At 42.3% G+C, this 72,089-nt stretch overlaps 2 protein-coding genes and 1 non-coding gene across 4 annotated transcripts in view; all 3 read left to right on the top strand.

The window, feature by feature from the left end:
• CXCL14 (C-X-C motif chemokine ligand 14) overlaps positions 1-9,476 on the top strand; it is a 16,383-nt gene extending 6,907 nt beyond the window's left edge. The window contains exons 3-4 of one of the 2 annotated variants that reach the window (XM_033140134.1): positions 2,018-2,128; positions 8,301-9,476. In XM_033140134.1, coding sequence (XP_032996025.1) covers positions 2,018-2,128; positions 8,301-8,319 — 130 coding nt within the window. In that variant the 3' untranslated portion in view covers positions 8,320-9,476. The remainder of the gene's footprint in view (positions 1-2,017; positions 2,129-8,300) is intronic. The other variant, XM_033140135.1, reaches the window with a different exon arrangement.
• Positions 9,477-50,377: 40,901 nt separating this feature from the next.
• On the top strand, positions 50,378-50,485 carry LOC117043044. The gene has a single exon (XR_004426131.1). It is a non-coding gene; the product is annotated as a U6 spliceosomal RNA (small nuclear RNA).
• Positions 50,486-51,328: 843 nt separating this feature from the next.
• On the top strand, positions 51,329-52,755 carry NEUROG1 (neurogenin 1). The gene is made up of 2 exons (XM_033142553.1): positions 51,329-51,596; positions 52,071-52,755. Exon 2 carries the CDS (start codon positions 52,072-52,074, stop codon positions 52,753-52,755), a length of 684 nt encoding a protein of 227 aa, XP_032998444.1. The 5' UTR covers positions 51,329-51,596; position 52,071.
• The last annotated feature ends 19,334 nt before the right edge of the window (positions 52,756-72,089 follow it).

Here is a 72,089-nt window from a genome sequence, read left to right as displayed (position 1 = left end):
AGAGACTAAACTAGGAATGTTTTTGTGTGTTTGATTGCACTTTGTTGCAGCATGGAGTGTGAGTTTTGACTAAATTTGCAAACTGCTGCAAGAGCCACCTCTTTAATGTTACATAAATTTAGTTGTTATTATCATTATTATTAGTTTAAAAAAAATGAAATGTGTGGCAGCCTTTCCTAACGACCCCCTCCCACATTTCTGCACGTAGAATTATTGCAGCATTTCAGAAACAAACTTTTCATGAAGAAACCATCTTGACACGATCATTTTCTTCATTTTGACTGGAATCCCATTCTTTTCAAAGAAACAACAACAGATTTGTTAACAACTGCTAGCTTTTTCTGGAGTCGTTGTGGTAATAAAAAACAACAACCCAAAAGCGATTAAAACCCTTTTTTAAAAATGCATCAGACTTTACGTAGTCAGAACATTGTGTTCTGTCTGTCATTGCTTGCTTGCATGGCTTTGCCATTAAGATATTCCACATTCCATCTCAGGTAAGGAATTTTAAGGAGTACAGCTGGAAAATATATATCTAGATATATTTGATATCCTGGAGCAGTAGATATAAAAGCTGTTGCTAATCAGGTCTGAAAATAGGAAATTGGGATAATTATTTCGCTGACTCAGTGTAAGACTGTGTCGGAAAGCTGAACCTTATGCAGCCATAGAGAAGGAAAGAAAAGCTGAAAAGCTGGGGACACAATACCCTGAGGTCTGAACAGACTGGAAGGAAAGTCATTATACTGTGAAGTAAAGGAAGAGAGCTAATGTCTGGCTGGTGCAAGAAAACTTCATTGTTGGCCAGGCAAAGACTAAACAAGACATGGAAAGCTTCATAGCTTTGCCAAATCCGATGAAATTAATGGGCTCCCTGTATGGATATAGGGTGGCCATGTGTCAGAGGGCAGCCCTCTGTTTTGAAGATCTGTCTATCTGAAGTTTATTTAAAAATAAGAAACCACCTAAAAGGGGGGAGCAGGAGCCTTGAAGTAGTCTATAAACCTTGACAATGACCACCTGGTCAGCAGACTGAGCAGGCGCACATACATCCCCCGGTGTCTTCCCTACTATGGTGGGCTATTTTGTCACCTGAGATAGCTCAGTTGGTAGAGCATGAGACTCTTAATCTCAGGGTCATGGGTGTGAGTCCCACGTTGTGCAAAAAGATTCCTCCATTGAAGAGGGTTGGACTAGATGATCCTTGTGGTCTCTTCCAACTGTACAATTCTTGGATTTGGGGATTCTTTAAATTATAGCGATTATTTGCACCCATACATACAAATTACCATGTTCAAATTTTACGCAGGTTGGGGTCCTCTTTCATGGTGATGCAAGTTCTCTTGTTAGGCCATGCATGCACAAGTCGCTACCCCAAGAGGGTGTGGCAACCCTGAGAATCTTCTGACAGCTGCGGCACCAAAAAGGCTCACTAGATCTCCAGAGATCAAATCTGAAGATTCACTTTGCTAGCGCCAGCAGCTGCTTCCAAGCAGCACATGGTTACCTCAATCCACTAAGAGTGAAAAATAATCCATTGAGCCACCTGGAGTTGTGCCATTGATGATCCATGCTTGATGGAGTCCCATTCTTGTACATTCCCCAGCCAACAAATCGTTGGTCTAGTCAGCTGCTTGCCATTCTGGCAGGAAGAAGACTGTATCCAGTCTTGCCTTTCTCCCCTCCAGCAGGTGATGGGTGTTGTCAAAGCTCGATGACACTGACAATCTGTTTGTAATGCATCGGTTTCCAAATGGGCGTCAAATGAGACAGCCCTATTCATAGTTGGAATGTCCCTAAACATTCCATGACATCACATCCACCCCAGCCAACTGGGATTGGAGGCATTAGTGCAGCAAACAACAATGTGGCATGTATGCAATACACTGCAGGATGGGGGACCAGTGCTATATAACAATCTCTTAGGATTAGACTGCTAGCTATCATTCTGTTAAGAGTCCATGTTTGTTAACATTATTACAGCTGCTCCATCTTCACAACTTGTCCTTCCTTTCAGAGTCACAATGAAATCCCGATTCCGAGGTGGCCACCAGTACTGCTTGCATCCCAAACTCCCGAGTACCAAAAGATTACTTAAGTGGTACACAATATGGAAAGAGAAAGAGAGGTGGGTATCACTCGTGTCCAGAGCACAAGACAGCCTCTTGTCCCTGTGAATGAGAAGTATCTTGGGTTATTAAGTACATGTGTTTATTCTGGGAAAAGATGTCTCTGTCTAACTTGAACACTTGACCCATAATCACAGTGACAAGTGTGACATCGCTGCTGGCTTTCATATCGGAAGTGTGGTATCAATGTAATTTAAAGGGAAAGTGTCGAGCTGTCAAGTTAAATCCCAGATTTCAAAAAACATCTAACATTTCAGCTGACAGTTCCATTTTTATTTCGCAATTTGGACACAAGGGTTTAAGCATAAATCCAAGTCAGCTTAAGGACCAAACAACTAGATCCAACAACCATTCTAAGCCAAAGTAGTAGCAGAAATCAATCCACAAACTGGAACTGCTTCTACTACTTCCCCTTCCTTTTTTGCCTCATTCCCCCAAATCCTTGGCTCTTTTGATTTTATTGTGAATATCTTTATGGCAGGTGTCATTCTCTTGAATTGTATTGCCACTGGGCAGCTGCTAAATGGATAGTATGAATAGGAGTAAACGCAGCAGCTGCAGCTATTTTTGAGCACAATTAGTTTTTGAGAAAGACAGTGTGGCATAGTGGTTAAAGAGTTTGAGAGTGGCTGGCATAACTTGAGTTCAAATCCACACTCAGCCATGAAGCTCGCTGGGCAGTCATGGGCCAATCACACTCTCTGAACCAAACTACCTCACAGGGTTGTTGTGAACATAAAGTGGGACATGCTTCATGTACTCTACAGCATGTCTGGGTGACTTTCAGGAACCACGTCAAGACAAACAAGGCTGGCGTGAAGGCCTTGGCAGGTACTGACTCAAATCCTGGGACAGTAATTTAGCCTGTCTGTTAAATGAAGACGTTTACTCAGAAGTAAGTGCCACCGAGTCCAATAGGACTTGCTTCCTAGAGAGCCTTGTTTTTTGTTTCTCGTTTGTCCCTTCCTCAGTCATACTGATAGTCATGCCTGATTGTCTGCCAGCACTCTTGCGGTAGTACTTGGGAAGCCGGAGAGAAAATGGTTTGCACTGCTAAATGTCAACTATTATGTAACCTCATTTCCTCTTGTTTACTTTTTAAAGGCTACCACAGAGGAAATAAAATACTCAAGATCTTATGTTTAAATAATGCTAAGAATCTGCCTTCGGCTTGTAAAGAGCAAGGCACATCAGATGTAAACCTGCCTAGACATCCAGATGCCACACAACTGAGGGTGTCTGGTGAGAAGAGGGCTGCCTGAGGCCACGGGGTTAATTCTTAATTTCTGGATTCCTTTGGGTTGTCAGACCAGTCACATTAATTCTTTCTCTGACGGGTCACTGTATTTTACACACACACACACACACACACACACACACACAAGAAGTTGCATAGTCTGATCTGAAATGGCTAACAGTATAACCCCCCACATCAACAAAACTGCTTGGCTGTTTTCACCCACCGTCTAAAGGCTCATGTTTGCTGTCCCGTTTAACTACATAGGAATGCTGAAACAAGTCATATAACTACAAAACAAACCTGTAAGTGTAAAGTGGAAACAATGGGTGGTATTCAGCTAGGCTTTGCTCGGAGTAAAAGGTAATGGTAAAGGACCCCTGCCAGTTAAGTCCAGTCACAAATGACTCTGGTGTTGTGGCTCTCATTTCACTTTACTGGGCGAGGGAGCCAATGTTTGTCCGCAGACAGTTTTTCTGGGTCATGTGGCCAGCATGACTAAGCCGCTTCTGGCAAAACCAGAGCAGCGCACGGAAACGCCGTTTACCTTCCTGCCGGAGCGGTACCTATTTATCTACTTGCACTTTGATGTGCTTTCGAACTGCTAGGTTGCTCAGAGTAGATCCCCTGAAAGTAATGAGCATGATTAAGTTAAGTCTATTAATTCCAATGGGTAAAATTTAATTGACCAATGCTTGAGGCTGATGTGAGTTGGAGTCCAACCTCATCCGCAAGAACACAGACTCACCATTGCTGCTCTAAAACCTGCTCCCTATCCCTTGAAGTGCATTCACTGGTGGGCTGAAAAAAGCACTTTGTTTATGATCAGGTGAATTCTTTTCATATTACTTTGCAGCTTCCAGTACTGAGCTATAGCACTGAAAATGTGCTTTGTGCTAAGTCCTGCTTGCATACAGCGATGCTAATATGGTGAACACAGTACTAACAGATCAAGATCAGACAACGGACCCCAATTAAATGCTAGTTAAACATTGTACTCTTAAAAGGGTCCTTAATGACTGCTTCCACCTACTCTCCCCAAGTTTTTGAATGAAAATGTTTTAAAGGCTGCTATCCTACAGCCCTAACTTTTGAGTAAGCCCTATCAAACTCAATGTGGAATACTTCCGAGTAAACATATGTAGGATTGTTGTGGGTTGTTGTTTCTTTTAATGCTCACCTGCAGATTTGTGACATTTCACTTTCCTTACAGGAATCAAATTATTAAACAAATGTTATAATAAAGATGCTATCAAGGGAGAATTGACCATTATTCTGGATTAACAAGGATGCTCTTAGAGAGAACAGACTATGTCACATGACCTGTTCTGGCCAATGCGCTGCTTGGGTGGCTCCCACATATATGACCTCTCCCCACCCCATGGTTCTTTGTTTTGGGCAGAGCTCGGTGTGATGGTTCACTGGTTAGATCCCTAATACTATGTAGGTCTCGGGTTTAAGATCTGTGGTAAGCAATTTATGATGGTTAAGATGCCCCGTCCATAAGGAGTTCACCTATTTTTCTTCAGACAAAAAGCAACTGAAACTGTGGTTCGTAACATGCTCAACCAGAGACCCATTTCAATAGCTGTATTTATTATGCATCATGCCACATGAGAACCTCTGGCTCTGATCACTCATACAACTGCCTGCCGTTCATTTATCATCCTGCAGATAGAAGCCCTTTAAGATTAGCCTTCGGATTTTGGGAAAGCCCAGTTATGCTCACAGGAATATAACATGTATTTGCCTTATTATACCAGCAAATTCCAGATCGATGCTGTAATTTCTGGTGTTACGTTGGCACAGTGGCTACAATGCCTCTGGTTGAGCACCGGTGCAGCAAATCTCTGAATCTTAAGTAACTAAAGCAACATTAGTGTTCCTCAAAAATCTTCTGTCGCACAACTTACCCTGAGCTCACCCAAGAGGCTCATGGAGAAAGAACAAAGTAAACTTCTCTTTCCTAGGTTAAAAAGGCAGAACATTGATCATGGAAGTACCTTTGCTTCTCCCTATAGCTTGGATGAATAGGGGCTTATGTAAATAGCGATTTCCTTCAGCATCAGGGTTCATTGAACTTCAGCGCACCTGCCCTGGGGTGAAACAGCAGAAGCAGATGAACTATTAAGAACAAAGAGCCTGATTGCATGCAAACCTCCCTTGTAATACAAGCTTAAGGGACAGACAAAACACTAAACATGCGAGCCACGGAACCCAATCCCACTGCCATAGAGGTCAGTGGGGATTTTGCCAGGAGAAGCTGGACACAGCTCACAGATTAATTTTTTAATTAGGTATTAGAGGCTTTAAAAAGATAAATGCAATGAAAGCCTGCGCGTCTCCTTCCTGGAAATAAGTATGGTGTGCTGCTTCATAGCTTGTTTGTATAAATGCAGCAACTGGATTGCCTCCTCCCGACAATTTTAAAAAAGTAGAAGTTTTATGTTGTTTATTTTTGAGTCTGCAACCCTATACACACTTACCTAGGAGTAAGCTCTATTGAACAGAGTGGGACTTGCACAGGATTCCTCAGGGAAATACTTGCATCGTAGTTTCAAAAATCGTTCCACGACCTTTTCAGCAAAAACAAGTGGCTGAATATGCACTCTGACATCGTTCCAGTTTGCTGTTATGGGGTGGCAAAAAAGACGGAAATTCACAATGGTTGAATATTCTGTCTTGCCTGCACCAGTTTAAATTCAGAAGCTGTGCCTGACTGAAGGCAAAACTACAGTTGGGATTTCAGATCCTTAGCTTTATGTGGTGTTGAGTGGTGCATTGAAGTGTCTGAGAGATTGCAATGAGAGTCAGGAAGTTCATGGTTCGCATTTTAGTCCTGCCATAAACTCACTAGGGAGCCTTAAGTAAGTCACCATCTCTCACTCCACTGCCAATATGGGGACAATAATTCTTGCACAGTTGTAAAATTGATTGATGTATTGGAATGGAAGCTCTATGACTCTCTAACATGCTAAAGAAATACAGGAAGATGCCTTATAACAAGTAGGACCATTGGTCCATCCAGATTAGCATTCTCTACTCTCATTCGGCAGCAGCTGTCCCGGATCTCATAATGCAAGGGAAGCCTCAAAAAAATGCAGGAAGCAATATATTTATTTGACATTTGTGTACTTAAGATAGTGGATACCACTCATATGCACAGTTTCTATTTCTGACCTTGGACAAACAGGCCAATTGTGGCAATCTCTGCTTCTACCGGTACAGTGGGACCTCAGTTTTTGAACATAATCCATTCTGGAAGACCGTTCGACTTCCGAAACATTCGAAAACCAAAGCATGCATTTCCGGAAGTATTGACATCCGGAAAACTCAATACAGAAGCTGTGTGGCATGTTCAGCTTCTGAAAAGCATTCGAAAACCGAAGCAGTTACTTCCAGGTTTTTGGTGTTCGAAAGCCGAAATGTTCGACTTCCGAGACACTCAAAAACCAAGGTACCACTGTATTTCTATTTCCAATGGAATTATCCAACATCCCTAGGTGAGTCGCATCCATTGCGCCCCCCACTTTTGCCTCTGATCCTGCCTCCCAGCCACTATTGGCATGTGGTCCCCAAAAAGCTGTCCTCAATGCAAAGTGACTGTTGGGCTAATAAACTTTTTCCCCCTGCCCCAATTTACAGGGATGAAGATGTGTCCCAATGAATCTCTGAAATGAATCACACAGGAAGGAGTCCAACACTCCTTACTCAATTCTCCCTAGTTATATAACAACAAACTACAAAGAAGTCCTAGGTATAAAAATAAACTCTGGTGTATACTACGTATAGAGTCTTATGCTATTATCAACTGCCTTTTTTTACAACACTTCTGTGTCTAGCACAATATCCGACAGCCCAGCTAAGATCTGCAGAATAACAGGCTCACAGTTTCCTTATTTGTTGGCATTCACAGCCTCTCCTGTCATATAACCTCTCTTAGGGCGCTGGTGGAGCTTGAAAGTTACAGCAATTTGATATAAACAAGGCAGGCCCCTGTTCCCAGTCAACTGCTGCTGTTGTACTTGTACACTTGTTCCATGGTAATTGACTCTTAAACTCCTGTTTAAGATTCACAGGGAAGTGCCCTGAAGATGTGTGATAAGATCACTTACAAAGCAGCTGGTGTGTATTCAAGTCTCCACCCATGGAATCTAACCATTTCGTTTTTGGGTAGCAGAGCAGCTAGAATGAAGCAGGAAGAGCCCGGGAAAAGCTCAACGGCAAGGTTGAAAGGCTCACTCTTGCCTTGGAGATTTAAAGCAGTGTCTTATCACTTTGGGATGCGGGTGGCGCTGTGGGTTAAACCACAGAGCCTAGTGCTTGCCGATCAGAAGGTCGGCGGTTCGAATTTCCATGACGGTGTGAGCTCCCATTGCTCTGTCCCAGCTCCTGCCAACCTAGCAGTTCAAAAGCACGTCAAAGTGCAAGTAGATAAATAGGTACCACTCTGGCGGGAAGGTAAATGGCATTTCCGTGTGCTGCTCTGGTTCGCCAGAAGCAGCTTAGTCATGCTGGCCACATGACCCGGAAGCTGTACGCTGGTGCCCTCGGCCTATAGAGTGAGATGAGCGCTGCAACCCCAGAGTCGTCCGCTACTGGACCTAAAGGTTAGGGGTCCCTTTACCTTTACCTTATCACTTTAAACAGTCATGGCTTTCCCCCAAAGTATCCCGGAGAGTGTAACTAATACATTAATTAATTACACTGAGAGTTAGTTAATTAATTGCACTGAGTACCTGCCAATTCGATGAGTGAGCCTTTCACTTGCCTTGAGGATGTTGACAGGTATTTTAAGACATGACATAAAGGCAACCAGCCTTTTGTAGCAGTTATTGGCTTTGGGGTGCTCCAAGGTTGCTTGTTTTGTTGTTTAAATCCAGCCAGCTGAAAAGCAAGTTCTGTTTCTGTTATTTTGTTTTTTTTTGTTTCAGCAGAGTTTATGAAGAGTAAGAAGGCAGAAACCTAGCAGAAGAAATGGGATTCTGTGGCAGACATGAGGAAAAGATGGACAATGGAGGGAGACGACTTCTCACAAGACAAGACACAAAATCTATATTGTTATAAAGCACTTTTTACCAAGGATCACTTTTTACATTTTATAGCTGTAAAAAAAAAAAGCTGCCAGATTTCATAAGGGTCTTTTACACACTAGATTTCATACAAACCCTCTTTGTAGAGAGAAAACTCATGAGACGTAATCTTCATTTACAAATTGGTGTCATTTGTTTTTGTTTTTTAAAACCTTCATTCAATAGCTGTTCATACATCACCGTTACTGGAAACTGGGCTTTATAAGCTCATTCAGTGAATCATTAATTTGTTTTGTTGTTGTTGTTGTTGTTTTTTAAAAAAAGGTGTTCCAAAATAATGTCTCTTCTTTGGCCTTTGGGAAACGTTCTAGGCCATTGTAAAGAGTTCTAGTTTTAGAAGATTTCCATTTCTGTAGAACAAAAGAAGAGCTGAGGTAAAATTTTCTGTGTAGGATGCCTGATACATTCTGCAGTACAACTTCAGAAATAAGGTTTTTCCGTGGTTTTGAACTGGGTATAAGCTGTTCACCTGTTAATCCTTGCAGAGGGTGTAATATGTAATATGCTACCCCTTTCTTTTTGTTATTTTGTATGGGGAAAATATTTCTAAAGCAGTTTAATAGGAAGAAAGCACATTCCCCCCGCCCACCTGTGGTTCTTATTATTAAAAGGCTTGAGATATTTTAAGCTTCAGGTATATTGTGTATGGTTCCATCAATTTGTAGTCTGAAACTCTTTTTTAAAATGTACCTTTTATGGGAGATGGGGAATCTCTGATAGGGGAATGGATATATCTGTTTTAGTCACAAAGCAACATCTTTATTTTGAATGTAATACTTTCAATGGTAAGCAGTGCATTCCTCTTTTTTTTAAAAAAATTATAAATAACAAAACTACCTTTTCAATTGTAAATATACTGCAGGAGATTTTCCTCTATTATCTTGCCGTATAATGTATTGTACTGCTAAATTATCATATGCTATTTAAATGTTTGAAATATTTAGGAAGTTGCATGCAGATTTCATATTTCTTTCTATGACAAATGGAAACATAAAGAATAAAAACACATTTTAAATGGTTGACGGCCATGGTTTTTATTTTTTGCTTGGTTAAAAGTGTGGAACCCTGCTGCAGGTTAACAGTCTCTGCATTGGTCTTTTAACATTTAACACGTTCGTCAATCCCAACTCACTCTTCAAAGAAGACAGTGTAACAATTCTTGTAATCCCCACTCCAAGCCGTGCAGAGCTGAGCAGTTATGCTACTGCCATCACCCCCATTGCCCTTTACCTTTTACGGACACGGGCAAAATTCCTTTTGGTTTCCATTTTAATGCAAACCCACCTAATGCACACTCCCTGAGCCAATATATTGGGAACCAAAATGCCACTCTCCTTCAATATTTCCACTTCTCTGATTAAAATAAGAACAAAATTTTAGAAATGGGTTAATTCAGGGGTCAGCAATCTTTTTCAGCCATGGGCCGATCTACTGTCCCTCAGACCATGTGGTGGGCCAGGCTACATTTTGGGGGGAAAATATGAACAAATTCCTATGCCCCACAAATAACCCAGAGATGCATTTTAAATAAAAGGACGCATTCTACTCATGTCAAAACACGCTGATTCCCGGACCGTCTGCGGGCCGGATTAAGAAGGCGATTGGGCCGCATCTGGCCCATGGGCCTTAGGTTGCCTACCCCTGCCTACCCCTTGTGGCAGGGCAGCACAAGGCATTTGGCATCTGAGATGACCCACAAAATGGCACTCCCCTAGAGAATAAGGAGTGACAATCTACATCAGGAACAAGGGTGGAAGGAGACAAGTAGGACCTCCTATTCGCCAAGAGGTCACTGTAGAGATGTCATTAGGGGGGTTGCTGAGATGTCAGATCCAGCCTCCAAGGGGTGTGCTGCAGCTGTTGCTGCCACTACCTCCACAACAGCAGACGGTGCATTCGCTGGAGACCAGATCTGCTGCCCCTGTGGACTCCGCTGCCTGAGGCAGTTGCCTCACCTCGCCTCTTGGGTGGGCTGGCCCTGCATGGCTTCACAAAAGTGTGCGCACTAGCGAACGCAATATGCAAAAACACAATACACTGCGAGAAGCAGCTGGCAAAATTGTGTGTATTAGGTGAATTGTGCTTGAAAAACCAAACACGTTTTTACATTGTATCTGAAGTATCTGAAGAAGTGTGCACGCACACAAAAGCTTATACAAAGAACAAACTTAGTTGGTCTCTAAGGTGCTACTGGAGAATTTTTTATTTTTATATATATTTTGACATTTTTCATACATTTAAATGATGATGGTGATGATGTCACGGGCTGCAGAAATGACACAAACTAAATTTAAGATTGGAAAAATGAGAAGCGTAAAATGACAAGATTCTTCCATCCCTCTTTACCTATTCTTAAACAAGGGCCTTTGCCTCTTAGTGGGTTTGACCATCCATCACTCTGAGCCTATGCATAGTGAAGAAAGTTAGATGTCAGCAGCTTTAATGAGATTCAAGGGGTAAAGATACACAAAAGAAGAATGAGTTCAGGTTATACAGGTGCATACCTTTAGTAAAAGTAGGGAAGGTATCCAGCTTTGTCCTAACCTAGCCCTCCCCAGCCTTACGCTCTCCACCACTTTTGACCTTTGGCTATGCTGGCGGGCTGCCTAATGCAACCCATCTTACCTAAATCCAGGTTCTTGAACTTTCTGCTCAGGTTTTTCCAGGTTCAGAAAGCCAGGAGGGCAGGAATGTCTTACCTTGACGGCTGATCCAAAACATTATGAGGCTGATGGGACTGGGGTTGTTCCATATCGCTGTTTGAACCTAGTCAATTCCCCTCTCAGTTCTTCCCGCTGTCAGTTCTCTTAATAGTCATTATTTCCCCTCCCTCTCTTTCTGCCTTTAATTTTAGCATTACATTATCATCTGGGCTGCATCCATTCTGCAATTATACTGTATCAGTTTCTGTTTTAATAAGTGTGCCAGAGTAACTCATGCAGCTGTGCTAAAAGCACACTACAGGACCGGGGGGAGAAAGAACATTTCCTTGCCTTTGGTCAACTTTAAGTATTACATGGAATTAGTAATGGGATACAGAACCTGTCACCACTTACATGTCACTTGTTCTTATATGGTCTAGGGCAGGAGTGGCCAACATTTTATTAATAAATGTCTCGTGATCTACATGAATGCTCTGTGTTGTGCTCTTGTGAACCAGATGTCCACCATGCCTCAACATACTGGGAAGCCACTGGGACCCAGTGGCGAGGTGTATGTAGCACTAGGAATTCATTAAGCAGCATTGTACAAACAATCTTCATTGAACTTATTAACTTTCCATGGTCCGTTGGTGCTAAACCGATGGGCTGTACCAAAATACCGGATAGGAATCTATAGAAGATTCCCCCCCCCTACTTAAATTAATCCATGAAACAAAATTGGCATCAGCTAGTCAATTTCCTAGCAATCTCAGAACTGAATGTATTCATGTTCCAACAGATGTTCCCAGCTGGATGAATGGATCTTTACCGTGAGTGTCTACTTCTTTAGGGCTTTAGTGTTATTTTAAAGCCTATAATCATAGAATCATAGAATTGGAAAGGACCACAAGGGTAATCTAGTCCCAAACCCTCCCTTAGAGGAATTTTTTTGTCCAATGTGGATCTCGAACCCACAAGCCAGAGATTAAGAGCCTCACGCTCTCCCACCTGAGCTATCTCACTCCATCCACTGATGTTTGGGTGTTTTAAACTGTTTTTAATCATCTTATGTGAAAATCGCCTTGAGACTCTTGTATAGAATGGGGTTAAGAAATCCATGATGATGATGAAAATGAAAATGAAGAAGAAATGGTGAATAATAGCTATCCTCCTACTTCAGCTAGCAATTTTAGTTCACCATCAGGCATCTATGGAAAGTGGGGTACCAAAAGATTCCAAATTGCTCTGGGCTATATCAATCCATATTATTTAGAAGTCAGATAAGAGCAAATTTGAACAATCTTTAACTACCGGTAGGTAATATTAAATGAGAAGAGAAGACTCCCTAGAAAAGACCCTGATGCTGGGAAAGATGGAGGGCACAAGGAGAAGGGGACGACAGAGGATGAGATGGTTGGACAGTGTTCTCGAAGCTACTAATATGAGTTTGGCCAAACTGCAAGAGGCAGTGAAGGATAGGTGTGCCTGGCGTGCTCTGGTCCATGGGGTCACGAAGAGTCACAAAGAGTTGGACACGACTGAACGACTGAACAACAACAACAATATTAAATGAGTGAAAAAAGTGGGACCCTTTAAAAGAGGGAAACTGCTAGAAACAGCCCTAAAAAAAGGTAAAAGCAAGTCCCCTCCCCCCGCTCCGCCGGAAGTCACCCCCAGCTGAAAATGTAGCACCAGACTAGTTTTAGCATGTTTTATAACTTTGGTTACTTTAAGAGGCAGCGTGGTATGGATATGTCAACTGCCTTCATTTCTTTTTTACTTAGAATTCCAAAAATAAAAATCCAATATAAATATTATTACATAATCAAAAGAATCCAGACATAACAAAGACCAGAATAGTAACTGTAATTACTACTACCTGAGGAAAGAAGAATCTCTATGCAGAGCTGAAAACCACAGTCATTTAAGTCAAGACATACTTGAGTAACAGTGTAATCCTTCATCTACACTGAAATAAGTACTGTACTATTAAATTCACTGGGGCTTGCTCCCAGGTAAGCAGGGTTAGGATTGCAGCCTAAATTATCTAGGAAGTTTGATGTTTTACTGTCTTTTAATTTGTTGGAAGTCACACAGAGTGGTTGGGGTAACCCAGTTAAATGGGTGGCACATAAATAATAAATTGTTGTTGTTGTTGTTGTTGTCCATAAAGCAGAGTTTCAGGTACTGTATTACAGTGATTCGGGTTCTACCTGCAAGGATACTACCAGAAAGTAACACTAGGAGTTCACTGTTTACCTCCATTACTTGTGCTGTGGGATCCCACGAGGGTCCATTCTGCCTCTTATGCTATTTAACATCTGTACAAAACCATCCAGAGCTATCATTCAGGAATTTGGAGCACAGTGTCAGCAGTATGCCAACGACACACAGCTCTGTCTCTCCATTACATCAGAATCAGGAGATGCCATGAAGGTGTTGAGCAGGTGTTTGAAGGCACTGGTAGACTGGATTGTGGGGGAGGCTAATAAACTGGGGCTGAATCCTGATAATACAGAAGTGCTGTGAGGAAAGGTTGGTTCCCACGCCCAGGAATTAGCTATATGTCCTGTTCTGGGAGGGTTTGCACTTCTCCTGAAGGATCAGATTCATAATTTGAGAGTACTCCAAGATTTGGACAATTCATGTGCAGAAAGTCTCCCAGGTCACTTGCTTGAAGTTTACCTTTCTCTTTTGCTTTCAAAGCTGTTTTTAGTGGAGTATAAGTTCTCTCTCTTTTGCAACCACATCCGAAGTGCAACCCAAATTAATCTCCTCCCACAACATAGAGAATACCTTATCCATATGTGTTCCATGCTTTCTGGAACCTCAACGACTGGACTGGGAAATGGTTGCTGAGATGGGCAAGTGGCTTTATTGAATGCACTTGCCACATTTGTGATCCCTGAACTTTCAGTCAACACAAGAATCACGCCGGTGCTTGGGATATATCTGTATGTTGGCATTGGTACATAGATGTTTGGTGTCCGAACAGGTTCTGTTGCGTGGTAAGTGTTCCATGGTTGAGTAGAGTCTATAGGGAGCAAACTGTACATTATTTGACCTTTCCATGGCCAGTCCAGATGATCACTTTAGAACTCAACAAATGCATAGTTCTTAATTCATTTGCCAACAGAATCTGAGAGTCTTTTATGAAGGCAGCACATCTGTTGAGGGCATATCCTAATTTCCCAGAAGGCAACCTGCAGTACTTTGCAACTGGGAGGCTATGTGCCCACCCCCAACCCAGCGAGAATGAAATATAGTTGCATGGTTTTTATTGAGCAGAGCCTATGAAGTCACTTATGTTGCGTGATGTGAGTGCTATTATTTCAAGGCTGGACACCCACCCTCTGTACTACTCATGTGCAGGAGAAGCCAGTTGTCTTCTCCATTATACAGTCTGTTTTTCTATGCAAATCCACTCAAATGTCAAAATACAGTCTCTCTTCCTGGCCACAGCTCAAGGCATTCAGCCCTTCTGGCTCACACTTGCTCTCTGGAAATTCTCTCTTGCTTGAACATCTGGCTTAATTATAAGCTGTTCTTTCCCATTAAAGGTCTCCCCACTCTTGGCTGGCTAATTAGCCTCAGCTGCTTTTATTAATATTTTGTGGAATTCCATCTTATGTGTTCTCCTTCCTTCAAGTACTTAACGCTGGTCAAACAACACTGTTCAATTAAACTGCACAGTAGCGAAAGCAAAGTTACAATCTCAGCAGGGTCCCATTCCTAAATGTTCTCTTTGTGTACCCACCACCCTTTAATGACCTATTTGGGGGCAAAAGCCTAGCCTTCCTCAGAAGGAAATAACCAAATAGTAAGAGAGAAGCATGTTTTTTTGTTTACAGTATATTAAAATTAATTGAGCATCAGTTCCTTGCAGCAACGTCACATTAAGCAAAGTAGATCAAATTAGCCTTCTAGCATTTTCTACAAAGCCAATAGGGATGTGGGTGGCGATGTGGTCTAAACCACAGAGCCTAGGGCTTGCCAATTGGAAGGTTGGCAGTTCAAATCCCCGCAATGGGGTGAGCTCCCGTTGCTCTGTCCCAGCTCCTGCCCACCTTGCAGTTCGAAAGCACGTCAAAGTACAAGTAGATAAACAGGTACCACTCCGGCAGGAAGGTAAACACTGTTTCCGTGCGCTGCTCTGGTTCGCTAGAAGTGGCTTAGTCATGCTGGCCACATGACCTGGAAGCTGTACACCGGCTCCCTCGGCCAGTAAAGCGAGATGAGCACTGCAACCCCAGAGTCATCCATGACTGGACCTTACCTTTACAAAGCCAATCTGGTGGGCCAAAAAAAGTAGGCTGGAAAAAGGCAGCTCAGATTTGGGGTAGGGGGATCCATTAAAATATATGTGAAGATTTAGAGCACAATCCATTGGCACAGGGAGAGATCAGCAGAAGGGTCAACGGAGCCTCACTGTAACAGAAAGACACATGTGCATCCAGTCATTCAGCCATTATTCGCCTGTCCAGGACTGGGCCTACATATCACTCAAGGGCTGGCCAAATTGGAGGAGAGATGGAAGAAAGCTCCATTGTTGCCTCTGCTCTATTCCCTTGCACTCATTTCCAATTTGTTTTCCATTTTAACATTCCATTTCCATAGTACAGTATCTCTTTGTGTAACAGCGATTTGCAGCGGAGCCGAACCATTTCCCCTAAAACAAAGCTACACGTATACAATAAAGTTTATTTCCAGTGTAAGAAAATCCACATGTTTTACAACTTAAGTGTGTTCATTTGGAGAACCGTAGATATCTGAAATGGTTTTAGATGTTGCTAATTCAGGATTTATTATCCTGAGTCAACCTTTTTCGTTTTATGAGCTTGTATTCTTACAAAACTATTCTCTGTTTCAAGCTGCCATCGGTGATGTGGGGTAAGGTGGAGAAGGGTGGTCAAAAGTTTACCCAGAATACAGCTAAATAATACATAAATAAGTAATTATAAAGGCGGGAGGAAATACATAAGCACCATTGCTACTTCCCACAGGGCCGCAGTGAGAGAGTCCTCGGATCTCTCTAACCACACCACCACACTGACCCTTAATAAGAGATAAGTACCATAGTGGGCTCCGCTTGTCAGGAAAGAAAGTAAGGACCCTACCAGGCAGAAACAGAGTTGCCCACTGTTGCTGAACTGAGTCCATAGGTTTTCAAGATGGAAAGAAAAGAGAGTCACCTATCATCTCCTGGTTAGATGAGTTGTGGAATAAGAAAGTACTTTTGGTGTGGACAGAGTTTGTACCTTACTCTTGAACCCAACGATAAAGAAATCCTAGTACGAAGCCTGCTTTCTCCTTGAACACCAAAATGACTGTGTTTTACTTTCCCCTCTGTATTAAAAACAGGGAGAAGATCATTCCCTCCACACCACCTTTGAGCTTGGTGTACCACAGTAGTGGATGGGCATTGCATCTCCTATCTGTTGTTGTCAGAACAAAGTCCCATCAAGGATGTGTTCCAGAGCTAAAATACTGTCACAAGATCAGAAGCTAGAATGACATCTAGTGGTATTGAAAAGCATTTGCATATTGTTTTGGTTTAAATAAAGCAACTCTCTTTGAACCATGACTCTTTTCAGGTATTACAAGACGACTCCAGGTATTACAAGACGACTCTTGTGAAAATGGGATCACATCATAGCGCCAGGTTTCTCCCCTGAACTTTATGCTTAGGCTTATGATAATAGGTGAAGAATCTGGTAACGTTAATGTATGGTGGGCTCTCTTCCCCCATTATAATGAATGCACATAGGGCAGGGCAAGGTCTTGCCACCATGATGCTGTCCACTATCCCACACATTCACAGAAGTCCCATAACACACACACACACACACCGAAATTTATGTGGTAATTTCCCAGAGAACCTAAATAGGGCTGTGTTGTTCTTCACACGTTGCATCTCATATTTAAATGTAACAGAGTGACTCTTTGGGGGGGGGAATCATTTTTTTTCCTTACAGAGGAAATCATATTATCAAATCAAATCAAATCAAACTTTATTCACGTAGCCAACAGGCCATTGTGACTAAGAATACAGATAAAACAGATAAAAATACCGGAGAAAGACCAGTCAAGTACACAAATATATAAATATACTGATAAATCATATGAAACCCCCAGGCTAAAAGGCCGTTCAAATAGTGACCTCGTTCTCAGAGAGTCAAACGATTTTCTCTGTTATCGTTTCTGTTCCTGCTAGAAATAAGGTAGACAATGAGGTAGACAATTTGGCGGCCTGGAATAGTCAGTAAAGATGGTACGATACTCTCGTTCCTCAGAGCTATATAGATAAGCCGATCGAGACAAATATAGACCTCAGGTGCATGGGCTAGTCATATATGAAACCATATTTAGAGCATCTACACAACTAAAGGGCTTCAACGGTTAGACACAGGACATGTCCCAACAGCTAAGCAGAATGTTCAATCATATCTGTTATTTGTTTTATTACTGATATCCCACTTTTTTCCTCCAAGCAGCTCAATGTGGCATACATAGATTTCCCTCACCACATTTGAACCTCCCACAACAGCCCTGTGAGGTAGGTTAAGCTGACAGCCAGTGACTGGCTCAAGGTTACCCAGTGAGCTGCATGGCTGGGTGGGAATTTGAACCCTGGTCCTGCAGGTCATAGTCAACTCTAACCACACTGGCTCCCAAGTCATATGCTACCAAAGTGGCGCGATTGCCATTGCAAAGCTGTTCCCCCTCAGGCTGGCCACTGTGGTGGCAACAAAGCAGCATTTGCATCACAGGCACAGGATTGCTTTGGAAGTCCCTCCTATTTGCGTGGCGAGGCCTCATGACCACCCTATTCCCTAAGGTGAAAATAACTAGACAACACACAGCTTATTGGGTTTGGGGGATCAAATAAGGCCACAACTTTATTGGTAACAGATGTGAAAGGTGGCACGGCAAGAAAGAGGCCAAAAGGCCCTGCCAGCCGGGTATTTATCCTTCCCCTGGGCATGGTGCCAAGCACCACTACTGGTCAGTTGGCACCACACCCAGGTGACACCCCCTACATACCTACCACCATTGGCCAATTTGGTGGCAGGAGTACGATACGGCAGGCCTAGGGTTGCCAGGTCTGCTTCCAAAAAATAGCAGACAAGTGGGGGGGGGGTTAAGTTAAATTAAATTATATGTTTTCTTACAAACATTTTAACACGTATTAAAATACCATTTCATCATAAAGCTTTTGAATAAAAAAAATGTCCACTATTTTTTTGGGGGGGGAAATAGTGAACATAATGTGAAAAAGTGGACTGTCCACTCAAATAGTGGACACCTGGCAACCCTAGGCAGGCCATAGGCAGGTTCATAGGGGAGACACGGTGGCTGCCCGCCAAGCCGCCCACCTGGGAAGGGCAAACAGACTTTTCGGACTGACTTTGCTGAGGTTTTTTTTCTGAATGGTGCTGCAGAAAGCAATCTTTCAAAGGCTTCTGTTGCAATCTGGAGGATTTAAATTTATTTTTGGAACATTTTGCTCTGCTTTTCTTACAAAGATTCAGAGGAAGAGATACACGGATTAAGGAATGAGGCTATGCTGCAGTTCTTTGAGAAATGGGGACTGGCGAAATGCTCAACAGCTCCCATTCATTTGAATTTACAGTAAATTGAGGGGACAAAACCTACCCCTCACACCAAATGGGGCAGAGGATACATATAATCAGCATTCCAGCAGCCCTCCTTATTTTCTCTTACATAAATGAATGGCTTCCTTTTTGTGTCAGAACTGCACTAAAGCTAATACATGTCTACTCTCCACCATTGACTCCCATACCCTCCAATATTTCTCTGGTGAAAATAGGGACATCCTATCATCATCATCATCATCATCATCATCATCATCATCATACCCTGCCCTGCTGATTGGGCTTCCCCAGCCTCTCCAACACATACAAAAACATAATAAAACTTCCATATACAAGAGTCCCTTCAGATGTCTTCTAAAGGTTGTATAGTTATTTATCTCCTTGGCTTGAGGATCACATAACTCCATACCCTCCAACATTTCTCTGATGAAAATAGGGATGCCCCCGAAAAGAGCCCACAAGTGATCGGTGTCCTCTGTGTGTGTAGTCACTATGCAGAGTGTACCAGATTATACACCAGTCATACCTCAGCCATCTTCCTGGCAGATCTTATGAGAGTTTATTTTCTGTTTGAATCCATGCTTTTCGAGCCATGTAGTTTTAAGGAACCATCAAAACCAGTGGTGCACTTATGTAATGTTGGACTCTTGGTCTAATTGGGGAGGCACTTTGCTTACTTCAAAATGTGCTAAGCCAAGCCTGCTGCATTTGGGGGCCCTGTTACTCGTTCTGCCGTGTGGAGCCCTGATCCCTTGTCCTGGTAGGATCAAAACTCTCTGTTGCCTCTTCTGATGGAAATGATAGACAGAATCAATGTCCAGGAGACTGCCATACTGAAGGAAATGCCAAGCTGTTATTGTTAGTACGTAGTAGTGGCGGTATTTGATTTATTACCTGCCCCTCATCAGGAGGTCCAGGGGGCGGGGATACAACAGTTTAAAATTCAGCATTAAAAACATATTACAGCATGGGTATAGGGTTGGTTCACACACACACACACATGTCAGTTGCCAAAGTCCAGGATAAAGAGGTGTCAAAAACTGTATTGTGTAGGTACCAATGCAACTCTGTGGGGAGGTCAATTCCATAGCTTATGGGCTGCTGCAGATAATTCCCTCTCCTGAGCTGCCAGAATTTCTAAGGGCCTCCTCTGCTGATCTTAGCATCCAAGAAGGTATCTGTAGAAGGAGGTGGTCTCTCAAATTTGGGAGGCTCAAATCATTTAGTGCTTTAAACACTACAGTGAGCCCAGCAACAAACTGGCAACCAATGCAGATGTTTGAGAACAAGAGTTGTATGTTCTAAAGGCAACCCCAGCCCATGATCTACCGGTAATTGAAGCTTCTGAGCCATCATTTTAGGCTGCAAAACCTACGCAGATTTATCTGGAAGTCAGTGATGTTTCTCCCTGAGTAGACATCTTTGGATTTTGCTGTTCTGGGCTGCTTCTCTGTTCTTGTTAACTTTGTGATGTAAAAGTTCCACTTCTGATTGAGACATTCAGCTTACAGTTCTACAAAAGGTGAGTTTAAGTCTAAGAAACTTGCAGGAGGTACATCACTCCATAAGCACCAAAAAGTGGGATACAATTACCGGTAAGCACCCTGGAAAGAATTTCTGGCATCTACTTAAAACAGATAATTATTGCAAGCGTTGTTATGATTTAGCTCTTCTTGGAAACCTTGGAATGAAAAATGTTTTTCAGGGCTTGCGGAAGGATTTTTGGACGGCGAAAAGAAAACACCACTCTAATTGCCCTTCTTTGTTGCATTTAATTAAGGATTCCAAAGCAGTTGAACTTTGAGTCTTTTCATGGTTAGGAACCTACATGGAAAAGAAATCTTTCTGTGCAGCCACCAATCACTGCTTTGTTAGGTAACTAGGCACTAAGTGTGCTATATCTGAACACTTAGCACTCCCCAGAAAAGATGTTTGCTCAAAAGAAACTGAAGGCTAAACAACAGCTTCCATTGGCCCTGCTAAGTTCTGGCAGTTAGAAGCTCACTTTTAATCCCCGGGAAATTGTGTGATTCCTTTCTGCATCGCTATATCTGTTATTCTGTGTTATGTAATGCTTATTCCAGATGGTAATAGTGGTGTCACTTCCGTTTTCTTAGGCCACATTCAACTCTATTTCAGATTCTTCTTTTTAGTTTGGCAATGTATCTGTCTGCAACTCCGTTGGGCTGTGTGTGTGTGTGTGTGTGTGTGTCTTAAAATAAAAAAAGGAAAAGATAGGGGAGTTTTTTATAGCAGCTTTTCCAAGGAGTCAGGATATTTAGTTGAAAAGTATTGCTTTAACCATCTAATTACCAGTACTACTCTTGAGACTCCATGTTGGTTCCAATTTCTGAATCAAATTAGATTTGTTTATTTATATATTTGGAAGAAGCGTGGCTATTTTGGGAGGGGTTTTTTTTGGTGGAGAAGTCTAAGGGCCATATCCACCCTTGGCTTGCCCTCTGGGAGCCATATACCAGCAGCGGGTGTGACCAAAAGGGGGCATGGCTGCCCATACTCTCACAAGCACATTATTGTGTGTGCGCCAACAAAGCAAGATTTTCCCACCAGTACAGACACAGCCCCGCTGTGTTCAGATCCTCTGTGGAGAAGGGTACCAGCCACTCCCTGCTCAGCCACTGATCGATCTGATGACTGAGAAGCAGTTGATTTGCATCTCCATCCAGACACCGGGCTAGGGGAAGTTCAAAGAAGGAATATGTACAAGAACTAATATGTACAAGAACTAATGAATAGCAATCAGGAATTGATCGATTTGAGTTAGACGCCAGAAGAATGCATTTTAAAATACTTATTAAAAAAATGCACAATTCTGGAATAGGCTCTTTATAACAGTTATGATTAAAATCCATACACTTCGAGTGGAGAGAACCTGCAAAGGCCAAGGAAAGAAATTCTGAGTGAAGTGGTGATCATGATGATCAAGGGAATCTCTCCCCCCCCCCCCTTTTTTCCTATCTTGGTCAGCACCAAGGATGAAGACAGCTAGTTACAACAAAATAACTGGTATTATGCTGACACAGAGCTTGAGTGCATCTGTATGTTGCTACTCTGGCTCAGTCGCACAGAAACTTTAATGTCAGACTAATGGTTCAGAACTCAATAAAGCCCACAGTTTTTTGTAGAGGCAAGAGATCTGTTGCCAAAGGAGGACTTTTCACACAGCAAGGCAGGATTGCCATCTAGTGGCTTGTACTCAGAACATCCATTACTTTGTCCATAAGATCATCATAGTTACTCTGATGGTTGTATGAAGCGGATTAAGGGACACTGTCCATTTCCTTGGAAAGAACTAACCATTTAAAGCAGTTACAAGCTTTTTAAGACTTGCAAATAACGTAGTAATATGGGATGTGACAAGTCGCAACATCTCATGGCTTGCCAGCTGATCTCCTCTAGGGTGCTTTGAGAAGGAAAGAGCTTGTCTGGCCAAGCAGTATTAAATCAGTGACAGTATTAAATCATTGAGCTCTGAATCTATAAACAGCTTGCATAATGATAGTTGTGAATTGGTCACTTTCCTGTGCAGAATAGACAGGTGGGTGAAGTCTAAGGGGAAAGTAAGCCATCAGAATGCAGGCAGTTTATTAAAATGATGGAGGTGCACAGGAACTAGTTTAAGAAGCATTAGATTATGGAACATCAGGATCACTTGGTCACTGACTTCTGCAATCTGTGGCTGATTGCAGCTGTCTTGGCTAGTTGAGCCTAGTGTAAGATTCCCTCCATATCCATCTTCAAGGGTCCCAGTAGCTGACGAACCCAAACAAATTTTAGAACGATGTAGACAGATGTAATTTAAATTTATTCTCTTCACTCTGTTCTGTATTCACTATGTCCTCTTCTGCAATTTCTTGGTCGTTTTCTAATTTCAGCTGTGTGGGGGGAAACCATCATTGAAAATACTTTGTAATAACACAATCCTATGCATGCTAGCTCAGAAATAAATCCTGCTGTGGTCAAAGAGGCTAAATTACCTCTGCCCTACAGAACAAACCTTTGAATGTGGTATCACACTGTGGTCTAATCCACTGAGCCTCTTGGGCTTGCCGATCAGAAAGTCACTGGTTCAAATCCCTGCGACGGGGTGAGCTCCTGTTGCTCTGTCCCAGCTTTTGCCAACCTAGCAGTTCCAAAGCACGCCGGTGCAAGTAGATAAATAGGTACTGCTGTGGTAGGAAGGTAAATGGTGTTTCCGCACACTCTGGTTTCTATTTAATTGCTCATCTTCCAACATTGTGTATGCAATCAAATGCCAACAGTGCCCTTCAGCTCTCTATATTGGACAAACAGGCCAAACCCTACGCCAAAGGATAAATGGGCATAAATCTGATATCAGGAATCACAAGACAGAGAAACCAGTAGGAGAACACTTCAATCTCCCAGGACATTCTATAAAAGATCTTAAAGTAGCTGTCTTAATACAAAGAAATTTCAGAAATAGACTGGAAAGAGAAGTGGCTGAATTACAACTAATCACCAAACTTAAAACCACGGAGAAACCTGGTCTGAACAAAGACATTGGATTCTTATCTCATTATACATAACAAAGCTATCTTTAGCCATCTCACCACTTGGCTTTCCCTGCAAGACTAATTACAGCCGTTAAGAGTCGTCAACAGGTTTTCCACACCTATCAGCTGATCACCCATTCCCACCACCCTTCTGAGCAATACCCCTCCCCACTCCCTCACTATATTTAAGGATCTGGTGACTTCTGTTTCAGTGTATCTGAAGAAGTGTGCATGCACACGAAAGCTCATACCAGGAACAAACTCAGTTGGTCTCTAAGGTGCTACTAGAAAGAATTTTCGATTTTGTTTTGACTATGGCAGACCAACACGGCTACCCACCTGTAACTCTGGTTTCTGTCATGGTATTCCGTTGTGCCAGAAGTGGTTTAGTCATGCTAGCCACATGACCCGGAAAGCTGTCTGTGGACAAACGCCGGCTCCCTTGGCCTGAAAGCGAGATGGGCGCTGCACCACATAGTCGCCTTTGACTGGACTTAACCGTCCAGGGGTCCTTTACCTTTACCTCTTTTTTTACTTTCTTGTGCCCCCCGCCCCGTCCTACTAGTAGAAAAGTAGCTATTTGAGGCAGCTATTTAAGACAGCCAGAAATACCACAAGGCTGAAACATCTCCACTATAAAAAGGTTGCAACATTTTGGACTTTTTAGTTTAGAAAGAAAAAGTATATAAGGAGAGACACTATAAAGGTATATAAAATTACGCATGGCACAGAGAAACTGGATAAAGATATATTTTTCTCCCTCGTGCACAAAACTAGAACCCAGGGCCATCCAAGGAAGCTGAATGTTGGCAGATTTGGGACAGGCAAAAAGTGGTACCACAGGATGATGCAGTAAGGGCTTTAAAATGTGTTAGACAGATTCATGAAGGATAATTCTGTCCGTGGCTACTAGTCATGACAGCTGTGTAACTATCTCTGAAATCAATATGCCTCTGAACATCAATACCTGGGAAGTGCTTTTGCACACATATCCTCCTTTGGGGATTCCCATAGGTGGTATATAAATTTAAATAATAAGAATAAGAATCTGGCATTGTGAAAACTGGGATGATCCAGCAAGACTCTTCACATTTTCCAAAAATTAACTTTAAAATGAAGGATATGGGTGGGGTGGGTCCAGATACATAGGTCTTTTAGTTCCAATTGTTTATTTTGAATTTAACATGCTCTGTGGCACAATGGGTCTGTGTCTCTGGCTGTAAACCAGAAGGTTGGTGGTTCGAGTCCACCCAGGGACAGATGTGGGCAGGATTCCTGCATTGCGGAGAGTTGGACTAGATGATCCTCGGGGTCCCTTCCAACTCTACAGTTCTATGATTGTATGCCCCTTTAACATGTTCTTTGGGCAGAATTACATAAAATGCCAAGCACAAATTCATTCTTAATTCAATATCGTCAGTCCAACAGATGGCGCTATCTTCTGCAAAGAGAAGAAATGGAGGCGCTTAATGCCAATCATTTCGCTGATATTGGAGACTGAGGAGCGACTTTTAAATAGTGGCACACGGCATCTACCATGTGTCTGCATGAAGCAATCTCCTGAAAGTGCCTAGCATTATTAAAGTCGTAGCAGTAAAATTCAAAATGTCCACGCACACACAAAGTATCAGCATTTGAACATTCCTGCTGCGCTAGGTTTGAGTATCAACAAATACTGACAAAAGAGCAATGTGATTAAAGGAACATCTTGTCAAAAGCAGAGATTAGCTCTTCCCTTTCGGATCATAGCTGTCAACCTTCCCTGCTGTTTCCCAATGCTATAGTAAGGGAATTTTCCAGGGAAAAATGGGGAAAGGTTGACAGCTATGTTTTTGATATGCTGCAACCCTAACAGAAAGACCCACATTGCAACCATCGGGCAGTCAACAAAATAGTTGTGCATGTGCAAGCATTACCACAAATGTAATGGGATTTTCCCAACCCTCCAGTGGAGCTTTGGGAATGATGTGGACAGCACATGGCAGGAGGAGAGGGGGAAATTCCTGCTCGCCTCCTCCTGCCTGGCAGTAGGCCTTTGCATCAGCTCCTCGGAGCGTTCTACAAAGCTTCTCTGCCGGTCCCTCACTGTCCCTAGATGCTGAGGAGACCTGTTGCAAGCTGGGTGGTGGAATGCGGGTGACATCCCTTGTGGGGGTGACGCCTGAGGCAGCTGCCTCACCCAGCCTCATGGGCAGGCTGGCTCTGGCAGAGACTACTGGTGAGATCTGAAGTCACAGGTGATTGTGGACAGTTCACGTTGGGTATGCACACCTCCCAAACACTTGTCATGGTTATGTGCGCTCAGTCTAAAATAATCCTAATGATTTGCTAGCTAGAAACAATGTGTTGTATTCAATACAGTGCCTAGGCTGCAGCAGGGAAATGACTTTTCCTTGTGTTGCAGAATGTTCTCCCCATCTCCAGCCCCCTTGCCTCCCCCACCCCAAAAAAAACTGTTCTATACGTGGATATTTGTGTATAGCTTGTGCAAAATGTTACATATCTAACTGCACTATTTTTTTTTACAAATAATACTAGTGAAATACACCCACCACCACCTTTGAAACAATTTAGAGAATCCCTGCTGCAGGTGAACTATTTTCCCTTCTTCATGGAGGGGCTTTTTTCCCTCAAGCTTTCTGTTTCAGGGTTGCTTTTTGCAACATTTTTACACAACTCTCTCAGTGCAAGCAATATCTTTTTCGACAAAGTAATAATCATAAATAAGTTAGAATAAAAATGTGCACTCCACCACCGAGACCATTCCATTGTAACTATCCAACCTCCCAAAATTTCAACATCTCTTGCGGTGGTTTGACCCCTTTCCATTTTAACTGTACAAATTCTACAAACACCCTTCATATCTCCTCAAAATCATTTCTCCTGCATATTCCCCGTCTTACCTTAATGGCACATGTTAATTTATCAGTAATAGCTATATCTACAAGCAAGATCTTGTGCATTATCGGGAGTCTCATCTGCAAAGAGCACTGATGAAACTGATATACTTTTTGCAAGGGAGAAGCCCTTTCAACAGTTTAAAAGTGGTTTTAAAGGGGCTTCTCAGGACTTGCAATGGTGGGGAGAAAGCTTTGCTGCTTCTCCACTGTTCCTGCAGCCTTTGCATGAGGACTATAGCAACTGGGTGAGCCAGCTTTCTCATAGGCAAGTGAAGGAGCGGGAACTTTGTGAAGAAGAAAAATCCAAACATGTGAACAGAAGCTATTTGGAAACTCTGTAGAGACATGAGGCACTCTGTGGAGTTTCATTAGATATGTGAAACCAGCAGCAAGGAGTTCTGAAGAAATAAGTGGATAAATTCAACACGTCCCTGTGTGAAACTGCTCATTACCAGCAACCAAACAACTATAGAACATCACTCTCAAGGATGCAACAAAGCAATGTGCCAAATATATAAGCCATTGCATCAGGCTGCTTCCAATTTTCCTGAACTTTTGCACCTCAGAAGTCTGTTATTAAGAGGACTCAGAGCCAGCCCAAAACATTTTGCTGCCTGAGGCAAAGAACAGATGGGATCCCCTCCATCTTCTTTACAGCAACTGACTAGACTTGGAATTGATTCTTATTGCAACTGTGGTGAGGGAACAGCATCCTCCACTGCACCTGAGGGCAATGGGCAGGCCCAAGAGCTCTGTCTAATCCTGCACCTCAGCATCCACCACCTGAGGTAGCTGCCAAACTGCCTAATGGCAGAGCTGGGCCTGAAATGACTTGCAGCTATGAACCTGTACCTGAGTTTGCTTATTTCCCTCACCACCCCAGTCCACTTCCTTTGTGTTATGTCTTGTTAGAATATACGCCTGAGGGCAAGGACTGACTTGTTAATACAGTGGTATCTCGGGTTACAGACGCTTCAGGTTACAGACTCCACTAACCCAGAAATAGTACCTCAGGTTAAGAACTTTGCTTCAGGATGAGAACAGAAATCGCGCTGCAGTGGCGGCAGTGGGAGGCCCCATTAGCTAAAGTGGTACCTCAAGTTAAGAACAGTTTCAGGTTAAGAACGGGCCTCCAGAATGAATTAAGTTCTTAACCCGAGGTACCACTGTAATGATCTATAAGCTGTTTGGGGAGCCCTTTATTTTGGCTAAATAATGGGATTTTTTTTTTAAAAAAAAAAGTCTTTTAAAATAAAGAAATAGTGTTCCACCAGGCAGCAACTGGCAATTTTCTCATAGACCTCAAAAGTGGCAATCCTCAAACAAATCCATTTGGGTGGTCATCTGGAAGGTGAGGTTGGCAGAACAAGAACTGATACTGAAACGTAACTGATTGTCCCAAAAGCTGAATAGGAACTGTGGATGTATTTTTCGTTTCAAAGTCGGATGGAAGCAATGACGTTACATTACTTTAAGATCCCATCAAGGTGAACCTTTTGAACTTCAACACAACTTCCTTTGTGTGCATGCTGCTCTCCAATCCTTTTCAGCATTTGGCCAAATGAAGTATATAGACTGCAAAAGCCTATGCCCTTTTCTTTCTATCTTTTTAAGTGAAAACTTTAAGATGCTACAAAGACCAAGTCTTTTTCGTTTGGGAAATTAGCAAGTCAGCTGTCAGTGGTAGTCCGTGGACTGCAGTGAGCAACAGGTATCAGCTGTGCTTGAGGAAGCAGGACTTCTTTATGGAGAAAGGTGAAAGCAGATCATCACTCTCTCTCCCTTCCCCACAAAGGATGCAAAAGGCTTTATTTGACTGGGTGACACACCAACAACAGCTTGCTATTATTCGCCAAGGACTAATGGAGCCGGCCTTTTAAACGCCCTAGAGGCAATGGAAGGATTGTTTGTCACATTTGTCGCCCTGAATGCAGCCAAGGATACAGATCAGGGTAGGTGGAGGTGATAATTGCTGCTTCCATTGTAACACCTGTTGGGGTTTGAATTTTTGTATAAATTACAGGATGGATGCTTCTATCAGTGGTCAATGCCGGGTTGGTTACAGGAATGTGGTTAATTCACTCTTTAGTTATATAGTGAGTGTTTTCTAATGCCCTCCCCCAAAATCAGATACACAGAAGGCATGACAGTGAATCACTTTGAAGACCTAAAACGCACTACTAAGATTTGTTTATATAGCCCAGCACCGCTAGTAGCTCTGCTATGCTCCAGTGCGCATTATTCACACAAGCTAAATTATGAAAAACTCAGGCAAGATGCAAAAATATGGGGAGTTCAGCTTGATAGGTAAGGTGGTAATTATATTAGGGTGAGGTCAAACCATAAAGTAGATGGCATTCCAGCTGGGGGAGAACATGGTCTGTAACTATTAAACATAAATTCACATGCTTATGTCTATGAAAGAAAATTTGGGGGCGGGGAGAGATCTAGGATCAAATAAACGATAGATGTAAACATAATAAATCCCCCTTCTCTCACACACACACACACAAAAGGAGGAGCTTTAGAGCAAATAAGGTATACATGAAATCTGAGTAGATAATGGAGAGAATGCCTGAAGCTTCGCCAGAAATGGTGCCCTTTTAAAACATCTCTCCCCTCGCCCTCCTCCCCTTCAGATGCAAAGCAAGTGGACATATGGCTCATCTCCATCTCGAGGGGGCGGCTCCCTTCCTCGCAAAGTTTCGGATTGTATGACAAATCACGTCCTAGGGAAAGAGACTCTCGCACCAAGCAGAGGGGTTGAGGCGTGTGCCTCATTACCCCCAGACAACGGCTTCATTAGACTGGAAGGGGGGCTCGCAGCCCCACCCGTTCGGCACCACTGACCTCTCCTTCTCAATTTCCCTATTGTTTGTGCATTGCTGGTTATTGCTCTCCAAACCATATGGTTCAGCTGAACTACTTTTTTTTTTTAAAAAAAAAAAAAAGGGAAAAAAGTATAGAGTAAAACATCCATGCTGTCTGAATTGGGACTTTTCCAAACTTTTCGTGAGCGAGTTGGGTATGGAAATGCTCTCCAAATGCAGAGATCTGGGCATCATTTAACACTGAGGGACCAGAATGCTCAGTCTAAACCATCTATCCTGTAACTTATATTTTTTAAAAGTGAACTGCAGCCAGCGTTACAAGGAAGCAATAAATTACCATCTCTTCCTGATCCTGGTCTGCAGCCTTACCTGAAATCAATAAGACAAATTTCTCTGTTAATATTTCATCATGACTGCCATCCAAGTGATGGTGCACTAAACTGAACATGCATTTTATGTGCTGTCTATGGTGCAGTTTGATGTGCTGAATGTAAGGGGTGAGGAATGGAATATTGGGGGGGGGGGAGAAACCCACTGACTTGAATAAGGTTTCTGTTTCCCTCGCTAACCATGGAATGGTCTTCCGTGATGTGAGGTTTTTAGACAGATTAGTTTATTAAAACTGAAACCTATGGCTGTGATCCCCAAAACAATCCTGAAATGTTTCCACAGAAGTCACTGACATTACTGCAGAACAGCTGCATTGTGGGTGGCATATCACCACAGATTTTGAAGGCATGCTTTTCTTTAAGTGGGGGTTTCTACTTTCTATCCCTGGGGGCTGAAAATTCCTGAAGCCCAACAGTCACAACATGGAAGTGGAGTTTGGCATAATCGCCTGGCAATTGCTGTCATAATTTTCTAGCGATAGCTAATCTATCTTTGGAAATTGCCGGTTCCCCCTCAACAAACATGCACAGCAATTTTATTGTGGCAAGGAGTTCCAAAGTTTTCTCAAGTGAGTTCTGGCGATTATGGGAGGGATTTGACACTGAGCTCCTCTGATTGTTCCATCAGTACAAGAATTTCAGCATGCCAGCCAGGATTCCCTCTTCTCCTCTCCCATTGTACTGCTCAGGGGGTTATCCCACCCACATCAAGTTTGGGGATAGCCAGAGCAGGCAGAGGGGAAGCTTCCCTGCACAAATGAAAATCCTTGTGCAGGGCTTCTGCTGATAGAACTCATTAGGTGACTCCCACCCACAGTGACTCAGCCTCACTATTTTAATTGCAACCCAGACGCTCTAAGAGGAGGGGCTTTTATCTTATATATACCCTACTTCCCCCCACCCAATGCCTCTCAAAGTGGTCTTGCTCATCCCCTGTAATTTCTTCTCCCTTTCACTTTCTACACTTACTGTAACTTGTACCTCATCCTCCCAAGTCGCCTTCTTCTCCCTGCTCCTTTACACATACTTCTTGCTCCTGTAACAGCTTTCCTGTCTTACAGCCTTCCTAAGGTTGTTGTTGTTACACGCAATGACCTTTTATGTCTGTTTCCTTAAACACCTCCTCTGTCCTTTTCCTCTCAGAGACAACTTTTCCCTCTCCAAAGCTCTCTGTCTCCCAGTCACCTTTAGTCAGCATGTAAGAAGTTGCTGGTGCCAGCATCAGTCCATTGCGGATGGGGTATTATTATTATTATTATTATTATTATTATTATTAATACCCTGTCCATCTGGTTGGGTTTCTCCAGCCACTCTGAGTGGCTTCCAACAAAATATTTAAAATACAATAAAACATCAAACATTAAAAACTTCCCTAAACTGTGAGTGAGCAGCGGGAAAGCTGTGGTAAAAAAAAAAAACCACATGAAAGTGGAATGAGCCCCACTGGCACATCCCATTGTTTGGGGAATGTTGGAATGTAATAAGTAAGTAGGTGAGTATCATCCTCATCTTGTAGGTGATACCTGTATCAAAGCTGTTTTAGATACTGGGAGATGTGGGACATTATAGAATTTCTTCAGGTTCCCCCCCCCCCCGCATTTCTAAAACAAGCATTCACGAGTTAATAAAAATGACGAGTGTTGTAGCCCAATGCTAATCCTACCTAGAGCAGACCCACTGAAATTAATGCACCTAAGAGAGTCACATTCATTAACTTCAGTGGGTCTACTTTGGGTAGGATTAGCATTGGATACAACAACAAAAAATATTTATTCTAACTGGCACATATAATTAAATCACTTCCCATGCCACTTCTTGATTTCTATCAGAAATGATCTTTCCTTTCAATAGACGCTGTAATCTAAGACTCCCACACAACTAAACCTTTTTTTTAAAGGGGGGGGGGTTGTTCCAGCTATAGAACCCTGCACATCTTATGCTGCAGTCATCATATCTGACAGCAGTGGAATAAAACATTTTCAATGGAGAAAGAAGGGAGCAATTTCTTCGGAAAATACATTTTTTTAAAAATCACACACCTGTAGCCATCTTTTAAATTCAAATACAATTAAAGAAGCTTCATACTTTTATCCATTCCCATAAGGCAATGTTGTTTACAGGAGACAAGGGACATTATTGCCCAGCAAAGGAGCATTAAGGCCCTGAGCACTCAGTTACCTGACCACAGGCTCTTTCATAGCCATCCAGACAACTAAACTCAACAATATCATATATAAAAGGAGCTCAGTATCTACTCTATTGCCTTGCTGTACTTCAGACTTAGATTAATAGGAATGTAATGCACATCTCATTAGAAGAATTGTCCTCAGCAACAGCTGTGAATTAGCCAAGCTCTTGAATTAATTGGGATTAAATGTAGGCTGAATTGAAGAGGGCTTAAAAAAAACAACCCACCCAAGAATCCTAAACAGAATATCCTCACTACAAGATTAACCATGTTTTCTGATTACAGTGCATATATCCTACTCATTCACCCTTCCATGTTTCTTTAGAAATTATTCTAAAAGATCACTGATGAATATGCTATCACTTCCACACTTTCAGGAAAGAGGTTGAACATAAATGTGGCAGATTTGCTCACTATGGTGTCAAATATTCAAATACTACTCAGCTGGTCTAAACAGAATTTCAGGTCCCGACCAGAGATGAATGGCTGATGAAGATGATGGACTACACTGAAATAGTGAAAATGACCAGGAAAATCAGAAGTCAGGAAGAGATTAACTTTAATAAGGAATGGGGGGGGGAATTACAATTTACTCAAGAGAACACTGAAAACAACTAAAAACCTTGGCAGGATTTGAGTAACACTCATAATATACTAAAAACTAAGGTTAAAATTAATTATTTTAAGAAAAATAGAGAAAATATGTAATGCAGTTGAAAAAGATTAAAAATAGAAACCATAGAAGGGTAGAGGGGAGTCTAAAGATTCACGGAATCCTAAATGCTGATGGTTATGTCTAATGTTTGAATTTAAATATGTAGTGTAAAACTGAATAAAAAAAGGTCGTATAAAATAAATAAATAAGAGTAAGAATATAAATAAATAGGAGTAAGAAGAGAAATTCGTCCACTGCCATGAACAGACTTCTTTGTAATGTCGTGGTGCATGCAGCCATGCTACAACTTTTTTCAACCCAAAGAAAAGAGAATGTATTCCATACATGTCAGCCATCAGATATTTAGCAATCGTCAGAGCAGGCCACGCTCCTTGTTGCACAGGTGCCTTTTAACTTGCTATGCTCACAGATATGGCCATGGATGTGCCTGGAAATGCATCCCATGGCAAGTTACAAAACTGGGAGTTCACAAGCAGCAGGTAGCAGCTGAAACCACATCACATGAAGATGCTTTGGACTACATTGATGAACTCTTCCCCAACAGAAAAACTGGAAAACTAAGGCTGCAGTCATATGAATACTTAGAAGTAAGTCCTATTGAATTCAATGGCAGTTACTCCTAGGTAAGTGGGGTTAGCATTGCAGCCCAGGACAGTAGTGTTACTATTTAATACAGTCAATTGAAAAAGATACTGATTTTCTTCCAAATGTCTCCTAAACTTTACTCTCCTCCCCCATCTACTTGACATGCAAGTCATCAATCTTCTTCTTCTTCTTCTTCTTCTTCTTCTTCTTCTTCTTCTCCTCCTCCTCCTCCTCCTCCTCCTCCGATCACTCATAGCCAAGTAAGATTATCTTCCATAAACATAAATTGGCTGTTCTCCAAATGGAGCACTCACAGGCCAGCGTTTCCCAGTTGTCAGTGTTTATACTACATTTTTTTACATTTGCCTTGAGAGAGTCTTTAAACCTCTTTTGTTGACCACCAACATTACGCTTTCCATTTTTAAGTTTGGAACAGAGTAGTTGCTTTGAAAGACGATAATCAGGCATCCGCAAAAACATGACCAGTCCAATGAAGTTGATGTTGAAGAATAACCCATCTACTTGACATACGTACAAGTCATCATTATTATCTAGCTGTCTACTGCCATTCAGCATTTCTTCAAAACATTGCCAGCCATAATAGCTGGATATTAGCTAGGTGGGTTGGTAAAAAAAAAAAGGGGGGGGAATGCATCCCTCAACAGGAAAAACGTATGCTAATCCCTGATGCAGATCATAAATTGCAGTAGAAAGTATTAGCAAACAGCACTTCCCATTTACCCAAACCTCCTCCTTTGAGAGGAATAGCAGGATGTAAATTCAATCAATCAATCCATCAATCAAATAATATTCAGTCAGATCTAATAGGCATGTTTTTTTCTGATATTAGAATCACAGGGTTGGAAGAGACATTGGAAGTCAACAAGAATGCCGCTATGATCTGCACAGAAAGGAAGCAGTTGCCATAACTCTGAGAGATGGCCACCTGGCTGGATCCAGTTCCCTGCCCCTGGTCCAGAGAGAAGAGAGCAGAACCCCCTTGCTGTTGTGTTATAGCTTCTTCTAGTCTTGGCCGTAGCTATTGCAGTTCCATCTAGACTCAGTCTGATTGCATTAGTCTCTGCTAGAGAAGTTTTTAATGTTCGGTGTCTTACTGTGCTTTAATTTGTTGGAAGCCACCCAAAGTATCTGGGGTAACCCAGTCAGATAGGTGGAATGATGATGATGATTATGATGATGGTGATGCAACAGATCCCTGGTAATACCTAAAATTCTGTGACAAATAAGCAATGGGAGACGCTCATTTTTTTGACACATAAAGCCTAGCATTTACCCATATTTGTCTCCAGGCTAAATACACACAGGATTCTTGTGAGACAGAGTGCAGAATTTAAAAAGAAACACTGCCACCTTTTAAATCCAGCAACTTGAAGAAATGCTCTTATTCCAGAAAGAGGGTTGAAGATATAATTTGGAGATATTATTAAATTCTTGGACTCGGTGAAAACTTAAGCCCTGCAAAATTGGCCAAATTCTGTGGTGAGATATCCACCAACCTTAGGTATCTCACCAACCTCTGGCCTCTGCAGAATGTAAGTGCCTTCTCCCTCCCTCCCTCCCTCCCTCCCTCCCTCCCTCTCTCCCTCCCTCCCTCTCTCTCTCTCTCTCTCCCTCTCCCAGGGTATAAACATATTTAACATTTTAGTTACAGAGCCAGTCACTGACAGCTACTGGGAGCCCTTAGCTGAGCATTATCACAACATCCAGAACCATAGCAATGTTTGTTCACACACTTTCAGTTGATGCAGTTTTGGGTTGTGAAGCTCTATTATTTCACAGGCAGGCTGATCATGGGAGAGCTATCTTATTTGCAGTGACAAAAAGGCAGGTGTTTGCACAGCTGCAGCTAATGCAACATCTTAAGCGTAGCAAGTGCATCAGAGCTGACTGGCTTGTCTCTATTTATGACCTCTCGGAAAGAAATCCCATTATAATTCTCTACATTCCTACATTCCTATTTGCACTCCATGGCAATACCTTGCTTAATATTTCTAAATCTTAGCTGCTGTTTTAGGCTAGTGATGGAAAACTGGCACAAGAGATGGGCTGTCTTCATGTGTGATCTTAGGATCCAATTCCCCAATTCAATGGCTACTGTGTCCATGAAGAAACAGTTGGGACTGCTCCATAGGGGCGAGATTTTCTCCTCTGCTATTGGAATTGATGGTTTTCAGAGTTGTGCTGTCCAGGAATAGCATCACAAAGTGGAAAAACTAGTAGTTCTCTGATACACATACTTATGGACCAGATTCAGCATTCAAGAATTAGTTGCCCCAGAAGATCCACTAACTGCATTCATTCATGAGCCTGGCTCACTATCAGCGTATAGATGTACAACCTGATTTCCAGATCCACCTCTGTGTTCACACCAACCACAGAAGCCAGTTTCCATATGCAGATTTCCCTTGCTGAAGTGAGAAGTACAACTTTTTGTGGGATTGGTCTTACTCTTTGGCCTTTAGGGAAAGATCCAGTTGCCATGAGGGATTACTGAGGAGAAGAGGCATCGAGTTTGTCAGTAAATCTCTGAGTTTATTTCAGAGATTTCAGTTTCAAGGGATGTTTAAGGACCGTGGTGGCAATGGAAATTGGTCATGTTTTCTCATCCTCCGCCACACATACTGCTGTCCTTAATTCTATCTATGAAGACTAAAACATGCCATTTATGGGATCCTACATAGGGAACATAGGCTCCTTCTCTCCCACTTCAGGGATCCCACTGCATGCGGGTTGGGGGTTGGGGATGCATGCCTCTCCCCAGGCTATCAGCACCAATGACATGAGGATTTATGCTTGCGCAAAACCCACTGACAGCATAGAGCAGTACTTTTGTGCATACCTCAGACGAGTCTGAGCCTCCCCTCAAAATGCAGGATTTGTCTGCAAAGCTCACTGCCTCTGTTCATTTTGGGGTCCAGCCCATCTGCTTGTGATATATCCACTTCGCTGCTGGGTAGAATGATTAGGATAGATTAACATGGGATGCTTTCATTGCCTGTGTACAGGAGATTCTGTGTGAGTTCCATGCACAGAAAACCCCCAGTGTCCTTTTTTTGTTTTCCATATATAATGGCATCCTGTAGGGAGCTGTGCTCTTAGAACAGCTATATCACATGCAAAGAGGGCCCTCTGTACATTAAAAGTACGCCTCATTCTTCACCTAGCAATTCTTGTGCCTGGGAGTCATTTTGGACTCACAGCTGTCCATAGAGGAGCAGGTTAATTCTGTGTCCAGGGCAGCTGTTTACCAGCTGCATCTGCTACGCAGGCTGAGACCCTACCTGCCTGCAGACTGTCTCGCCAGAGTGGTGCATGCTCTAGTTATCCTCCACTTGGACTACTGCAATGCGCTCTATGTGGGGCTACCTTTGAAGGTGACCCGGAAACTGCAATTAATCCAGAATGCGGCAGCTAGACTGGTGACTGGGAGTGGCCACTAGGACCACATAACACTGGTCCTGGGAGATCTACATTGGCTCCCAGTACATTTCCGAGCACAATTCAAAGTGTTGGTGCTGATCTTTAAAGCCCTAAACAGCCTTGGTCCTTTATACCTGAAGGAGCGTCTCCACCCCCATCGTTCAGCCCGGACACTGAGATCCAGCACCAAGGACCTTCTGGCGGTTCCCTCATTGTGAGAAGTGAGGTTACAGGGAACCAGACAAAGGGCCTTCTTGGTAGTGGCACCCACCCTGTGGAACCCCTTTCAATCAGAGGTCAGGGAAATAAGCAGCTATCCTATCTTAAAAAGACATCTGAAGGCAGCCCTGTTTAGGGAAGTTTTTAATATTTAATGCTGTATTGTTTTTAACACTCGATTGGGAGCTACCCAGAGTGGCTGGGAAAACTCAGCCGGATGGGCAGGGTACAAATAATAAGTTGTTGTTGTTGTTGTTGTTGTTGTTACTATAGTTATTTTATTCTTCTTCTAGCAATCCAGGTAGATTTAGATTCTCAGATGGTAGTGCTGAGAAACCACCTTATGGCCTTGGTGTCAACATTAGTTGACAGGGACTTTTTGGTGGTGGTTCCACAGCTGTGGGCTAATTCCTTGGGGAAATATTGCCAACTTTAGAAGTGCTGGGAAACTCTTTTTTGTACTCCCATGCCATTTGTTTGTTTGTTTGGTGCTGTCATTTGCATTCCTTTTTAGAACTTTTTAATGTCAATATGTACTTTAGTATGTTCCCTTTTAATTGTTTTGACTGCTTATAGTTCAAGGTGGGATATACATGAATAAGAATAATTGAAAATATTTGAGATATGCCTATGTTGTATTCTGGAGTGTGTGAGAGGTTTGTTTTGTTTTGTTTGGGGGTTTGTTTGCTTTTTGGCAATGAAACAACTGGCAATAAAATAAAATAAATAAAATACCAGTGCTCTAAGGAACCGAAATTTGTAAAAAAATGAGCAAGCCAAATTACGAGGAAGAAAAATTCTGCTTGTGTGGAACTTTGCAGAGGTTGCCAGAGAGAAGGCATGATACTAGTTTCCAATAGGATAGTGCCTGAACACCAAGTTATAAAGAAATCAGCTACTACAGCAGTTGTAAAATCACAGGCGTTCTGGTTCCCCCCCCCCAGCGATTCCATCGCTGTGCACACACTATTCCCCCCCCCTTTCCTGGTCAGCCCCTCTCCTACCAAGATGAAGGGGAGCCCTCCCAGGATCGTGAGCTGCAACAAAACACAATTGAAGCAGTGAAGTAAAGCATTCATTATGATTCCAAGCAATGGGCCTATTTTGCCTCGCTTGATTCCCCCTTCCTTTTCCCCCCCTTCAAAAAACAAGAGAAGAAGAAAAAATAGGAAAATCTCTTGTGGCTGCAGCACTTGTACAATACCAAAGGAAAGGATTATGCCAGGGATTAACATTTTAAACTCTCCTATCAGAGTTTCTGACTCAAAGATCTGTGGGGACAGTAATCGTATTACTGTCTTCTTTTGGGATTATTGCTTAACCAGATTCGAGCTTGGGTTTTAGAGACAGGCCAAAGAAAAGTTATTTTGTTTTTACTGAACTCCAAGAGAAAGTGCAGAATATTGTTGCTGCTGTTTATCAGTACGGTCTCTCACTCTAGCTTTTCTTTTTTCCTTCCAGGCTGGGAGAAGCCTATGCACAAGTCCCTCTGCTTATTTCCTGTCTCCACCTAATTCCTAGCAATTTATCCCATATTAAAAGTTCTTTAACTAAGAATGAACAAGAATCAAGCACCTGCTATGCAAATGACAGCAAATCCATCCCCACTTCTGCTGAGGGAAGGCGGGGGGGGGTGAGAGGGAGAAAGGAAGAAGAGGGTAGCAGGGCCGAAAGCAAGCAATGTGCATTCATTCTGCTTGAAGGTTATGGTTTGCAGGCTGTTCATATGTAAACAGGCTTCAAGACCCGACAGATTGCTAAATGCTAACCAAGGAAATGCCGATGTTGACCAGAAGTCCTCACTCTTTCCATTTGGGAAACAAACGTCATCCCACAGCTACGTTTCCTTTCCATTTCCCTTGCCCTTAATTTCACTCTCATACCATATTCGTCTCCTTTCCTACCTTATTCATGCATTTGATTAAAAATCCCACCTTTCATGAAACGATGAGAGAAGGGCATGTTACACATAAAACCAGTTTTGTTTTTGTTTTTAAGCCTTAATACAAAATATAATCAAAAGGCAACAATAATGCATAGTTTGTCTTTTTTGTAAACCGCTTAAGAGGATTTATTTACAATCAACAGGTACACAAATCCTGTTAAATAAATAAATAAATAAATAAATAAATGTTTTACACACACACAACCATACCCAAAACCCAGTAAATATACAGGAAGCGATAAAATCAGTTAACAACTGGCCCAATCACTCAAATCTTACCAAAAGGCTGTTATTTATTTCCTTCCTTATATATCGTGGTCTTACTCAGAGTGGACTTACTGGAATTAATGGATATAGCTTAGCCATGGTCTACTCTGTGAAAATCTTAGCTCAATACTATAGTAATTCATTTTTGTCTTTTTGTCTTTTTTTAAATTTCATTACAATTCTACCACGTCTGTCTCTTCATACTTAAAAAGGGGGCGGGGAGAGGAAGACTGCATCAATGTTCCCATATAAAGCAATACACACAAACGAGGAAATAATCAAATTGGGTTTTTCTTAAAGCTCTGCTGATGTTCTAACCTTGGTGGGAGAAAAATTACAGTCAAAGTTAACACTAAATTTCTAGCAATTTTTCCATGCTTGTATCTCTGTCTCCTCTCCCAACTTCTCCCACAGCACCTTTTTGAATAACATAGGAGTTTTGTTGAAACTTAAAAAAAAGAAGTCCATCTTTTCCCTGTCTCGTGTGGCCCTGTATTGAATTGCAATCCTATCTCGTGCAGGTCTAATCCTATCAGAGAATCGCCTTGTAGAATCCTCTTGGCTGGTCTCTTTCATCCCCAGGCAGAATCGCCAGACACAAGGACCTCTTCAACTCAAGATGCTGCAGGCCTTTCTCCCCCAAGATTGTAATCTAGCTTTTTAGAAGAAGAAGAAGAAGAAGAAGAAGAAGAAGAAGAAGAAGAAGAAGAAGAAGAAGAAGCGTATTCTGTCACTTTATAGGGGGTAATAAGGTTAAATTGCACCTATTGCCAATACAACATTACCGTCAACATTAGACTCTCTTTGAAAATGGCCTCTTCCATCAATCGCTGGGTGGGGAAGGTTTTACACTGTCCTGTGTCGGGATCATTTATTTTCAACCACTGACAGCTTGACTGACATTTAAACTGTTACTCGGGCACAGATATTGTTTGGGTTGAAAATGTATTGTTTAGGCTGCTCATAAAAGAAATAAGTTAAATGCCTTGCGAAGCCCCGCAGCCCTCGCCCTCCTCAAATACACACCCTGATAACCATAAAATCCGTGGAATAGGAATATTGTTGAGGGAGACAAAACCCAGCCAATGGTTATCAGTCGGCGTGTTCTCTCTCCTGCTTGTTTAAAGAAAGCCCCACCACCAAGGAAGCGAGACTTTGAAAGCTCCCTCTTTTAATATACACCAGGAGCACCAATAATTGATGGATGTTATTGTCGCGGGCCCTTCGCCCTGTACAGCCCACCCCCTGACGTTTTACGGTCTATGAGTGCTGCACCAACGACAAACAGTTCCCAGCAGCAGCCCTTCAGACTACTAGCTGGATCCTGCTTACTTCATTCACCACAGACGAGGATATTGTGAACTAAAAAGATGTTTATTGCGTACAAAGCTTGTGGTTGCTGATAAATAAAAGGTTGTTCAATAAGCTTAAAACAGTTGTCCTATACCGGCCTAATACCTCTAGATGTTACCGGCCTAATACCTCTAATAGTAAACTAAATATCAATAACAACGCGTTTCACAATCTCTTTATCCTCTCTGCTAACATCCACCTAAGACTCTAAACTCCCAGCTCTATCTCTTGACTCCCACTTCAACTCCCCGCACTTAACTAACTCCTCCTGCCCACACTTCAACTGCCTTACTGCCCACTGGGAGGGGTGTTTTATACCCAGGCTAAGCCCGCCCCTGAGGGTTCTAACTGTCAGAAAAGTTAACCCCTACCTGGCATTGGGCTAGTTCTCCACATACCTCCCTCCTTTTTAGGTTTGTATCAGAGGAGTTACTAGCCAAAGTATCCCTCTGATACAAACAACAGTTTAAAACATTAACATAAACATTACATAAACAAACATTTTATAACTCTTACCTACATTACCTAACTATGGCATAATATTACATCTTCAGTAAAAGTACATATAGTTGTGAACATTATATACAATAGTTCATGCAGCATAAGGTCTTTATTGCAGGAAAAACCGTAACTGTCCATTAACCTTTGTCTTTGGGTCTTCTTTATAAGGCGTCTGCGATGATGTTTAGGATCCTTTCACGCTCCTTATCGTCCTTAACCGTCGCAAGAAGTATCTTTCTCGGGGCACCAGTCTTTTCTCTGCCAAACGTGATGGAATGTAAGCTGTCTTCCCCGGCCAGATGACACCGTCCCATTCCGATCTCTGCACTCGAGGCGTCTGTAACGATTGTGGATCCCAAGCTGGGTAGAGTCCTTGTTTCTCAGGGCCAACAGCGCTCTTAGTTCAACCTCTCCCTCCTTCAGGATCTCTGTTAAATGTTTAAGCTCGCGGACTTGTACACACATCTCCAGGTCATCATAAGCTGCATAAACACTGGTTGTCTGGCTTTTAAATGCACTGGGAACTATTTGCAGAAGTTTGTGGATATCTTCTGTTTTAGTCAGCTTGCTGAAGCTTTCTAGGCAAGCGTGATCTCTTAATGAAAGTAGGCTAACAAGCTCTGATTGCTTATTGCTCATAGCAATCTCCCTTGTGGTCAGTTCATCTTTGGGCTGTAGTGATTTATTAGTTCCCACTTCGAGCAATTTTAAGATTACTTTTGTATGTCTTTGACGTGGTAGCCCTGTTAATGCTGTGTAACTACATTCATTTTGGACATTTATTTGTGTTGCATGAGCAGCAGGGTACCCATCTTCCCACCACACAATCTCTAGTGTAGGAAACACTTTCACTTTCATAGAAAGTCGATAGGCCCCCATGCCAGCTATAACTTCCAGTACGTCTTTCTTTCTATCTTTCCAACTGATGAATGGTTTATCGTAACTATGACTAGTTGTTCTAACTGATCTCACAGATAGGTCACTGGTCATATTGCAGGTAGACACTCCTTTACCAATATCACAGGCTTTTTCAACAACGTGACTACTGTAGTCTAGATTGGGTTCATGGTTTAGTGACTGGGTTGGGTTTATCATATTCTTATGCATGACCCGCCTCCCGTCACCATGCTGAATTATATCGTTTATATCATTCATTTTTGAAATGATCTTACAAGGACCTTCCCATGTCAGTTGTAACTTGTCACGGTTTACTGGTCTGATTAATAAAATATCTTGTCCTGGCTCAAAAGATCTCTCACGTGCTTTCGTTTTATCTTGCCCATGTCCTTGTAATTGGCAAGTATGGCACGTTCGACAAAATAACTTTATTTGCTTGCCCATCCCAGGCCAAAAGAAATTTTGGGACACCCTTTGTTTGGTTCTGGTGATTCCCAAGTGACCTCCAAAGATACTGCCATGTGCATGTTGTATTATCTTGGTTCTAAATTCAGTAGGTACTATCAGTTGCCTGTGGATTTCATTACCCCCTCTATTAGGCTTTAAAAGAATCTCCCTGTATAGCAACCCATTGTTGACTATAAACCGCTCCGGGCTTTCAGGGGTTAATACTGTATTCACGGCTGTGGCTTGAAAATATTTCTGTAAATCTGTATCTAGTTTCTGCTTGGCTGCAAAACTAGCTGCTTGACTATTTGTAACTGGCATTATACTTGTATCTTGTGTCAGTTCAGCAATTGTATCAGGCCTATCCTCCTGAGGTAACTGTCGCAGTTTTTGTGCCCTAGTTATTACAAATGCACTCTGTACATGGTCAAATAGATCCCACCCGATTAACATTGGAGCTGGGATTTCTGGTGAAACTGCTACTTGCCATTTTCCCGACCATTGTTTATATGTCAGATTAACTAGTGCGACTGGCAAGATTTCTGGCTGTTTTGATATTCCTTTTAAACCGATTGTTTTGCCTTTAATAAAGTCTTCTGGCTTTAACAAATCAGGATGTACAATACTAATCTGAGACCCTGTGTCTTTTAAGCCTTTATATGGTTTACCATTCACCCAAATTTCTTCTCCTGTTTTGTGTAATAGCATGTCATCTTGTTGAATTATATAGCACCTCACAACTTGGGCCACTGGTAACTCATCAGCCTCTGACTGGGCCTCGGTTGTCGTGGCAACCATGTTGGCAGTTGGCTCTGTCTCCACAGTTTGGACACAATATGTCTGCTTCTGAGGGATAGTATTTGCACTCCTAGTTCTGATTTCAGTTCTACAGTCCAGTTGTCTATGGCCTTTTTTCCCACATTGCCAACAGATTAATTCAGGCCTTTTACCCTCACTATATTTATTTACTTTTCCCTCAGTCCCCCCCGTTGTCATAGGCGTGTTATGGGGAACATTTGCATTGGCGGGAAAAATTTTCTTGGCAGTTTCTGTGGTAAACTTTGTGGGCTGTTGCATTCTCTTAAACTTATTTGTTTCCCACTGTTTGTCCTTATATTTTGGGGCATCATAAGCGTGTTCTCGGATTTCATTTATTTCATCTGCCAGATTAGCAGCTTCCAGGATGGTTTTAGGGCGTCTTTCTTTAATTAAATACTTCAAATGACTATTAATCGTGTCATAAAATTGTTCCAATGCGATCACCTCTTTTATTTTTGCCACAGAATCAGCACCCTCCTGTTCTAGCCACTTGTTTAAATAATTTGTTGTTTTAGCTCCTAATTGAGCGAATGTTTCCTCACGCACCTTTTTTTATTGTTCTAAACTTTTGTCTCAGTTGTTCTGCAGTAATTCCGAATCTAACATAAACCAACTGTTTAAATGCTTCAAAATCTTTAGATTGATCAGATGGCATTTGAGAATAAATCTCTGTTAATGTTCCACTAATACGCGCTCTCAGTATTTGCATTTTCTCCTCATCTTTTACTTCAAAATCTTCGCAAGCCCTCTCAAAAGAAATGATAAACGCTTCAGGATCGTCTTTATCTTTGAAGTCAGGGAATCTTTTTAAATCCACCCTGCTAGGATTTTGTGTGGAACTATTGTTGTTGTTTCTATTATCTACAGCTGATAATTCAAGTCTTTTCATTTCTAATAAATATTCTCTTTCCTCCCGTTCTCTTTCTCTCTCAATAGCTAAGGTCATTTCTTTCTCTTTCAGTTCTCTCTCTATATTTAAGGTCATTTCTTTCTCTTTTAGTTCTCTCTCTTTTGCCTCAGCTTGGAACTTTAATTCTCTCTCTTTCAGTGCCATTGCCTCCCTTTCTCTCTCTCTCTCAATATTTAATTCTCTCTCTTTTGCTTCAGCTTGTAATTTTAATTCTCTCTCTTTTGCTTCAGCTTGTAATTTTAATTCTCTCTCTTTTGCTTCAGCTTGTAATTTTTTCTCTCTTTCCTCAGCTTGCAATCTCATTTCTAATTCCTTCAGTTTATATTCTTGTTCTAGCTTCCATTTCTCAAATTCCTCTGAGGCTTTAAAACTCGTCCCCTCAGCAGGATTTTTGTTAACTGTTTCAGTACTGGTTTCTTCCATCTGGGAAACCCCATTTTCTTCTTCAGAGCTTTCTACTTGTGAGTCCCTAAGAGCTGTTTTAGTCTTTCTAGGTGGCATTTTCTAGTTATTTGGTGGTATTATTTCTGTACTTAAATCAAGGATGTTTCAGTTAAACTATTTCTCCAGGCTTAGTTTCCACAGCTTAGGTCCAAAGTCACGCCTAAAGTTGCCTCAGTGCACTTTGTCCAGCGTACTTTTCCGACCTCTCACTATAAACCTTTCTGCCTGAAATAGTTTCAAACGCAAAGTATCTTTGTAACTCTCTCACAATCTCACAGTCTAAGGCGCTATCACACCACACCCTAGGGCCAGGTAATTCCTCTCTGAATTCCCCTTCTCCCTTTCCAGGTGTATGCGATCCCCTTCCTGACTAGATTGTAGAGTCTCACAGAAGTTTGCTTAAATCCTCTTTAAGCCTCACACTTCACACAATGCGTAACCCTTAAATCCTTCTTGTACCTTGGCACTTCTTGCCAACACTTTAGATCTTGGATCTCAACGTGACCACCACTTTATGACAATCTTTCGTATCCCGACGCTGCCACCACTTTAATGTCGCGGGCCCTTCGCCCTGTACAGCCCACCCCCTGACGTTTTACGGTCTATGAGTGCTGCACCAACGACAAACAGTTCCCAGCAGCAGCCCTTCAGACTACTAGCTGGATCCTGCTTACTTCATTCACCACAGACGAGGATATTGTGAACTAAAAAGATGTTTATTGCGTACAAAGCTTGTGGTTGCTGATAAATAAAAGGTTGTTCAATAAGCTTAAAACAGTTGTCCTATACCGGCCTAATACCTCTAGATGTTACCGGCCTAATACCTCTAATAGTAAACTAAATATCAATAACAACGCGTTTCACAATCTCTTTATCCTCTCTGCTAACATCCACCTAAGACTCTAAACTCCCAGCTCTATCTCTTGACTCCCACTTCAACTCCCCGCACTTAACTAACTCCTCCTGCCCACACTTCAACTGCCTTACTGCCCACTGGGAGGGGTGTTTTATACCCAGGCTAAGCCCGCCCCTGAGGGTTCTAACTGTCAGAAAAGTTAACCCCTACCTGGCATTGGGCTAGTTCTCCACAGTTATAATTCTTCATTGGCCCACTCATCAATAGTCTGGGAAAATTGGAAGTTGGGGAGGTGGGATGTCCGAAAGTGATGGTAAAAACTTAAGATGCGACAGAAGTAGCTTTCTTTGCTCATGCTGTGAGTGTTTGAAGAAGAATAAGAGTGCCCCTGCACTGTAACACGCTAAAAGAATGAAGAAGACAAAGGATTTCGAGAAAAAGGTTTGGATAGAATACAGGGCAAGTGAAACTGAAAGGAAGCAAAGGGGGGAAAGCCCCATTTACAATGGAACAATGAGTGTACTAATCGCTTTGATATATTATACAAGCCCAAAGACCCAAAACATTGTGTAATTATTTATAAATGACTTCTCCACTCCTGTGTATAATACTGAAGAATGAATAAAACTGCAGGCTACTCTCTAAACTATTTCTAAATAGACCTGCCTCAAAAGGACACAGAAGTGTTTGAAACAAAATAATTAATGGTTGATTTTATGGTTGTCTCATTAAAACACTTTAATTGCTGCAAACAAAATACACTGTGCTCACAGGCAACACTAATCCAGTCTGAGTTCCAAAAATGTGTATGAAATAAAAAAGAAGGAAATATGGAACGATTGCGTCTCTTCCAAACTTGTGAGTGTAGAATGTAGATCATTGCACTACAATTTCCATGCAAATGTGGTGTGTATGCAAAACCCCTTAGGAGCATCTTTTCTGACCTCTTTGCTTGACTGTTTATCTTCCCAGATACTAAAACCCTATTAGTTTACGGAAGAAAAGGTGAGGACCATTTTAATCAACACTCTCAAACGCTGGACATAAAATTTAAGAGAAAGAGAAGTAGCTTACCACAGGTGGGGAATACGTTGCCCTCAGGATTTGCTGCACTGCAACACCCATCATCTCTGCCCCTTGGCTATGCTGGCTGCAATGTGTGATCTGAAATGAAAGATAACATCATTGAAAATGAATCAGCACTGAGATCTGCATCATTTAGCTTGAAAATTAATCTGAGAATTTATTTCTACGATCATCCTTAAATCTGGGGAACAAGGGCTTGGGCATGATTCATATATTGCCACCATGACAGGGATTGTACCAGTGCACTGGAAGAAGCAAAGATCACCATTGTCGAAGCAATGATTCTTCAACATCAACTTCATTGGACTGGTCATGTTGTAGGCCTACAGATGCCTGATTATCATCTTCCAAAGCAACTGCTCTATTCCGAGCTTAAAAGTGGAAAGCTTAATGCTAGTGGTCAACAAAAGAGGTTTAAAGACTGTCTCAAGGCAAATCTTTAAAAATGTAGTATAAACACCAAAAATTGGGAAACACTTGCCTGTGAGCGCTCCAACTGGAGAAAAGCCTTTACCAAAGGTGTCATGGACTTTGAAGACACTTGAACTCAGGACGCAAGGGAGAAACGTCCTAAGAGGAAGGCACGCTTGGCAAATCCACACCATGATCAACTCCCGCACAGAAACCTATGTCCCCACTGTGGAAGGACGTGGGAATCCAGAATTGGCCTCCACAGTCACTTACAGACTCATTGTTAAAACCATGTTGATGGAAGACAATCTTACTCGGCTACGAGTGATCACCAAAGAAAGAAGAGTCATAGGCACACAAATTGTTTGGTTCCTTTCCATGCCAGCATTATCACCCTCCCTGGGGGTAGGCAATGTTGGCACGGGGAGTAACCCTGTTATTAAACATACCTCTGAGTGGTATTACCAAAGTGGAGTGGGGTCAGACCGTCGGGAATTAGTTCCAGTGCTGCTGTGGCAGCCTGTTAATTAAGCCTGTGAGTATTGGAGCATCCAGATGTTGGCCACTTGAAACCAACTCCTTAAAAACCAACTATCCTTGGGCAGTCACTTAACCATAACATGGCCGGTGTGCCAATTTCACCAGCCTGCTGCAGGTCATTTCGGGGAGATTTGTGGTGGCATGTTGGTGTCGTAAGTGACAGGTCTGTGCAGTGAGAAGTTGATGCCCGTGGTGAGAATCAACTTGTGAACACTGTCTGGTGTGCGCAGTTCGAAAGTGAAGTGTCTGGCTCTCTGGGTAAACTGGGCTGAATGATGATTTTGAAAAGGGAAGGTGGCTGGACCTTTTAACTAGTTAATCATGTGTCAGCAAACACAAGAGCCTCTGTTTCTTTCCATACTCTTAACTATTGAACTGCAAAGTGATTCCGATATGTTTCATGAGGAAATCCCCCGGTGTCTCTTGTTCGCGTGCTCAGAAGTGACAGTTCTCAGTGGATGACGGTGTTCAAGATATTCCACTATTTCAAGGAACAGCTCCTTTAAGCACACCCAGCTGCACAGTATCAATAAACATAGAGCAGGGGCAAAGCTCTTGTTGTGGAATAATCTCTTTAAGAACAGAATGGACATGAAAGCATCGTAAATATACAATGCTTGTCTCCTCCCTCTTTCTTTCTTAATCCACACATCCCCAGCACTGAAACAATAAGTTCATTTCTACAAATGCCATAGTCACTATTTGCACATCTGTCTCTCTAACCCTTATTACTAGACATTTATACACCTAAAAACATACTCAGCAAGCACGATGCTTGGAATTCTAAATATGGAAATGAATTTAAGTTTCTTTGGGTTCCAAGAGTCATGGAATTATTTATCATATCCAAGATACATTTGAGATCTGAACTTTTGAAACTTTGAAAAAGGAACCATAATTAATTTTCTAAGGCTGTAATCCTTAACACACTTACCATTTCTTACTCATTCACCATAGATTTGCATGGTGTTAGTGCTTCTGTTGCAACCCACCTTGAATCAGGCCACTACCCACAAGTAAACATGCATATCATTGTGCTGCACAAGAACTCATTCTGAGCCTTGCTCTTGTAGGAAAAAGTTATTGACTGATTTTATATCTAATATAGACATATATTATATACCGGTAACTATTGAATTAAAAGCTGATATCAAGGCATTGAAACAGGCATGGGAGAAGCTGCCAAAGTCTGGATAAACTCTAAAATGACAGCCATTGATTAAAAGAATGGAGAAACTCTTATTGCTGTATCACTTTAATGAGATTGTTTTATTGTGTGTTTTAATTATTTATGTTCCTATTTTAATGTTTTAAAGTGATTGTTTTATTTTTATTATGGATGCTTTCTAAATGACAGCTGTCACCTATATGGGCCTGCTTAGGAGGCCCTGTTCGTATGGCAGCCAATCAAGATCAGTAAGCTTGGTGCTATGAGAGACAGGGTCTTCTTCGTAGTGGTCTGACAGTTACAGAAGTGCTTTCTGAATTCATTATGCTTGGCTTGTTCAGTGCAGACTTTCAATCAGGTCTTTAAAACATTTATCTTCCAGGCTTCCTTCCTTAAATGTGTTTTAGGCTATGTGAATCTGAGCTATGTATTTTCTATATTGAAATATTATTATGCCTTTGTTTAGACCTATGAATTATCTCTTAGTAATTCATACTAATTTGATTATCCAATTATTGTCTATACATCTTATTTGTTGTGTGTGCCACTTTGTGAGGTCATGGCCCTGAAATGCACACTATAAATATTTTCAATTGATCAACAACAACTGCAGTAACTTCTACAAAAAAAAGAGATCTGAATTTTGTGAAGCAACCTAAAATGGACTGGAATGTTAGCAAGTCATATGAGCATCAGAATGCAAAAAACTAGGAACAAACTTATGCTGTTTCCAAAACCATTTTGAATAAGGAACAGTTGGGGGGAGGGAAAATCATTTTACAAAAGACCAGAGAATAGAACAATCATCTTAGCTAATTATTACATCCCTTGAATACCCATCAATGTTAAAATTTTAAAAATTAAGCACAATATAAGCTGATGTTGCGACAGAAATGGAGTTACTTTCAAATATTTTTCAGTGAAACAGGGAAATCGGAGCACATGCTAGCAACTATCTTAATATATTCTCCAGTCAAATGCCCATTCTTGATATTCTAGATGTCAATGAGTCTTCTCCAATTGACTTCCATCAAACACAGACCCCAAAAGTGCAAGTGGTATTATCTTTGCCAGCTTGCACAATTTATTCACAAAATTAGTAGACTGCCTGCTATTGAGCGAATCTGAATTATTCATTGGGAATAAATTATCCAATAAATTTAGCATTTCTTTCTGTTTGCAAATGAATTAGTCCTCATTATTCCTGGGCATTTGCTATTCATAAGTGTTCACTGAATAGATTATTATGCAAACAAATTCCAACCTATGGGTGCTTCCAAAATTCTCTATTTACGGTGAATTGTTACTGATCAATAAAGCACATGACTTTTTTTCTGCCTGACTCCGGCTTGTTGAAGACAAAAATCTATTTAAACAAACGACAGAAATTTGGACTATAGCTAGGAAATGGTGAAAAGAATATCCTTCTGGATCCATTTTGAAGCAAATAATCAATTGTGTGAATTTTACTGGCAAATCGTTCATTTCAAAGGGAGCCAACTAGTGCAAGTTCACATAGGTAAAAGAAGCATATATTTACTATAGTAAGTGCATTTAAACCTCTCATTGGGAGACCTATACTGTAACCTGCATCAATAGATAGCCTTGTGCTTTTACCCTTCTGTAAAATGGGAGCAGTGGTATGCCTCACAGGGGTGTTGTAAATGGAAAATGCAAGAAAGATGGTTAAAGGTCTTTACAAATTAAAACCCCTATATAGATAAGGGTGGGCAACCTATTGCCTTAGGGCTGCACGCAGCCCTTGGCCTAATTTCAAAAGCCTTTTGCAAGTGGTGGGTTCAGAGCTCTGTCAACTTGAACAGATTATCTCTCCCTCCCCCAGTAACCTATTGGGCAAGGAGAGAGGAAAGAGAGAAGCAGGAGACAGAAAGAGAGAGATGGGAAGGAAAGGGGTTGGCAAAGAGTGTGAAAATTGGGTGGTAGAAAAGCAGGGGTGGCCCCATCAAAGTTTGGCCTCAGGCACCACTCACTGTTGACATATGCCCCCTCTCCCAGATTACCCCCAAAAGGGAATGTGTCCCTCAAAAGAAAAAAAACGTATGCTAATCCCTGATGCAAATCATAAATTGCATCAGAAAGTATTAGTAAACAACACTTCACATTTACCTTAACCTCCTCATTTGGGAATGTAAATAAGAATATTCAGGCAGATCTAATAGCAAACTTTCCTGATATTAGAATCATAAGGTTGGAAGAGACCTTGGGACGGGGGTCAACAAGAATGCTGCAAGGTGCTCGCTTCCGCAGCACATATACTAAAAATTGAAACGATACAGAGAAGATTAGCATGACCCCTGCGCAAGGATGACACGCAAATTCGTGAAGCGCTCCATATTTTTAAAAGAGTGGGAACCTTTTATAATAGGCCTATATTTGCAGAGTTCAAACGCGTTATTTTAGCCAGAAATATATGAAAGCTTTAAATTGAGATGTATTTTGGAGTTTCAGCACAAGACTGGCTGAAAGGGACTGGCCTGAGGGAAGAAGAACTTATATATCAAATCCGCTCCCCATTCTGCCTCCAGCCTCTTTCTCTGCAGGGTCGGTCGAGAGAAGACAAGAGACCTCAAACGGAGGTGATTTTTCTTTACCCCGTAAAAGCAGCGAGCATTGTGCCTCCCTGAAAATCTGCGTTGATACTATGTCTCTCCTGATGTCTTCCAGTGATCCCTCGCGCTTTATTCACGAGGTGACAGAAAAGGTCCCCTCTGAAAGAACTAAGCCCCGCAGGAGAAAAAGCGGGGATGGGATGAGGTGGGAGGCGGAGGAAGAACCCCCCCCCTCTCCAAATTCCCGCTTGGCGCACCGCTGAATGAATGAATGAATGAATGGCCCCTGGAACCTTCGGCTGCGAGCGCTCGGCCTCGCTCGCCCAGGCTCCTTCGGGGGCTCGCGAAGGCTAATCACTTTGTTCCCATCTCCCTCTCCCTCCCCCTCCCCTTTTAATAGACTAATGAAGCTCAAACAAGTAGGCTTAGCCCAGTGATAGCTCACGTGGCTCCCAGGCAGCTCTCTCTCGCCATTGGCCCGCGGTAATTATAGGCACACTCCCGTGAGAGCCCGAAATTCTCGGCGCATAAATTATGCAAATAGGGGAAAGTGCCGCACGGGGCAGACCTGATGCCTGGATTCATTCATTCATTCCGCCGGAGCTTGCCGGGTGGGGTGAGGTTGGAGGGGGGGGGGGCGCCGGGGGCCAGCCGCGCGAGAGAGGCCCATTGTTTTACGGGGTATATAAGATGTCTGAGGCCAGTCGTGTGCCACACTCGTTGCTCACACGACTTGATAGCGGCAGAGATCACTTCAGAGACAAGAGGGGTCGCGTGTCCCGCCCGTCGCTTTTCTCCCCGCCGGGATCTCCGAGGAGAGACCTCGTCGGCGCTCTCGCCGTCCTCCCGCTGCACTCGGGGGCTGGGCGCGCGTGGATGTGCGGACGGCCGCCCTGAGCAAGTGAGTAGGAGCGGGGCAGGCAGGCAGGCGCGCGTGGAGGGTTGGGCGCAGGGGCTTGGCGGCACAAGAGGGTGCAGCCAGGTCTGCTGGCTGGATACAAACGGCAAACTTGAACTTCAGCCCTGAAATGAAACTACACTGACGCTGGCAGAATAAAAGCTAAACATTTCTTACAGTTTCCTTTCTTGGTTGGGCTTTTTTTTTAAAAAAAAAAAACACTTACATTCACACGTTATTCATGTTTGATGCGGGGTTTTTTATTTAAAAAATTACTATTTTTAAAAAAATCATTTTTAGTTTTCCTTTTTTCATAGAATCATGGAATTGTAAAGTTGGAAGGAACTCCAAGGATCATCTGGTCCAACCCCCTGCAATGCATCTCCTTTTCTCTAGTTCAGTTGTGGTTCTCTCTCCAGTTTAGAGTTAATAACAATGGTGCCACCTTTCTTTTTCTCCTCCTCCTCCTCCTCTCAGGATGTCCTCGGCCCTGGAGACCAGTTACTCTGACCTGGAGAGCAGCAGCGACGTGCCCTTTTGCCTCACGGACGACGAAGGCAGCCTCAGCGGCCTACAGGCCCCTTCCCTGGCCACCCCCAAACATCTCGCTTCCCCAGAGCGCAGCCTCGAGAAGGGCGAGGAAGAGAAGGACCGGAAGAGGCGGAGGGGGCGCTCCAAGGTCAAGAACGAAGCTGTCCTGCACACTATCAAGAAGACCAGGCGGGTCAAGGCAAATGACCGGGAGAGGAACCGCATGCACAACCTCAACGCGGCCCTGGACGAGCTCAGGAGCGTCCTGCCCACCTTCCCTGACGACACCAAGCTGACCAAGATAGAGACCTTGCGCTTTGCCCACAACTACATCTGGGCCCTCTCTGAGACTCTGAGGCTGGCTGATCAGCGCCTCCAGAAACCTTCCAAAGAGATGGTCCTGCCCAGCTTCTTGAGCTCCACAGACCCGCCCAGCCCTGGCAGTGACGCAGGCTCCTGGATATCCACTGCCTCTCCAGCCACCTCTTCCCTCTCTGCCTGCACTTCAAGCCCTGGCAGCCCGGCCACCTCGGAAGACTGTTGTTATGGGCATACGGAGAACCTCTTCTCCTTCCGCTGCCTCCGTAAAGACTTGTTGCAGAGTACTTCTTGCTTTGTGCAGTACCACTAGATGACGGTGGTTTGCTCCTTGGGTGGGCAGTGCCCATTCTCTTAGCATTGCAAAACGATCAGTGCTTGCCCCGTGGCTTGCCCCGTGGCTCTAGGCTCCCATGAAAACACAGGGTGGAGAGGTGTACTTTGGGCCTCTTCACATCAAAGCAACCTCAGACTAATGTCAACTCCAACCCAAAAAAAGTCAGTGATGTTAAGAAATGTTCGCGTATACATCCAGATAGAGGGATGTGTGAACAAGGTATTGCAGTGTTTAGGCTCGCCTTTTGAACAAACCTGCTGTCATGGCAGCAAGACCCAGCTCACTATAAGATTTTGCTCCCTTTGCTAAGATTTTCTTTCTCTCTCCCTGCCCCTGCTTTTTTATTTATTTATTTATTTTTTGCACTTTTCTGAATGTCACAAATCCCACTTTGTTTCCTTCTTTTCCACTGGCCCTGAGCTCTTGGGCATCAATATGATTTAGAAAAGGGAATAAAAGGGACAGATTTGCTGCTACAGACAAGGTGAAAAGTCAATTTTACAATTTGTAGAGCTCTAATGAAGAAAAATGAGCATGAAAATTTGGTTTGAACGCCCTGACAATACAATGAAAAGGCTTAGGGAGGGCTGGTTTGGCTGGGTGCACAGGGCCTCCTGCTAGGTACTTAGCTCACAAAATTCTCAATGACTCTAATTGCTGTGGATGGAGCTTTGCCTTTTTCTTGGCAGAGCTCTGAACCCTGACATGATCAGTCCCTAAAGAGGGCAGACAAGGAACTGGGTTCATGCATTATGGATCTTGACCTCTGCTGCTTCTGTCTTGTTTTTGAGTAGGACTAGACACAGAGCATTCACTGACGGGGTCTGATTCTAGCTTAATTTATTCAAGAACTTTCATTCATATGAAAATTGTATTTTTGTACATAAAGAGTTTTATTATTATTATTATTATTATTATTTCTGCGTTGTCTTAAAATGAGATGCTGTATTTTTTATATATAAAAAGCTTGCTGTAAATAAATGTTGTTTTATACATTTATAATTTGGGTGCATTTGGATTTATCTTTTGTTCCAGAGGTTGTAATTTCATAAAAACGAGCCTGCATTTGTCAGAGGAGGTGATGCGTTTTATTAGTGAACATGAGAAATTGTTTCATGGCACAAACATCTGAAATAAAATGAAAAGCAGTTACCTGGGTAGCAATAAATATGCACCATAGAATTCTCTTACATCATCTAAATTTGGACACACACATAAGCCATTAATACTTACAATAAAGCAAATTAAAATTGGTGGCCATGGTTTAGCTCTCAGCATGAGGCTACCTGTGGGGATACACATACTAAAAAAAACAGAGTTCTCTTTGGTGTAATGAAACATCAGCTGGCAACAGATTTTCAAAGAAAAGGGGATTAAAAGGATCAATAAAAAGTGACAATTATGTAGAAAGTGGGAAGTGACAGGTGGATGCCTTAGAGCAATGGGTTTTTGAAGGCTTTATAGTTTTGCACTTTCTGAAGGGGACCTTTCTTGAAGATTTCAAGCTTTTAATCCTTCCTCTTTAGTTAAATTAAACTTTTTAAAAACTTTGGCCTGAGTTTTTACAAGTAACAACCAATCAACATATTGAAATAACATGGAACACATCCCCAAATAATCTTTACATTTCACACAGACACCTTTCGTTTCATGTTTTAGATTCTTGGTGATAAAGGTGTTTAAAATGGGTTTTATTTTCTTAAGCACACGAATTACCTTTTCTTTGTCTAATTTGTATTGTGTTTGTTTTCTTCTCCAAGGAATTAAGGGCAGCATGCATGGGACGCTAGCTCATTTTATCCCCGCAAAAAAAAAAAAAAAACCCTTTCAGATAGGTTAGACTAGAGCTTTCCAAACTTTTCATGTTGGTGACAAACTTTTTGGACATGCATCATTTCGTGACACAGCAATTCAGTTTTACTAGCAAACTGGCTAACCCCTTATAAGAGCATTCACACGACACACTGCTGCCAGCACACTAATGTGTCACGGCAGTTTGGAAAGCTTTGCTTTTCTGTGTGAAAGGGGCTCTACATCACAGCCATGCTTAATTATATTACACTGATGTCCTGCATTTCCATGTAGCCCAAGTGGTTCTTTCCATCTTATCCTCACTACAACCCTGTGAGGTAGGGATATACCAGTGTTTGTAATCAGCAACCACATGGGTAGGGTAATATGTGTGTGGTAAGTCAAAATCCAGCTTTTGGATAAAGTGTTTGGCATAATCCTTAGCCCCCTTCCCCAGCTGAAACAAAGCCTAATACACACACACACACACACACACACACACACACACACCCCTATGTATGTATGTATGTATGTATGCATTATGTATGTATGTAGCTTCTTTGTGCTCCCTTGTTGTCCTTGTCTCTCGCCTCCCTGCTGTCAAAATATAAGTCTGAGCTCCCCAGAGAAGAAATATGCTTTCCTTCCTTCTTATATTACTTCATGAAATGCCATTGGTAAATATAAATTCCCAACCCTAGAGCTGCATGTTCTTTGGAGCCAGTGTACTGGCAAAGAAATTCACCCCAAAATCTGCCCACTCTATAACGTTCCCACAGGGCTGCATCACCCCATGGCAATTTTTCACTGCACAATGCATCATGATTAACATGAAGAGGAGAAATTGCAGAGGATGAGACCTTGGCTAAGCTTTATGTATGGTTAACAAAAGCGCGCCAGTTTCATCAACTGTAGCTTAAATATGGCATGTTAAAACTGACCACAGTTAAGATCAACCACGGTTTGTCTGGGCTCTGATGACATGGCAGGCTGTGGTTTATTAAAAAAAAAAAAACAGAAACAAAAGTTCCCAGACTCCTTGTGCTATGCTGAAGGAGAGAAAGGGGAGCTCACAAGCTCAAAACACTATTCTCAAAACACAATTCTCTCTATTGTAGCACATGACCCATCAAATGATGGCCTTGAGGGAAGTATGACCATGTGCAAAATCCTTATCAGAGAAGAAATAAAAATAAATAGCTATTTTGGCGGGCAGTGCTTTCCTTCCTGAGGCACTGCGAGTCAATCTGTGATAGCGTGCAACTTGGGACAAACATGCTCAGCGCACTGGTATGAAAAGAGCCGTTTTGTTCAGCAGAGAAATCGTTCACACACTGGGTAGAAGCCAAGTTGCTTTGTCTTTGTATATATGTCACTTCATGTGTGAAAAGATTGTCAGGTTGTGATCCGAAGGAGAACAAACAAAGAAACTAAAGTCCGGCCTTAGGGCAAAGAAAATAAATAAAAAATAAAGATGGATTAACCCCTATTTTGAGACGCACAGAAGTAAACTTATGGACTTGAAAATTATCTTCGCTTTACCTCGTCCATCTTTTCTCCATTTGAATTGTTCTGCTCCCTTCCCTTTAATAGCTGGCGTAGGGTGTGCGAGACAGGATTTGGAGCTCCCATTATACTCTTTGGAAGCGAGTCAGCTCAGCCTTTTGCTTGAGAGCTTATTCCATTTCTATAGCGCAGGGTAAATCCTCTATTTGTGACTCCAGCAAGGGGTCTCTCCAATCCTGCTGTAGGTGCACGTGTCTGGGATAGAACACTGGTTTTTCTTCCCCCTTAAGCCCTCAGGAGACGCACCAGGAAGCGAGTGCCAAAAGCCCCGACTCACATCCTGCTCCAAAGAGAGCACACCGTGCAATTGCAATTCTGAATTGGCAGCTGGCTGCAGCACTGCTGAATATAAACGGGAGCGATCAAATGGATGATTGCTACTGCATGCGAGGAAGCATGCTGAGATGGCTGTGCCTAAGAATGTTGTTTTAAAACACAGCACCCAGGCCCACTGCAGTTCAAATAAGGACATTCAACCTGTTAACGCAGAGAAATTGGCACGACCAGCTGCTTCTCCAACTCTCACACAAATGTTTACCCGTAAAATGTATAGGTTGTGCACCTGCGGAGTCAAAAAGCCTAAGATTCTGCTCCAAGCTACAGAGATGTCTTGACAGCAAGCCTGCTCTCGCTAACCCCAAACACCCCGTTTGTTAAGATTGTAGTTTTGAGATACTTCATTGGACAGATTGCAATGGGTCTGCCTATAAAGTATGTCACAAATCAAGAGAGAGGGGAGGAGAGGCTAGCAAACTTGTAACAAAAGAGATATTGGCCATTGGCTAAAATGGAAACAAGTGTGACGACAGGCCTTTTAAGCGTGACATGATTTGTGGGTAGCCCCAGTTCAATAATTCTATGAGAGATTTTAGAAACAGTCCATATGTTTTTGCAAAATAGCTTTCTGTGAAGCTGGACTATTATTGATCCGGCATCTTGAGATATTCCTGGCTTACTTTCCACATAGTTTGCAAACTTTTGAAATCCACTTGGCATATAGATTTCATGGACCATTTGTGACAAATAAGCGTTTGTCCAGGTCTTGCAGATATAATAAATGTATCTCAAACACAGATTTGTATAGATTAAAGTCTTGATGTACGCAGTCACAATTCATGTCCCTGAAAATTAGGAAAAATTATGTAAAATGCCCTTCAGGGTCTTTTGTCACCTCCATGGAGGTGAAAAGTCTTGTAAAGTCACAGGTGACCTAAGACGCACATTTTCATTATCAGAGAACAAACAAAGCATTGAAACATTAAAGATGAGTTGGCAGCTTCAATTACTACATAACACCACTGTATATCTCTTGACAGGTGTTGGGAGACAGGCACATATTTTTTCTTACTATTTTCATTATCCTTACAGCAACAGTATAAAATGGACTATGAAATAGTATTAAAGTGATAAAGGATCCAGAACAAAAAAATAAGATATTAGTACAATTAGAAATATTAAAAGAGTTAACAGTACAACATTTGAAGGCAAGGGAAAGGGAAATTCAACTAAACTGACAGAGATAAGAAATAAACTAAATATGATTAGTAATTGTTGTTGTTCAGTCGTTCAGTCGTGTCCGACTCTTCATGACCCCATGGACCAGAGCACGCCAGGCACGCCTATCCTTCACTGCCTCCCACAGTTTGGCCAAACTCATGTTAGTAGCTTCGAGAACACTGTCCAACCATCTCATCCTCTGTCGTCCCCTTCTCCTTGTGCCCTCCATCTTTCCCAACATCAGGGTCTTTTCCAGGGAGTCTTCTCTTCTCATGAGGTGGCCAAAGTATTGGAGCCTCAACTTCAGGATCTGTCCTTCTAATGAGCACTCAGGGCCGATTTCCTTGAGAATGGATAGGTTTGATCTTCTTGCAGTCCATGGGACTCTCAAGAGTCTCCTCCAGCACCATAATTCAAAAGTATGATTAGTAATACAGCAAACTAATTTGAAATGCTAGCAGCATTTAGAAACATCAAAGAGGTAAAAGGAAGTTACGTCACACACACAACAGCTACATGGTAATCCTACCATACACAGTAAAAAGTTATCCATTTATCAAGACTTGGCCTTTCTCTTATTATCTAGAGATGCAGATTTTTAATCTGTTTTGCCCTAGTTAGGTTGGCTGCCAATTTGCTTCTGGGCCCAATTCGTGGTGCTCATTTTATTTCAAGCTTTGCGCAGTCTGGGGCCCTCAAACCTTAATGACCTTCTCTTCCAGTATGGATCTAAATGAGGATTCTTGCCTGTCGTCCTTATGACAGGTTTGGACAGCAATAGGGAAGAGCTGGGCTTGCTCAGCAATATCCTCAAAATTGTGGCACCTCTTTCCAGAAGAAGCCAAGGAAGGCACTTAACTTAAGTGCACTGGGACTTAATTCTGGGTAGATATGTTTAGGATTGTGTCATAATCATGGCTGGCTTTTTCAAAGAGGCTGTAAGATTTTTCTCATACAGTAGGATTTTGAGTGGACAATTGGCTTTCTGTATATTGATAGCGGTGCCATGTTGTTGCTGATATCTTTGCTCATATGTAATGCTCGCACACAAAATCTATATTGAACAATTGGAAAAGGCAATAAAACTTGAGATCCAATTATCTGTAGCCAGAGATCACTGCATGGAATTTTCTATCCAAACTAAAGCAGCAGTTTTAATAGCCAGAAATCTCAGCATGAAAATGACAGTTGAATTACTGATATTTCTGTTTAGCAAAAGCCTAGTGCAGAATCAAAATTTCCCACAGGCAACTGAACATAGCCATTGTTTGGATTTATAGGATGCTTCTTTCTCTGCACACTTTTTAATTGTTGACATACTGCACTGCTCCTTTGTAAAGGAACATCTGTGACATCTCCCAAGCCTAAAACCAGATCCCATTATTATATACCAAACTCAATACTTCCTTCCCACTGCCTGCAAGTTCCCTGCTGCCAATTGGGACATTACTTGAAAAAACTAAAGCATCTTTAATGCTGGTATTAAACCCTGAACAATACTTGGATTTCCACAACTAACAAGAGCATCTCTATAATAAGGGATCTCCTTGAATGGTAATCTGCTATAGATTTGATTTAATGTCGACTTTCTCTGAAAGCCTACCTTGGTACCTGTGAGCACATGAAAGGTAATACTATAATTATAGATCTCAGTCACTCTAATGAACCATTAAGATTGATTTGTATACGGGGTAGAGATTATAAAGGCAGAAGCAGGTGAGAATTAAAATGTTCAGCATGAAGCCCTTTCTCACTGGGGGCTTATGAAATCCAAAATAAATCATTTGGAGGATTAAAGCAACCATGATGACAAATTTCGCTGATTTTAAAGGCAGTGTGAGAAATGCAAAAAGCAGCGTCATTCAATTTTTGTATGTTACTCAAGTATATCTGTGAAACAAACATGTTGGTGGGAACCAAGTACCATGGGTGGTCACCACAAAATGGACTGGGCTGGAGTCCAGCTTAGGTTTAATGTCAGTGCCAGCAAGTGGTTGCATAGGAAGCTTCCTTCAGCAGGTACAATCTGGTTATTTCCTGGTTAAAGAGCAGAGGAGAATAGGTTGGACCAAAAAGGCTAGGGAAAGAAATGGCTTGGAAGAAGACCCTTTTTCCTTTGGACATGAAGGACAAATGCATTCCTAGCCTCATGACAAGGCAGTGGCAACGCTGGGTGGCCTGAGTTTTGACTGCATAGCCACTGAGGGTCCTCTTTCTTCTTCTTCTTTGGTGATTGCTTGTAGCCAAGTTTGCCAAGCGTGCCTTCCTCTTAGCACATTTCTCCCTTTCGTCCTGAGTTCGAGCATCTTCAAAGCAATTGGAGCACTTGCAGACCAGTGTTTCCCAGTTGTTGGCTACTGAGGGTAAATGGTAGCTAAATTTGCTTTTGGGCACCTAGGTGTTTTAGCTGACAGGTGTCATGTTGACACACCACATCATGGTAGTACCTCCATCATAAACTCACACAGACAGGTTGGATTAGCACATTTATGGATTAGCACATTAACAACATGGAGGGCTAAAATGGAGAATAAGAAAAATGGAGAAGGAAAACAGATGGGATTTAAAAAAATGATTATGGTATTATTCAACAAAATGACTGTGTGACTTAGGAGAGCTACACATAGCCCACTTAAGCTAATTGATCAATGGCTGGTTAATGTTAATTAATTAGAAATGCACATTGACTGGAGCAAAACATCTTATTAGCCAAAAGATTTAGGGCAGGGCTCCTAAAGCTGTCAGAGAGGCAGCTTTTTCGCAGTTGCTCCATCTACCAGAACCCAATTCATGAAGGGATCCATTTTGCTTGCACGTGTACAAATACTGTATGTGCTAAGGCACACACCCAAAGTTTGTGCTAGTCACCTTTGGTGAGTGTAGGTAGGATGTGTGTGTGTGCGCGTGCGTGCGCGTGCATGCATGCATGCATGCACCAGGAGTGTGTGTGGCATGTACATGTGGTGCAAGTGTTGTGTCTGGGTGTAGCGCATGTGTGGGAGAATGTTGCCCTTGACTACCCCTGACATTTGGTCCTCAGAGGGTTGGCCAGCTTTGAATGTGTCCCTCAGAATGAAGCACCTTGCAGAAGCTAAGATATGCTGAGCTGAGTCTAAATAAGTAGAAATCAGAATGTCTTTTAAAATCTCTTTATGTGCAGTTTTTTTCTTACTCTCATAAATCTATGACTGATCGTGGCAGAATATACTTTTCCAAATGGGGATTTGTCAGCCTGCCTAACACTTTGCTATGTTATTTCTCGGCTTACAGCATACTTAGCATTCCAGATGGAGGCTACAGGACATTACACTCCGAAAGAGGGCATTGAGGGCTAGCTCAAAGCAATCTTAGGCTATTATTGAACAATATGATATGTTGCACAAATAATGGATTATGCTCAATTGGTATTAGTTAATAGTCCCCGTTTGTGTAAACAAACAGCTTATTTAACTTAATATGGCATTTCTGTCTAGGGCCTTTCTCCCACATTCTACATTGGCTCCTAGTACATTTCTGGGCACAATTCAAAGTGTTGGTGATGGCCTTTAAAGCCCTAAATGGCCTTGGCCCAGTATACCTGAAGGAGCATCTCCACTCCCACCATTCATCCCGGACAATGAGGTCCAGCTCTGATGGCCTTCTGGTGGTTCCCTCACTGCGAGAAGTGAGGTTACAGGGAACCAGGCAAAGGGCCTTCTCGGGATGAGGCTTTAGCTCACAGGGTGTAGCTTTAATGCACATTTGAGCCTTGCCTACCTCAGTCTACTTTGTTCTTCTTAGCAATTTGCGTTTATCTATTTAATTCACCCGTGGGCAACACTGAAAACATCTCTGTTCACACACACATTCACACATCTGCATGGCATTATTATTATTATTATTATTATTATTATTATTATTATTAAAATTTGTATACCACCCTATACCCATTGGTTCACAACATAAAGTTACAATACGAAAAGCACAAAATACATAATAAAAACAATTAAAACAGTTACCAATACTAATGTATACAAACTAATAAAAACACTTCTCCCCAACAAAAGCTCCCTAAGCAATGCTCCCAGCCCGTAAATACAAATACAAAATAACATATAATGTTTAAAAACAATTAAAATCCCCTGTCAGATTTTCACAGTCATAGATGGACTGGCTCAGCTACATACATATCCATTCTCTCTCAGACACCCACATACAGGTGTTAAAATATTTTCAGCTGTGTTTAAGTACTTTGTTCAATTAAGGAGAAGCTCTTGAAACAAGTTCCTTGGATTTTGATTTGGTATGTATATATTGTACACCTCTACTCTTCTTCACAAACAAAACCTGTTTTCCACACACACACGCACACACACACACACACACACACACACTTTTCAAAAGTATCAGGGCTTCCTTCGAACTTGTGTTTCAGGCTTGGGGTGAAATTTCCCCTGTCGGCGCTTCTGTCTGCCAGGACTGATCTCTCTTCCCTCATTTATCCATTGCTTTCTGGGAGACTAACCAGTTTGCCTGTTTGTTTATCCAGGTCACTGAAGCTTTCAGCAGGTTGAAGGGAAAGGCAAACGAGTCTTTAATCAATTTTTGGACAGTACAATTTCCTCTCCCCTTGTTTGTGCTCAGCTGGGACGGTCCTTCCCCGAGAAACATCATGTTACCAACAGAGTGACAATGGCTCCTTGATAAGTCAAGTGGCAGCTCATTAGTCCTGAGTGGCTCTCGAGGAGGAGGATCTGTGTTACCTGAAAGGCTCTGCATCATCACCTGCGGCACTCTCCATGTCACTTCCTAAATGGGGAGCACTTGTTCAGCCCCTTGGAGACTCAGAGCAGTGTATCGGGTGCATCAGCTTGGCAAAGGGAGCTGTCAATCGAGGCCAGACGGCAGCAGCTGCTCTCATTCAGCCTGAGCCAACAGAGGCACTGTGTGATGTGTGTGCATTTTCCGCTATAGGAACTCCGAGGAGGAATGAGATATAGATCATGGAAATTCTATACACAGAGCCAGAGTCTAGGAACAAATGGACAGTCCTTTTATAGGCATTCGGTGATAACCTTTTGGATACCGTTGCGCCAGCGTGGAACATTAGCACCTAAACCTATCAGATGAGTTAGGAATATTGCAGTTACTACCGATGGGCAAGGAATTGCATTAATGGGTGTAAAAGAGAATGTTTGGAACAAACACATCAGCTTGGGGAAATGTCCCACTAAATACAGTGTGTGCACTTTTTTCACCACATGGAAAACTTTCTAAAATTAAAACTCTATCTTATTCCTAATGGTACATGAAGAAAATAAGGCTTTCATTTATGTATGACTCATATTTATATACTGTCATTAATCTGAAAATCTCAGAAAAGTTAACAACAAAATATAATTAAATAAGACTTAGCATTGTAATAAAAGCACTAAAAACGCAAGTAGAAATTTAAAAATACAATACACCCCAAATATCATTTCAGCTGGCATTAGTGTTACCTTAGTATTGGCCTCTAAAGCCAAGCTGGCATCTAAATGCCAACATCAAAGCTGCCAGATGGATTCAAAAAGTGAGGAATTCTAAAGATCGGGTGCCACAGCTGAAGATGCTCACCCTAAGTCACTGTCAAATGTGTAGATTCAAACAGCAGGATATGAAGGATCTTAACTCTCAGGCAGAAACATATAGGGGAGATACTCTTTCAGGACCTTATATGCCATCTGTATAAACTTGAACTCGGATTGGAAATATATTGGCAGTCATTTGAGTTTTCAGGTTCCCATTAACAGCTCCACTCCAAAGATGAGCCACAGCATTTTGCACTGCCTGCAATTTTGTATTATCATATTCAAGGGTAGCTTCTTGATTCCTATTACTACTTGCAGACACATAGCCTGAGCCATCAGTTTGCTTTCACTGCAGCAGCTTCCACCCTTGAAGAAACAAGCTGATGCCAAAACACAGTTTTAAGGGTCGCTATCCTCTGGCACAGTGCATGTGTTGATTTCAAAAGTATGACACTCTGGGTTCAAGGCAGCCTGCTGTCAACTACTGTAAGTAAAATTCTGCTTCTTATTCTCCTGGGCATTTGACACCACCAGCTCATTATAGTTCTCCAGCAATGATTTGGACTTCCTTGATGTTGAAGGAATGCCCAGGAATGCTCTACAGCTTCTCTTAATCATTAAGAACATAGTAGAAAGTTTAGTTCAGGTTTGGACAGGTCAGGATCTCCCCCCCCCCCAAATGGGATGCACATTGACAATTTTGACATAAGATCAGAAACAGAAATAGTAACTGTTAGGGGTGTACTTTGGCTCTGGGCATAACCCAGATAATTGAGTGACTGGGGAAATTCAGGTCATGATCTCTTGTTCCTGAGTCTGATCACACCATTAACATGGCAACTTAAGATCATACTTCCAAGGTGTTCTGTGATTTCACTTTTTTGAAAAGGTTAATCGCACCTCCCTCCACTCCAAGAAACAGAATGAAGCAGACCGGGGAAACATCTAGATTTTCAATAAGGCAGTGGTGTCCAAACTTTTTTCAAAGAGGGCCAGATTTGATGAAGTGAAGGGCCGCGAGGGCCAACCAAAGGGCCAACCAAAGTTGTTAGCCTAAGAATTGAAGTTGTTGAGCTTTTTTTTAGGATTTTACCCCAGGAAATAAACTGCCTCAGGGGCCGGATTAAACAAACCGGCAGGCCAGATTAGGCCCCCCCGAAATGGACTTTGGACTTGCCTGCAATAAGGCAAAGGAAAATGAGAAGTGAGGGTGGAGCAGTACGTAGTGTGAATCTTTCCATTTGATTATGATGTTTAGCTTATAATCATAGTGAGTTATTTCCTAAGGCCCATCAGAGTACCGTAATTTGGGGGAGAGAAGTGTAAGTAAATAGAAAGAGTTGTTCTTCACAAGGGCTTTCGGTTTCCACTGAGTCTTGGCTGTGAGAGCAGAGTGCAAGTTGCTTCTTTCCCAATTATTATTTTTTCTAACAAATAATTAATCATCACAGCTCTCTCCTTTTTCTTCACAGACCATCCTTCCAGGAAGTTGAGGGGGGAAATAACCGTGACCTCCCTAGTTTTTTTTTATTTTAAAAAAGGAAAAACCCTCTAGTAGCCGGTAGCTCCTGGACCTATCTGTCTGAACTTTTGCAGGCAACATTGCCTCAGAAGGGGTGGCTGCTGCGTTTCCAGTTTGCACCCAATTCTGTCAGAAAACAAATAGAGTTAAATTCCGCAGGCCTAATCCTCTTTGGAGGGACTCCTTTGGCTGAAAAAAATTCATCCACTTATGTCAAGAGGCATAAAAGTTGTAGCCATTTTCAGATTTCCCATTGTAGTCAATGGGGGTGAAACAAAGCTTCGGATTTAACAGGTCAGATTTGGATTCAGACAATGAATCAAACTGGACAACAATGTGGCTCTGAAAGAGATCAAGCTATGCCTGCATGCTACAGATACTAGTAACTGTGGATATTCTTTTGATTCAATGTTTCCTTTTCCAAAATCCGCTACCAACAAGCCCAGTGGAGCCAGGCAACAGGGGCAAGGAGGCTTCCAGTTGCCTTCCTAGGGAGCCACGGGTGGCGTCAGTGGCACGGCGTACGCGCTCCTTCTCTTGTGTTGTAAATCAAGGGAGCGCGATGCACACAAGTCTGCTTTTCCAGAGCCATCCAGCGATGGCATCCTCCCCCTCCTCTCACTTTTGAAAAAGCTGAATTACTGCCTTTGAGTCCGTGTCTATTTTTCTCCAAAGTTACCATGAAAGGGGGGGGGGGGAGAGTATAAATCAGACTTTTAAGTGAGCCTGGCACTTGGTTCACAAAAAAGAGGGGGGTGGGGGTGGGCAAGAGAGGTAAAGCCATAATGTAAAATAGTTAAAAGCTTATTAGAGCTGTTCGGGGCAGTATGATTTCCACTTTGTTTCAGAACACCCTGAGCTCATCCTTTCATGCTATTGTGAAGGCAGCAATTCAAATCTCCCTTTGTCCGTATGAATGGCCCCTCTCAAAGCTCTTTCATGCCAACATATTCCCTACAGGCACATGCCCTTTAGCTCTATTACTGATTTACCCCAAGTATTCAACCTAGTACCTTCTGCGTTTCTTTCTCTCTACCCCCCCCCTTTTCTTTTACTTACCAAAGTTCCAAATGACACGAGCACAACATCACTCCCCCCCCCCAAATGTTCCCTCAGATGTGTAGCCTGGTGGGATGCCTCTGCCTGCCTTACAGGAGGGGGCAGAAAACATTTTCCCCACTCCACCTATCCCACTGCTTTTAAGTACAAATGACTTAACAAGGACATCTTCTGCACCCTCTTCTGCCTCCCTCTCTCTCCCCCCCCCCCCAGCCTATACCTTCCACTAGTCACTCAGCAGCAGCCTTTTCAGGGGAGGGGGCAATTTGAAGGGGGAAACTCCAAGTGGTCCTATTACCTCTACTTACTCTAATGAGGCTGGCTTTGGAGAGCGATTCAGAGGTTCTGAAAGGCCAGAGTCTCCCTGAATTGCATTGTGTCATGTTTTTGCAGAGACATTTGCATCTGTTTGTGCTTCTGAAGACAGCAGTGGATGCTTTCAAGGCAGCGAAGCCTTCCTCGCACCCACCCCACCCCCCTCCATCCTCTTACGCCCAGCTCTTCTTGGTATTAAGCTTTAATTATGCAGCTGTGGCAGAGCTTAGGTATGTGAAGCTCAAGCTGGAATGGATGGGGGGGGGAGAGGCTTCAAAGATTTTAAAGCATTCTTTCCCGATCCAAATTTTAAACAATTGCTGTTAATAGTGCAACTTTGGGCATAAAATCTCCTAACTAGATTAAAATCAGATGACACAAGGGGGGGGAGAGAGAGAGAGAGAGAGAAAGAAAACGCATGGCCAAATAAAAGGAGCCCTCAGCATTCAAGTAAACGGTAGGCACCCTAACAGGATAGAAAGTGTGAAATCCATGCAGAGGTTGAGTGAATAGCTGGAAACTCAACCCATTCTTTCATACGCATATGGCCTTGACCATTTGACTCTGGATTCATTGAGCTGATCAGCTGGGAATAAGGAGAGAGGGAGCACAACACACACACAACACACACACAATGTGCTTATCTATTAAGAAAGTTCTATGCAAAAAAAAAAAAATATGGGCACATCATCAAGTTTGGTTATGCAAAAGTCATAATAAATAGCCAAACATTATGTACCGTTAAATATAGTTGTGAGTACCCTTTGCTACCGGGTCAGATTTATAATTAACAGCACTGCATGGAAATCCACAGTAAGACATCAAAGGAAAGGAGAAGGGCAGAAACAAATGGGTTAATCAGGATGCACAAAAGTAAGAAAGGGAAAGTAGGTGGGATTACAGGAGGTATTTAGGAGCCACTTTGGGAGATTCCCTCTTAACACCCCCCCCCCCAATGTATGTGGAGTTCCTTTTTTTTTTTGTAGGATGCTGGATTGTTTTAAAGCCACTTGCCATGGTGGGGCTGTTGGTGGAGATACACAAAAGAGCTCATACTGATCTATTCTTACATTGCCCCTGGTTGTGTGCGAGGGAGCACTGTGGATGGATTAACCTGGGGTGGAGGAGAGAATAACAAACATTTTTTTAAAATGTTTCTTATGAAAGACACTGCTTCCTCTGCAGTCAAAGGAAGGAAGGAAGGAATGACTTCTGTGATTCCTATTTCAGGATTCAGGTATCTTGAGTCAGCACGAAGCGCAACATAAAATTTACCACAGCCAGGGGAAGACTGCAATCAAGGAGTGTAGATCTTGTGTTTGAATAAATCAGTTCTGTTCAATTTGTGGATTCCATCTTGCCCCGCCTGTCAACCATATCCTGAAAAATGTTGATGCATAAACATAAGAGATTCTAATTATTCTGAGATTCTAGTGGTAATTTAACTACAGTGCAGTCCTACATACAACTACTTAGAAATATGTGCCACTGAATTCAATGGGAGGCATGTATTCAACAATATGCAAAAAGCCTTTGAGATGGTTGAGTCCTTTAAAAACAACAGGCTACCATGAAACATGCCACCTTGTCAATGGTACAGGGGTACAACACAGAATACTGTTGAAACTGTGAGGCAGTAGCTCAGTGCGAGGCAGAACATCTGAAGGAATTCAGTTTTGGACACCCAAAACTTTGTAGAAAAGCTAGAGTATTTTCAATTGCCAAAACTAATCTGAAACACAGTTCAAAATCTGCTTAAAGACAATAATAACAGTTCCTATTATATTCAGCGTACTTCAGAATGTTCTCTCTTTATTCATTGTTGTCTCTCCTGAACAATATGAATAAGTGATTTTAGCATGTTCAAAGGGCATTTCCTACACTATAATTTGAGAAGAGATGAGTGGTTTCCAAGCAATTTGACTATCATTCATTTTAGAAATTAACCTCTCGTTGTATGGAAAGGGGATTTTTTTTTTACTGAGGGGGGATAAGACATCTGCAGTACTCCTGTCAGTTTGGATTGGGCTCTCCCAGCCCCCTGGATGAACTCCAGACTCTAATAAACCACTGGTCATATTGCCTATTTGCTAAATGCCTAACTGTGAGGAAGATGGTGGCTGGGACTGTGAAAGACACATGACATGCGCTTTAATTCTGATGGAAGTGAAAGTGGAAGCTGATATGTAAAATGGTGTAAGCATGTAATGTTTGCCCCCATTATTCATTCACAATAGTAAAATACAGATCAAAACAGGAAGAAAATGTAAATGAAAAGCTAGGGCAGTTAAAACTATAACATACATTATAAATTCATCCTGACGTAAGGTCTCAGGGGCCTTTGGCAAGGTGGAAACGAAACCAGACTTTTTATTATTATTTTGAGTTATAATTGAATCAGGGCTGCAAAGGCTAGATTCTTCCTTCCAGTAGTGCTGAGCTATGTGTACAGTCTCTCTCTCTCTCTCTCTCTCTCTCTCTCTCTCTCTCTCTCTCTCTCTCTCTCTCTCTCTCTCTCGCTGTGTGTGTGTGTGTGTGTGTGTGTGTGTGTGTGTCCCTCTCTATAGTTTTCCCTGTTCCTGGGACAGGACTTTCCCCCCCTGTTTCATTTTGTTTCTTTTCAGAACACACCATGTTTGTGTTCTTCTTTCTTTGGCACACAAAAGCCCTCTCCATTTCTTAGGACTGTGGTCACACACCCTTCAGATCTTCACAGAGGGAAGATGTGGGGGTCAAAGGTCAGCCCAGGGCATTGGTAGGAGACAAAGTCCCTTCAGCTGCTAATGTAAGCTGTGATAACAGTCCTCTCAAAGCGCATCCACTTGAGACCATCTACAAGACACTCAGACCTTTCTAAGAGCTTATAATGTTGACTCTTCTGTCATGAGATCCAGCTTCAGCATAAACCCCGAAGGTATGAGGAAAAACTTGGAAAGAATTCATTCAGAAACACCCAATCTCTTGCTGTCATTCACCGTGAAAGTTAAAATATGCCACAAGGGCAGTGCTGGATTTACGTATAAGCTAAACAAGCTATAGCTTACGGCCCCACTCTCTTGCCCCCCCCCCAAAATTAAACTGGATGTACATTTCCAAAATATAACATAAAAAACAAAAAAAAATAAAACCTACTTACAGCAACAGTGTTTTGTGTTGTGTAGGCTCCTTTGATGTAAGTAATGGGCCCTGCCTGCTAGCCTGCTCCCTAAAATAACACTGGTTTGCTCATTTCTATATATTAGGTGCATACATTCTGCATGTGCAAATGGCTTTAGATACATATTAGGTTCATAAATTACCGTATAGCATATACTCAACACAAAAAACAGCAACAATTTGTGGTTGCCAAAGGACAGCTGGAACATATAGGACCCCATTACCTTCAGTAGCTTAAATCCGGCACTGCACAAGGGTAACAGAAAGTAAAAGATTGCATCCACATCAACAAAACAAATTCATTTAAGAGGATACATATTAATTTCCATTGCTCGCTGTATCTCAAGACAAAAAATACTTGTGGTGTATACAAGTGTTGTAGTTAGAGGGTGAAATCCAATATTGTGTCTCAGAGCAGAGCAGATTTTGAGGGTGAAGGAGGGAGGAAATGTGGGGGATCGCTAATTCCAACTTTGTTACCAGCCCAGAATGCATTTCACCTGTTAGTTTGATGGACCAGATGTACAGAGATAGCCTGGCCTCAGTTATCCATGCTCTGCTAACCTTCAGGTTAGATTACTGAAATGCATTGTACATCCAACTGCCTTTGAAGAAAGTTCAGAGATGGGATTTTGATCCACACAGAGCCAAGAGGCTGCAAACTGGAACCAGGTTACAGGATCACATCTCACCACTGCTTGAGCACCTGCACTGGCTCCCACTTTACTTACAGACGCAATTCAAAGTGGCAGTGCTTACCTTGAAAGTATTGGTGGCTTAGGACTGGAATAGCTGAGGTTTATGTACTCATGTACATATGAACATAATTAGAGGCTCTTGTTGAGGTGCCTCTGTTGCCTTAAGGCAGTGATGGCCAAATTGGCCCTCCAGCTGTTTTGGGACTACAATTCTGATCATCCCTGACTACTGGTCCTGTTAGCTAGGGATGATGGGAGTTGTAGTCCCAAAACAGCTGGAGAGCCAAGTTTGGCCATCACTGCCTTAAGGTGTGGCAATTGGTAACTGGGGAGAGGGCCAGAGAGTGGTGGACATCCCATTTGTGCAATGTTCTCCTAGCACCTACAATAGTGTCATTATGATGTCACTCTAAACGAACAAAAATTAAAATTCAATATGAATTCTTAATCCCTTATAGCTGCTTTTAAGCAGTTCTCTCTGTCTGCTGTGCTCAGACAGCAGTGGCACATGATGGAGGTTGCAGCAGCAGGGCCCTCTTGGTGATGGTGGCGCTACTGTCCTTACCAGGACAGGGACAGGGCACATTGAGGTTGTGGGCTGTGGCAGCCGGACACTAGAGTTTGCCACTGCTGCTACCCACCCCCTACGCGCTACTGCTACAATTTTATTCACCCAATTGCCTTTGTTGTATCTGTTATCATTTTATCAGTTCTGTTAAGTCAGCCCAGAATATCTTTTTCAAAGGTCAGAGTATAAATATGAAATAAATAAATAAATAGTAAAGTCTCAAGGTGAAGATGTGAATCAGGGCTTTCTGGCTCACAATGCTCAGTCCAAGCCAACACAGCATACCAGTTCTCAACTTCCCCAGTTATTAAGATGTTAATGCACCAGCTGTGAACCAATTAATTCTACAGAGCTTTAACTAATCAGAGATTTGGAGGGGGGGGGAGAGACAGAGTCTTTGCCAGTACAATGTGCAGGTGCATAGATTTGCCATCTCTTGTTTTTGCCAACAGTTAATTTTCCCAGGTCAATTAACTCAGATTATATCACTCTTAAGAAAGCCTCGCCACCCACCGCACTTTGGCTGGTTAAGAGGAGATGTCGTTTCATTATTTTTTTTTAGATTACTTGAGCAACTTCATATTTTTCCTACTATAGTTTCCCAGAGGTTGCTCCTGCAGGAACTTTTAGTGGATCTTGCTGGTTCAAATAGGCTTGTTTTTCACGCAACACCACACCACAGTTTGGTGCTGTGTGCGTAAACAGCAGCAGGGGACTCAGACATCCACACTCTCCCCTCCTCTCTTATCCACCAGTGAGGCTTCTGATCCCAGGTTGTTAATAAACCATAGTTTAAACCAGCCAGAATTCCCCCAGTTTGAACCTAATGAAGAACTCCTGTAAATTGAAAAAGTGGAATTAAGATGCCTCCAGACTCCTCCTTGTGGCCAGGCCGGGGGAAGAAATACATAATGCAGAGCACTAAATGTCAATAAACTGTTCAATTTGTTGACAGTTTGGTGCTCTGTGATATTTTATGAGCTACATTTGCTGAGTTTGTGGATATTTTGTTATTATAAACTGTATTCTTTGGCTTTGGATATCAATATACAGTATATTATTTGTTTCTAACTGCTACTCAATTATTTTGATATATCAAATGCATTAATATTTATATCAGTCTGCAACTGTTGCTGCTTTCAAAACGTTTTTAAATTCATTTTTAGGTCTACAGAACTATACAACCAACAAAGAACATCACAACATATCGGTCGTCACGGCGCCCTACAAGAACAAGAGCAATATATGATCCTGATCTAAGCCTGAGTTGGCCTTGAGATACCATCACAAACCCAGACTAACACTGAGGATGAGAAATGACAGAAAACCTGCTAGCAATGAGTTCTGCAGCTGCAATAGTCGAAGGGTCCTGCGTATAACCTCAGCCCCTAGGGGTTGCTGGGTGAGTCTCTCAGCCTCTGAATCCATGCTTCCTGTTGTGTTATCAAAAATAAACTGGTTGCTGCCATCTGCTAGTGATAAACAGAAGGACTCTCCTTATGTATCAGCAATGGTTATTCTGTGCCCTCCCAAGGTTGCTGAGATTACAATTTGTATAATCTCAGATATGCTGGCTGTGTTTGATGGAG

This window comes from Lacerta agilis, chromosome 2, assembly GCF_009819535.1.
Source record: "Lacerta agilis isolate rLacAgi1 chromosome 2, rLacAgi1.pri, whole genome shotgun sequence".
Lineage (NCBI taxonomy): Eukaryota > Metazoa > Chordata > Lepidosauria > Squamata > Lacertidae > Lacerta > Lacerta agilis.
The sequence above is the reverse complement of the archived record's forward strand: the minus strand, read 5'-3'. Positions and strand labels throughout refer to the sequence as shown.

Coding starts and splice junctions, on each gene's coding strand:
- NEUROG1 (XM_033142553.1), top strand. CDS start 52,072: ATGTCCTCGGCCCTGGAGACCAGTTACTCTGACCTGGAGAGCAGCAGC.